General features: G+C 44.1%; 1 protein-coding gene across 1 annotated transcript; it reads right to left on the minus strand.

Annotated features, from left to right (window-relative positions):
* Positions 1-14502: 14502 nt before the first annotated feature.
* LOC124788926 (trypsin delta-like) lies at positions 14503-42629 on the minus strand. The gene is made up of 2 exons (XM_047256210.1): positions 42153-42629; positions 14503-14868 (listed from the first exon to the last, which is right to left on the minus strand). Exons 1-2 carry the CDS (start codon positions 42627-42629, stop codon positions 14503-14505), a joined length of 843 nt encoding a protein of 280 aa, XP_047112166.1.
* Between the last annotated feature and the right edge of the window lie 29460 nt (positions 42630-72089).

Here is a 72089-nt window from a genome sequence, read left to right on the forward strand (position 1 = left end):
ATAAAGTTTCCCCTTCCTGGGACAATGAATTCACGGTGTTCTTATTTCAATTTCCAGGAGTGTATTATGACTTTTGATGACTATTAAGGTAAATACATTGTTTGTTCTCTATTAAAATCTTTCATTTGCTAACTATGCCTATCAGTAGTTAGTGCCTTCCGAAGTTTGAATCTTTTATTTAGCTGGCAGTAGTGGCGCTCGCTGTATTGCAGTAGTTCGAGTAACCGAGATTTTTGTGAGGTAAGTGATTTGTGAAACGTATAGGTTAATGTTAGTCAGGGCCACTCTTTTGTAGGGAGTTTTGAAAGTCAGATTGCGTTGCGCTAAAAATATTGTGTGCCAGTTTAAGCACAGTCATTTATAATATTTCAAAGGGGACGTTTCACCATGTCCGAGGGAGGATTCGAACCTCCGACGTGGGGAGCAGCACGGACCGCGACAAAGTCCCTCAGACAACGCGGCTACGCCGCGCAGCTAACCGAAGAGTATCTGCCTCTAGAAGAGGAGAGACGTTTCCACGCAATCTATATACGATGCCTTTATTGTGTTGAACAATTTTAGTATTTTCCCTGTACGTCGATCACTTAACTATAAAAGTCAACTGCGTATCGTACTTTGCTTTTCAATTTTACTCATTAATGCTCCACGTCTTCCTCTGTCGAGATGACTGAATGATGTTGACTGCTTATATAATGTGTGTTCTGTTTATTATGACACTTCCTCAGCAAAATCATTTACTTGCGTTTCTAAGCCTTACTCTGAATAATAATGCTATATCATAAAGATAAGAAAACTTCCGTCTTTTGCAACTCGAATTTAGTGCTGTGAATCAGATATGTTTTGCCTATTCATGTTAAGCATGTTTAGTGGTTTATGATGCATACAAAGTTATTTAAGTGTACATGTTTTAATATGTGATTTGTAGTGATTATTTAGCTGTTTGGATCTAGCTATTTTCGTCTACAGTTGTGTTTCTTACTTCCGTTCATGTTTCAGTCTAGTTCATACAACCATTTTTTGTTCTATATGCTAACTGCACGTAGTACAGGTTCCTCCCAGTAAATATTCTACGCACGTAACCTATATTGTAGTAAACTGCTCTTGCCTGCACTGCTCTTGGTCATATCCTTTAGTGCTGATTGAGGGATCATGGGAACTGACTAAGGGGTCATGGGAAAGGGGATTATGACTGTAAATTAGTTCGGATATTGGTCTTCTGTTGTTGTTGATTTGGTAATTGCGAATGTTTCCATTTTCATTTATGGCATTCTGAATGAAGTATTCTTCCTCTAGAGTGAACAGTCCCTTTCCTTTATTGTTTTGCCATAAGATTTCTACATCTGTTTTTATCCCAGTGTGATGGTGATTTTCTTTCATTAGGTGTTCAGCTTAAGTTGAGTGAGTACATTCACTCTTCAATGGCCTTATATGCTATTTGTACCTGTCTGCCCCCGGTAGCTGAGTGGTCAGCGCGACGGACTGTCAATCCTATGGGTCCAGGTTTGATTCCCGGCTGCCTCGGAGATTTTCTCCACTCAGAGACTGGGTGTTGTGTTGTCCTAATCATCATCATTCCATCCCCATCGACGCGCAAGTCGCCGAAGTGGCGTCAAATCGAAAGACTTGCACCAGGCGAGCGGTCTACCCGACGGGAGGCCCTCGTCACACGCCATTATTTGTACCTAATGTTACAATTTATTGCAGTCATTCAAATATATTTAGAGCTGCACCTATTACACGTTAATCCACGTAGTCCTGAACTGTTGTAACCTTTGTAACTCTTCAACAGTTGGCAGCATTAGCATGCGGCGGGTACTGGCGTGTTCCGTAGCCTCTTCTCCACAGCTCCAGTTGGCGGGAAGGCTTAGCATTGAACGGCTGTGTTGTTGCAGTGTGAAGTATGAAACCCTGGGCAAACGTTCGGTCAATGCGATTTAAGCAACGCGCAGTCATTGAATTCTTGACACCAGAAGGTGTCACGCCAAAGGAGATTCATCAGAGAATGAAAGCAGTTTATGGTGATTGTGTTGATGTGAGTACTGTGCGTCGTTGGGCAAGTAAGTTTAAAGATGTTGAGGCGGGAACATCTGACCTGCGTGACAGACAAAGAGTTGGACGGCCTGTGACAGCAACCACCACGTTTCGTGAGCAAAACTTTGACAGTTTGATTCAGGACGATCGTCGTATCATTCAGAGAGAAATTGCAAGCACAATCGGCATTTCATAAGAACGTGTGGGTCACATTATTGCTTTGCCATACCACACACTTCACTTTCCACCACAGCAGAGCTTCAGAGACTGAATCTCACTACCATACCGCATCCAACATACAGTCCAGATTTAGCACCGTCTGACTTCCATCTGTTCCCGATAATAAAAGATGATCTGCAGGGACATCATTATGCTTCTGATGAAGACACTGAGAGAACTTTGAGACTGTGGTTGCGGAAACAGTGTGCCTACCTCTTCCATGACGGATTCAGAAAACTTGTTCATCGTTGGCAGAAATGTATCCAATCGGCTGGTGATTATGTGGAAAAGTGAATATTGGTAATTAAAAATCACATTCTAAGGATTATTTCTGCGTTTAATTTATTAAAATATTCCCATCCAAACCCAATTAACGAAGGTGGAGGCATTACTTTTTATTCAACTCTCATATTTACCTTTCTCTCTGTCACAATTTCTACTTTTTGTATTGCGCTATTTTTCTTGAAGGATATGTTGTGTTTTATGAAGATGTTACTAATTTTGTGTGTGAGCTGACTGTGGTACGGCGTGATGTGTCACTTTTTTCAGGGGTGTGTTTTCTGGTTTAAGTGTGCATTGTGTATTATTGTTACTTGTTGGTATATTCGGACTTCTTTTTTAATTTTGTTGTCTTGTGTCTGTATCATCTTTTTAAGGGTGTCATGTAGTTTATCTAATATGTTTCTGCCGTATCCATTCCTTTGTGCTACATTAATGACCGCAGTTAGTTCTTCTTGATAGTTGCTTTTGCTTAGTGGTAATCAGCATACTCTGTAAACCATATGTCTGATGGCTGCAAGATTTTGAGAATGCAGGTTGTTTTTGATTCCTGGTGAGTTATCGTGTCTGTTGCTGTTTCCTTTAGGAAAAATGTTGAAAGTGTGTTTGCTGTTAGATTTTACGAGGTAATATATTAACTCTTATGTCTGTGTTTCCATGGTGAATTGAATATTGTGGTTGATGTCATTTATCTGTTTGTGTAAACTGTTTGTATGTTCTTGCGGTTCATCTAAGAAGCATATAATATTTTTTACATATCTGTAGCAGTATATTATTTCGTATCCTTTTTGTTTCTATTATTTCTGCAAAGATTATGTCTTCAGTGTAATTCATGAGGATATTTACCAGTATGTATGAGATTTGACTTCTCATTGGCAGGTCTTAAATTTAAAGTAGTTTTCCTCAGTGGGAACTTTTATGATTTATATTATTTGTGCAAGATCTTCTTTAGCTGTTTTTGAAATTTCTGGTTTTCCTGTCAGGTTTTTTCATAATGTTAATCGTATCAGCAGCTGGAATTGAAGTCTAAACGTCTTTCACATCGAATCATAGCAGTTTTACAGTTTATGGAATGTGTGTATCTTTTATTTCTTGGATTAATTTTAAGGAGTTTTCTACATTTCTGTTATATTCCAGTTTGAAATGTTCAGATAGGTATTTGTCTGCAAAGTTTGCATTGTACAGAACGCACTCACACACACACACACACACACACACATGCACACACACACACACACACACACACACACACACACACACACACACACACAAATATAGTGCTGTAATACCCACTCTTCCTACATCAAAACCACACTTCAGTCTCACATGATCCCTTACTCAGTTCCCATGATTTCTCCGTCATTTATAAGGCATGTGACGAAGAGCAGTGGGAGCAAGTGCCTGATTACTCACTCTTTCCACACCAACAGCTCACTTCATTCTCTCATGATCCCTTAGTAAGTTTCTGTGACATCTCTGCCACTTCTAAGGCATGAGATCAAGGGTAGTGGAAGGATGTGTACTTCACTACAGCGTTGGTTATGTGCAAAGAAACATTTATTGGAAGAAATTTTATTTGATTCCACATCGTTTATTCTTTTTAACATGTGCTTCCAGTTTCTACACCAAATGGTGTCGTCTTCAGGCCCTTGCATATGGAAACACACATAACATGATAGAAAAATATGAGAGCACAGACAATATAAATCATAGTTTATGATAAGAAAGGATAAATCACATGATAAAATTAGACAATAATACTTTTATGGTACCGTTATCCACACAAAACCAAATTTTGCAGCTGTATTGCAATTTTTATAACAATAACACAGCAACGTCTTTCTGGTAATCCATTATTAAAGAATCCGTAGAAATACGCCTGGTGGAAAATCTGTTGAAGCGTGACAGCGGCTACCAGCTGGACATTGCATGGAATCCCATCATCTCCACGATTTGCTCAAATCGAAGACGACAGAGTGCGTCGACGACCGCAGCAAACAGCAACGTAGAGGGCGACCGAGTTCCGTTATTGACCAGCAAGGCGCTGCCGGCGGTCAGTGTGGTCCATCTATCAATTTTCGATGCATGCGCAGAATAGTTACAGCGCCCTATAAATTGCGGAACTGAGGACATATTCGCCGCCCCCTCTCCTCCCCCTCACTTTTCCTGAGCGGCTTTCCCTCCTACCCCCCCTCCCTCTGCTGTGCACCCCTTCAGTGTCTCTGCACTCCCTCCTGCCTTGACTTCCCTCTTCATCTTCTGCGCCACCTGCCTCCTGTGCACCCACTGGCGTCCTTACTACTTTCATCCCGATCCCTCCCCTGCTGCACCTTGCTCTCCCCTCCTTTTCCAGCCTCTCAGGCCTCTCCCTCGGCAGGTCCCAACTGGTACTTTTATTCTTCATCGTATGTGGTCCAAGTGGGTTTGAAGTGTGTTGTTCTGGAGTGTTTTAAATACTGTGGCCAACTTTTAAACTGTGTGTGTGTGTGTGACTTCAGTGTCTTTTTTGTGTTCTACGATTCGCCAACTGTTTTTTTTTAACTTTGTGTCTACTTTTTTAATTGTCCCCATGACTGACTTCTCCATGTCAGTGTATTTTTACCTCCATTATCTCCCCTTACTCTGTTTTATGTCCCTCTTTTTATCGCCCTTATGTGTACCATTTTCTTATTGTATTAGCCGTCATGTCACTCAGCTGAAGAGGGGCGGATTGCGCATATGACAGCCCTCCCCTGCCCATATGGGGCAGGGGAATGAAATGACAATAAAGGAAAAAAAACGCTTTCGCCAGTTTGGGACGGCTCACCTGAAGATGACTGGCAGGTGCCCAGTTGACATATCGTGCGAGGTATTGAACGAGGACCGGCTGCAGGCCCGAAGTTTTTTTGAAGAATCAATTCGCCGGGAAAATCTTAAAATTCACATCAGACGCGTTTACGGGGAGGAGATGGCCTCACAGATCCGAAGTTTCGAGAAGCTATGTGGTAAAAAAGCAAAGCTTTTAAGTTCTTTAACCTTTTTATTGAGATGTCGAGAACATGACATTATCCCAAAATTTGCTAGAGTGACTCATTTCATTAAGACCGCCGCTGCACGTAAGATTACTGAGAAGGCTAGTCATGCTATTTCAAAAGAGATGATTTGCTATACAAGACGAAGGCTAGATACTGTTTCAGCAGAACTTTACCAGTTACATCTAAAGGTTGCAAGGCATTTTCCTCCTGTATCATGGGACTGGGCTGATGGAGTGGCTTCGGCCAAGTTTGACTTCGGCCAAGTTAGATAGGATCCACAAGGATGCTAACTGTCAGCAGATATCAAAATTTTATCGCCTGTTGCCACAGAAGCCGTCGACAGAAGGAGTAATTGTACGACGTTCCGTTGTCAATCTCATGGAGAAGAATTTGGACGACGCGACGCTGTCTGTATTAAGCAAGGGACTCAATTTTGCACCTACACCTGCAGCACCGCCATTAATAAGTTTTTTCAGTGGTGTTGAAGAAGCTGTACGACGTCTTCCTTTGGATGCTGCAGAAGATATAAGAAGGGAAACTTGCCGTGCTCTGTTGAAGGCTCCTACTCAACGGAGTAACTTCACCTCTGCAGAAAGAGCTGCATTACGAAATCTGAGAGAAGAACCTGACGTAGTGATATTGAAAGCTGACAAAGTGTAAGTAGGCTGTTTATGTTTTCTCTATGTAAGTAGGCTGTTTATGTTTTCTCTATGTAAGTAGGCTGTTTATGTTTTCTTATTGGCAACGTTACGTAGCGCTCAATATGAAAATCACTGGCTGTGCTGTGTGCAGTCTGTGGCTAGTTTACATTGTTGTCTGCCATTGTAGTGTTAGGCAGCTGGCTGTGAACAGCGCGTAGCGTTGCGCAGTTGGAGGTGAGCCGCCAGCAGTGGTGGATGTGGGGAGAGAGATGGCGGAGATTTGTAATTTGTCATGAACTGCTATATTTATATATGATGATATCAAGGTAAATACATTGTTTGTTCTCTATTAATATCTTGCATTTGCTAACTATCCCTATCAGTAGTTAGTGCCTTCCATAGTTTGAATCTTTTATTTAGCTGGCAGTAGTGGCGCTCGCTGTATTGCAGTAGCTTGAGCAGCGAAGATTTTTGTGAGGTAAGTGATTTGTGAAAGGTATAGTTTAATGTTAGTCAGGGCCATTCTTTTGTAGGGAATTTTGAAAGTCAGATTGCGTTGCGCTAACAAAATATTGTGTGTCAGTTTAAGCACAGTCTTGTATAAATTGTTCAAAGGGGACGTTTCAAAAGGTAATGCAACTGTTTTGTTACCTCGTGGTGTGTATAAAGATAAGCTGTATGGTCTGCTAACTGACTCTACCTATAGGAGGATTGATTATGATCCTGTAGGACGTGTGCAACAGGAAACTTCAGCACTATTAAATTCCTCCTCCTTACCGCAAGAGACCATCAAGAGGTTAAGACCACATGGTTGTGCACCATCAAGACTGTATGTCCTTCCAGAGGTTCATAAAGAGAGTCTTCCCCTGCGTCCAACAGTGAGAAACATCGAAGCTCCTACATATGATTTAGCAAAACATCTCGCTTCCTTGCTGAGACCTTTCGTGGTCAAATGCTCACATCGGATACGAAACTCAGCTGATTTTATTAATAGACTGGGTGTAGATCTTCTGCTAAGTTTTGATGTGGTCCTACTTTTGACAAAGGTTCCTCTAGCAGATTCTTTGACACTGATTGGTAACATGTTTCCTGTTGATATCACTGCTTTGTTTAGGCACGCTCTTCCCTCAACTTATTTTATGTTTAATCAAGAATATTTTGAACAGACTGACGGTGGCACCATTGGTAGCCTCCTGTCTCCCTTGGTGGCCAACCTTTTTATGGAGGATTTTGAGGAGAGAGCGCTTGAATCAGCTGCCCTTAAACAAACAGTTTTTTCGAGGTATATGGATGATACTTTCACAATGTGGCCTCATGGAGAAAAATTAATGGAGTTTCTACATCACCTTAACTCCATTCACAGCAACATCCGGTTCACCATGGAAATAGAGAAAGTTGGTTGTTTGCCTTTCTTGGATGAAGGAAGAATGATGGTTCTCTAGGGCATTCAGTTTATCGGAAGCCCACTCATACTGATTTGTACCTGCAAGTAGCGAGTTGCCATCACCCGTGCCAAACCATGAGTGTGCTTAAAACACTTGTTCATAGAGCTCATACTGTCTCAGATCTAGATAGCTTACCTCAAGAACTCGCTCATCTAAAGACAGTATTCAGCGAAAATGGGTATTCTATCCGGCATATTGACAGGGCACTAACAGTTAAAACTAAGAAGCAGGAAGTGGATAAAGAGGAGAACATGCCGGAACAATCTTCAGCTTCTATTCCTTTCGTTGGCAGCACTTCGTTTAAAATAACAAGAATCCTCCGAAAATTTAAGGTAAAAGCGGTTTTTAACCCTCCATCAAAGATTGCGGACCTTGTGAGATCAGTAAAGGACAATCCGCTACTACGAAAGGCCGGAATTTACAAGATACCGTGCCAATGTGGTATGGCTTAAATAGGTCAAACCACATGGTCCGTGAAAGAACGCTGCACTGAACATCAATGTCACACCCGCCTTTTGCAGTCAAGCAAGTCCGTTATTGCTGGACATTGTATTTCCACTGGAAATTCAATGGAGTATGAGAAAACAATGATTTTGTCCACAGAAACATCTTTCTGGGACTCCATTATTAAAGAATCAGTAGAAATACGCCTAGCGGAAAATCTGTTGAACCGTGACAGTGGCTATCAGCTGGACAGTGCATGGGTCCCATCATCTCCACGATTTGCTCAAATTGAAGAAGTTTTCGATGCATGCGCAGAATAGTTAACAGCGCGCTATATATTGCGGAACGGAGGACGTTTTCGCCAGTCTGCGACGGCTCACCTGAAGATGACTGGCAGTTGCCCAGTTGAAATATCGTGCGAGGTACTGAACGACGACCGGCTGCAAGCCCGAAATTTGTTTAAACAATTACAACACAAATATAATGAACGAACATACGCTGGAGAATAAAAACCCAACCACATACCAACATATAATCTAATACTCCAAAAATATCAACAATGTAGAACACGGCCTAAAACCTGTTATACAGATAGACCTGTGCTCTACTGATATTACACTAAAGCAACCCAGTCACATCACTAAGGTCCACGACACGAGCTTAGCGAATGTGTAACTTGCATATGTAAAAGGCAATGGATGTAATATCTGGAAAGAAACAACGAAGCATGTCATCAAAGTTCCTACTAATTCCAAAAAAGCCACCGGATGTAAAACAATGTTCCCACCATTAGTAACAGTCACCGTCAAAATGTACCCACTCTGTTAAAAGTAAATACATCATATATGTCGACAAACTATTGCCGAGGAACATCTCGTGCAGCAAATCTGCTATTTACATGTAACAATAGTCTATAAAGAATAACATGGTAAAAATCAATTAGTAAAACCAGTAGCCACCTATTTGCAACTACATGTACCGGACCATGAACTTAGAAACTCCCATATGGAAACACAGCAGATTAAAAGCAAAAATATCTACATATGAACACCCAGGACCAAGACAAAGAATTCTGAACATTTCATAATAATAGTAACCTAGGTAATAACTCACGTAAACGTGACAAACGGCGATCGCATCCATATACGTTCTAGACGAAACACATAATTCATATGTTAAAACTCTGCACACCTAAAATATACTGTGGTAGCGGTACACCATATAACAAAAACGTGCGCCCAAAAGGCGCTTCGTACAAAGAAAATCAACACTGAACCCACTTCCAGTTATTAATGAATGTGATACAACGATACATTCAAAACAAAAATAAAAATAAAAGTGACAGTTGAAGTCATTCATTATATAGCATTACATCAACAGAACAAAGTTGTAACAAATTCAGAGCACAACGTAATGAAAGGGTAAACAATCGACATGCTCACACCCCTTAAAACAGGAATGGTTTGTTGAGTAACCTGGTATGGTTACTGGGGGCGTTACTTCCAAATTTTCTAATGTGTGGTATTGGACTTATTGTGTGGACCGTTTGGTGTGGATACTTAACAAACACTAAAGCAACCCAGTCACAAGGGGTGTGAGCATGCCGTTTGTTTACCCTTTCATTATGTTGTGTTGAGAATTTGCTACGACTTTGTTCTGTTGATGTAATGCTACCCCAAAAACATAAACAACTGACCTCAGTAGCCACTGAGCAAATGCCTAGCAAATGTGTCACCTGCATTGTACGTGTGGGTTCTCCTCGAGCCCATTACACCACTGTTATAAAAATTGCAATATGAATTTCATGCAAAATTTGGTTTTGTATGGATAACAATATCATGATATTATTAGGTAATTTTATGATGTGATTTACGCTTTTTTATCATAAGCTATGATTTATGTTGGCTGTGGTTTCATATTTTCATGTTATGTGTGTTTCCATATGCAAGGGCGTGAAGATGACACCATTTGGTGTAGAAACTGGCAACACGTGGTGAAAAGAATAAACTACGTGGATTCAAATAAGGCCGCTGGTTTTGTTTTCATTATTCACGTACTCCGTGTCCAGCTGCAGTCTCACTTTCCTTGATGGATTATCAGAGTTGACGAAAGCCATGTGACACCTCCTACGATTATGTCTGATCTCGTTTTTCCCAGCGCAGCGCGGCAACTCGACGTGGCACGGACTAAAATAATCGTCGGAACTCAACTGCAGAAATATAGCCGTCCATGATTGCGAAAGTGTTGCCATTGCAAGATTTTGTGCACGAACTGCTCTGTAGATTATGTCCCATAAATGTTCGATGGGATTCATGTCGGGAGATCTGGAAGACCAAATCACTAGCTCAAATTGTCCACAATGATCCTCAAATAATCACAAGCAATTGGGGCCCGGTAACATAGAGCACTGTCATCCATAAAAGTCCCATCGTTGTTTAGCACATGAAGTCCACGAATGGCTCAACTTGTTTCCAAGCAGCCGAATATAGCCACTTTCTTTCAATAATTGGTTCACTTGGATCGGAGGACCATTACACTTCATACAATACAACCAGCACCACTATGGAGCCACCACCAGCTTGGGCAGTGCCTTGTTGACAACTTGGGGCCATCACTTCGTGGGGTCTAATCCACACTCGAACCCTATCATCAGCTCTTACCAACTGAAATCGGAACTCATCTGACGACGCCACGGTTTTCCAATCATCTATGGTCCAATCCATATGATCACCAGTCCAGAAGAGGCTGTGCAGGCAATATCATGCTGTTACCAAAGTCACTGGCGTCGGTCGTCTGCTGCCACAGTCCATTAAAGGACACATTTCGACGCAGTCTGCTCATCGACACGTTCGTCGCATGCCCCACACTGATTTCTGCGGTTATTTCACGCAGTGTTGCTTTTCTGTTAGCAGTGACAACTCTACACGAACCCCTCTTCAATCCGTCGTTAAGCGAAGGCGATCGGCCACTGCGTTGTCCACGGTGAGAGGTAATGCATGAAATTCGGTCTTCTCGGCACAGTCTTGGCACTGTGGATCCCGGAATATTGCCTACCGATTTCCGAAACTGAATGTGCCATGCGTCTATCTCTAACTACCGTTCCGTGTTCAAAGTCTGTTAATTCCTGTCGTGACGCAATAATCACATCGGAAACCTTTTCAGATGAATCATCTGCATACAAACAACAGCTCCGACAATGCAATTCCATTATGTATCTTGTGTACAGCTTACTACCACCATGTGTATATGTACACATCGCAATCCCTGGACTTTTGTCACCTCAGCGTATCTGTAAATAGAAACAGGTAGAGCCCAACAAACCGCTAAAGAATCACTATAAATCTCATGCCAAAATGTGTATAATTAAATAATTTTGTATGTATTCTACAGCACTGAAGATGCTTAAGATGAACAGGTGAAACGTGTCTGGTATTCAAGAACAAATTTCATTTACAAAAGACGGAACTTCCCTCGTCTTTGTGGTAAAACGTAACTGAAGTTAGAACCGATGGTAATGACTGCAGTTATTAACAATATTCCTTAGAACAGCTTTAGTCAGTGACGCTAAAGACGTCATATCGTCAAATGACTTCTTCCTCTACTTTAACTGTTCGAAAAGTTATTAAGGCCTGTTATTAAGTATATCTAAGACGTCATCCTCAGGTATCAGTTTTCTCCCACTCAAGTCCCAAGAATTTGTTTCAATTGTATTATCATCCTGCAGATGACATGCTGAAGGCTCTGTCTTTTCTGATTGGATGATCACAAAATTTACAACAAAGTCCTTCTGAATTAATTCTGCCACGACAGCTCCTCAGGAAGGCGCTCTGTAACAGCTCCAGAGTACTACGTTTGAGCCACCTTCGATGCTTACACACTCAGAATGTGTAATTACTTCACTAGCAATAATCGTCATCTTTACAATAATGAAAGCATTTTTATCATTAACATCTTACTTACCCCTGTAATGTTTGTTCAGTTATAAATGATTTCGCTTCTATTTGCTTCCGCTTACAGCCACCATTATGTTCTTACTAGCGCTAAGATATTATTAGATTTAATTAATGAAACTACTTCCGGAAACATTACGACGTTTATTTCTGCAGTTAACTAATACTCTTTCTGATCTGCTGGGATGATTGTTCTCTTGAGTGGTTAACTCCTTCCTCTACCACGTTATTCATTAACCAACTTACAGAGGAGTTTAATCTAACAACAGTCCTATGTCTCATATTCCGAAGGGTGTGGGCTAAGTATATAATTCTCGAACAGATACCAGAGGTAAAAAAAATACGACATGTACTATCTTCGCAGAATCGTCCGAGCCACTGGTTTTGGCCTACCACTTGGGTCCAGACCGAAGCACTATGATCGGCTGTGGGTACGATGATGCAAATTGCCAGTCTTGCTTACACTCCGAGTGCGACGGTCTTCAGGAATCCAGCAAGCCGCCAGAAATAACATAGAACCATCACGTTCCTTTCGTGTCGATATGCCCTATATTTTCAGCCGGTTGCATCCAGTGCGTTCAGCAATCACTGACAGAGCTTCATCCACATCACGGCCGAGATTTCCGACAAACATTACCATTCCGAGGCATAGCGGCATTCATTCCCCACTTGCCTGCTACATCCGTGACTGTGGGGTTCCAGACCCATCTAATGTTGCAATACCCAGACACCAGCACATCTTTCCTCCATGCTCGTTCATACTTTTCAGGGGAATCGGCCAAAAGATAAAAACTCCGTGCTGGCGTAGCTATGCTATTAACTATGTTACGTGGAACACTTCATAACTGTTGTCAAGGAATAATGAGACAGAGGTAAAACCAGTGCTCGTATTCACGTTGAACTCAGAAATATGCCAACCAACGCGATCTACTACTTGGCCTCAATAGAGGGCAATCATGCCCATCAGAGGTTACAGCGACAAAGTGGTTTCTGAGGAATTCCAGACCCACCAGAGGTACTATGGCTTTTGCTAGAAGTGTCCAAACGTTCAAATGGTTCAAATGGCTCTGAGCACTATGGGACTTAACTTCTGAGGTCATAAATCCCCTAGACTTAGAACAACTTAAACCTAACTAACCTAAGGACATCACACACATCCATGGCCGAGGCAGGATTCGAACCTGTGACCGTAGCGGTCGTGCTGTTCCAGACTGCAGCGCCTAGAACCGCTCGGCCACCCGGCCGGCTGTCCAAAGGTCTTTAGAGCTAAGGTCCACAGTCTGAACCCTCGCGACCGTATCCAAACTTTTTAACTATCTCTGGACAGCGAAAATTTCCTCACAAGGGCAATCTCTATCAATTTCCTACCATTCAGAAATATATAATACCACGAAAAAACATACTAAGACAATTAGTCAGAGACTGAGAAACTATTAGCAGACCCCAAGAAAAAGCAATAAAACAAAACGACTATTGCGTCGCAGGCGACGTAAAGCGATATTGCTAAAATTATGGTCTACAAAGAATAAAAACAAAAATTTTAAAGCTACTCCTAATGTAATGTAGGTGGTGATTAAGCCTCTACCAAGAAACCAGATAGAGCAGAACCACAAACAGTTGTATAAGTACTGAGAACTGAGACTACCGCACTGGACCCCAATAGACAATCATTGCTTCGAGATCTGAGCGCTACTCAGTTTCATTTAACAGCCGCTGGTTCAGACTGAATCATGCGAGCGAAGATCTTCAGACTATGTTTACACATACCACATAATGAATCAGACTTTATTCTAACTCTTTTAAAACCAGAAACAGCAAAAAACATTTAAAACATTACATACAAGCAAGAACAATATATAAGTTACTGCAGAGTAGAAGCATGTAAATAAAAAGTATTAAACTTAATGGGATTCACAGACTTTAACCCGCTGCTGCTACCTCGTTCGCCACTTGCTTGTGCTGTACTGTTCGCGGTGATTAATGATCCAAGGTTGTTCCTTAGCTTGGTGGCCATCTTTGAGATACTGTTACACTATGAACATCGAGCCACGCACAGTTATCTATTTCTGGTAGAGTGTGTTTACTACAGCTGAATGCAAACCTGTAGCACTAGTATGATCACTTCTCTTTTGTTCCTGTACCCAAGTTCATAATAGGGCGTGCTATGAAGTAATTAACTTCCTACAGAAGTCGTTGAGTAGAAAATGTTAGATTAAGGTTACTTCAGAAGGATGAACGTATTTTGCGTATGCCTGAATTGTGAGAGCGGTTTTTCACCTTCGTCTTGAAAAATTAAGTTTAAAAAATCTATGGGTACTTTCTTGGTTTACAGGATATGATTCAGGACGGAATTAACACTTTATTGTAGATCAGTAACGTGTATGGTGTAGTTATCATAAATCGGTGTGATGTTTATGGTGTAGTTATCTCAAATCGATGGGGTATTTATGGTGTGGCCATTATATGTCGGTGAGATAGTTTACTTCATGCCAGTTGTTGAAATAATCCAGTATCGCAGATCGGCAACGTTGGTATACACTCCAGGATAAGTTGCCGACGAACATCCGTTGCCCCAGGAGGCGATGCCATACTGTATGGCGCCTTGAACCAGTGGACTTCCGCTAGCACCATGACAAACATCCTTGCCAGTGTCAGTGTTTTCGGCGCATATCATACGGTCTGTTATGAGACCACGATAAATGGCATTGCACAAGGAACGTTCAACAATCGCCATACTGACGGCATGCAGTTGGTCTGAGGAAGCATCTCCGTGTCTCATATCGCCCCAGCCGGAGACGAACACCCCGGCGCCGCCAGACAACTCCGATCTGCCGAGGACGACCGGCTGCAAAGAATGTTTTGATGTCAGAGATTACAACGGAAAAAGAGTCGTATCATAAATTACTTCAAAGTTCAAACAATGGAAAGACATACATGTTGAAGAGTATTAGAAAGAGACTGGAAGAAGAGTGGCTTTAACTACAGTTCCTGAAAGGTTGGATTCTGACAACTTACTATTATTTCGGACTTGTAGAGGGACTTTAGCTGGTGGACTAAAGAGAGGATTCTATAGTGTCATATCTATTATATAATTTTCTTTGATAATAATTAACTGGATCACCTGTATACCAAAGAATATTTTTTTTTCAGGCTCACTACTTCACAAAACATTTGAAACATTATCTCACTGAAGGGCACATAATTATAGTCAGTCACACAACAACGTAACCATGGATTTCTTCTGCACTCTGCAAGATATGGAAACAATGATCTCGAAAGGGATATTTCTCGAATAGGTGAGTAATTTTTTTTATGGTCGTTACCTATCTGTCGACATACAGAATGTTTTATTATTTTCTCAACGATAATTGCTGAGTATACTGAGTGTACCTTTACGGACTATATCAAAATTCCTATCATAGTATAGTTTTATTTCACTTCATTCAGTTTACTTTAGTTAACTTCTCTGGTTGGCGTGTGCAAGTAATGCTTTATAGTGGCGCCATTGTCACAACTGCTTGAGCCTGGTAGTAGGGGTTCCTCTATGTAGTACACCCCGTGAAAGCTCCATTGTCCATTACTTCCAGGAGCTTGCTTCTCAAAATAACACAACACGTGTCTTATCCGACTACCTCAATGTAGCAGTTGAGGTTCAGTTATCATTTCTCTCAGCCTTCTGCTTCACTTCCGGAACATTCTTTGTGCTGCATCCACACCTGTTGGAATAAATTCTTCTTCAAGCAAGAAGTTCTAAATTACTGGTCGAGTTGTGTGATGGGTATCCCAGTGTAAAGATTATACGTCATGTAAAGAAGGGTTATTTACAAGTATTTGTTGGTATTCGTTTTGCCTCCTTTCTTCAATACATTGGTTATTGTACCTTCTTTCCAATAATTTGAAATCTTACTTTGTGTGTGGGACCTGTGAATTTTCCGTAATCTTAGCTTTTCTCCTTCTCACTTGAATCGAACAGCCCTGTATCCAAATGATCGACACCTGAAACTCTTCTTTCATGACTATTTTGTAGTTACTTCTAACATACCAGTCCTCCAAACTGGAGTACGAAGGAATATACAGAGTGGTCCATTGATAGTGACCGTGCCAAATATCTCACGAAATAAGCGTCAAATGAAAAAAACTACAAAGAACGAAACTTGTCTAGCTTGAAGGGGGAAACCAGATGGGGCTATGGTTGGCCCTCTAGATGGCGCTGCCATAGGTCAAATGGATAGCAACAGCGTTTCTTGAAACAGGAACCCCTATTTTTTATTACATATTTGTGTAGTACGTTAAGAAATATGAATGTTTTAGTTGGACCACTTTTTTCGCTTTGTGATAGATGGCGCTGTAATAGTCAGAAACGTATAAGTACGGGGGGTATCACGTAACATTCCGCCAGTGCGGGCGGTATTTCCTTCGTGATACATACCCGTGTTAAAATGGACCGTTTACCAATTGTGGAAAAGGTCGATATCGTGTTGATGTATGGCTATTGCGCTCAAAATGCCCAACGGTCGTGTGCTGTGTATGCTGCTCGGTATCCTGGACGACACCATCCTAGCGTCCGGATCGTTCGCCGGATAGTTACGTTATTTAAGGAAACACGAAGTGTTCAGCCACATTCGAAACGTCAACCACGACCTGCAACAAATGATGATGCCCAAGTAGGTGTTTTAGCTGCTGTCGCGGCTAATCCGCACATCAGTAGCAGACATATTGCGCGAGAATCGGGAATCTCAAACACGTCGGTGTTGAGATTGCTACACCAACATCGATTGCACCCGTAACATATTTAAAATGGTTTAAATGGCTCTGAGCACTGGGACTTAGCATCTGAGGTCATCAGTCCCCTAGAACTTAGAACTACTTAAACCTAACTAACCTAAGGACATCACACACATCCATGCCCGAGGCAGGATTCGAACCTGCTACCGTAGCGGTCGCGCGGTTCCAGACTGAAGCGCCTAGAACCGCTCGGCCACAACGGCCGGCCGTAACGTATTTCTATGCACCAGGAATTGCATGGCGACGACTTTGAATATCGTGTGCAGTTCTGTCACTGCGCACAAGAGAAATTACGGGACGGTGACAGATTATTTGCACACGTTCTATTTAGCAAGGAAGCGTCATTCACCAACAGCGGTAACGTAAATCGCCATAATATGCACTATTGGGCAACGAAAAATCCACGATGGCTGCGACAAGTGGAACATCAGCGACCTTGGCGGGTTGATGTATGGTGCGGCATTATGTGAGGAAGGTTAATGGGCCCCCATTTTATCGATGGCAATCTAAATGGTGCAATGTATGCTGATTTCCTACGTAATGTCCTACCGATGTTACTACAAGATGTTTCACTGCATGACAAAATGGCGATGTACTTCCAACATGATGGAGGTCTGGCACATAGCTCGCGTGCGGTTGAAGCGGTATTGAATAGCATATTTCATGACAGGTGGATTGGTCGTCGAAGCACCATACTATGGCCCGCACGTTCACCGGATCTGACGTCCCCGGATTTCTTTCTGTGGGGAAAGGTAAAGGATATTTGCTTTCGTTATCCACCGACAACACCTGACAACATGCGTTAGCGCATTGTCAGTGCATGTGCGAACATTACGGAAGGCGAACTACTCGCTGTTGAGAGGAATGTCGTTACACGTATTGCCAAATGCACTGAGGTAGACGGACGTCATTTCGAGCATTTATTGCATTAATGTGGTATTTACAGGTAATCACGCTGTAACAGCATGCGTTCTCAGAACTGATAAGTTCACAAAGGTACATGTATCCCACTGGAACAACCGAAATAAAATGTTCAAACATACCTACGTTCTGTATTTTAATTTAAACAACCTACCTGTTACCAATTGTTCGTCTAAAATTGTGACTATTACAGCGCCATATATCACAAAGCGGAAAAAGTGGTCCAACTAAAACATTCATATTTCTTTACGTACTACACGAATATGTAATAAGAATGGGGGATACTATTCAAAAAAACGCAGTTGATATCCGTTTGACGTATGGCAGCGCCATCTAGCAGGCCAACCATAGCGCCATCTGGTTTCCCCCTTCAAGCTAGATAAGTTTCGTTCTTTGTAGTTTTTTCGTTTGACGCCTATTTCGTGAGATATTTGGTCCGGTCACGATCAATGGACCACCCTGTATAATTCTGTCTCGAGAGCGGTGTAGCCTAAGTGTGTGTTACTCAGTTGGAAAAATCTACTGAGTTTAAAAGAACAGAGTTAGTACTTAACCATGTTATCTCAGAACTATTCGACAGCACCCTGATGGATGGATTATGTTCATGAGGCTTCGATGTCTTAACTTTTCTGATCGATGCCATTTAGGAAAGTACAAACTCTATCAAATCTAAGAACTGTGGAGCGTAGTAAGTACAAATTCATTGATAACAACTGCTGTAGAGACTAGCTTGTAAGGTTTGGAGTCAAGTAATTATAAAAAAAGTATTATATTTCTTGCGAGGGAAATGATTAACATTTCTCTCTCTTAATTACAAACTCTCTCTGAATTACAAACTCTCTCTGTCTCTCTCTTACCTACGTATCTTCAGTGTTTCATAAGACGGCTGTCTGAGAACTACAAGGTATACAGAAATTAAAAACATATCAAGAGAAACGAAGTTCTTCGCGATGGAATCCTTGATTTACTTTCCCCGGAAAACTGGGATAAAATTCCAAGCTTTCGATGGTTCCCTCTATCGTCGTCGTCAGGGGCCAGGACTTAATATCGAGAACTAGCACACTCGCATTTTTATACCAACAGAACTGCATTCGATTGACTGCATTACGTCATAATGACAGCACGGGAATGGTGCGTGCTGAGGTGGCGCTCTCTATGTCCATAGATTTAGTTGCACCCTCTATCCAACGCTGCGTGCAGCGACATCCCCCACATGAGGAGGTAAACTGCAACTAGTCTTTCTCTGTGCTTATTCTTTATCAAGTGCAAGCTTCCAACAATCGCTAGGTTCATAGCCGGCGTCTCTATTGAAGTTGTTTTCACAAAGACTAATTTCAACTGCTTCCCTGATCGCAGAGTCCCCATAGGTCGATGCGTGAGCAAGTATTCTCATTTGTCCCAACAAAATCTTGTGCGTATTTAACAGGCTGTGCCCTGCCATCACTAAACTTTCCCTCGCATGGCCTACTACTCCTCCGAGAATACCGTTGTAAGTACTACTCCTTCTTGCAGACTCATGACCTGGATGCACTCACACGTCTCTGGGAAATACGGAAACGTATCAAGAATTTATGATGCGTAAAAAAAACGCCAGCACTGAGAAAAGACATGAACCCAATTCAACGCTACACTCCCCATTAACTCTGCCAAGTACTGGAAAGCATTCCATCGACTCACTGGTAATAATCCCATACTTATTACCCGCTTATCTACGATATCCGTCCCTAACCTGAAAACCTGAGCAAAGCTAATCCTTTGGCATCCTACCTGTCTGACACCTTCTCCATCCCTGATAACACACATTTTCAATACTCACGTTCCCTTAACATCCAAGAACGTACAGTTACCACTGTTCCACCCCTGGATTTTGGCTTCCAGTGCTTGGGCAACATACTACAAAGAGAATTACATACACCTACTGCAGCAAGCTACATAAAACAATTATTCCACAAAAAACTCAACACTTCCAATCAGTCACGACTGCATTACTTATCTCAAAGAAGGCCACCTCTTCTTTCTCACGGATTTTACAAGCTTTTACACCACTGTCCTCTCGACAGCTTACTATCCGCAGCAATGGAAAGCACCCAGAATCATACTTTTCCTCAAACCCGCAAAAAATTCCCACTGATACCTCCTCCTACCGCCCCATCTGCCTCACCTCAGTGTTAAGCGAGGTATTTGAATCCATCCCCTTCCCGATGCATCCATCAACACTTGAGCCAACACCACCTTCTTCCCTTTAATCTCTGCGAATTCGGTCCCCGTTTATTCTCCAATGATCGGCTCCTGCACCTCACCGACCGCCTACCCCACCAACTCAACTCCCGTAAATGCGCTACTTTTGTCTCCCTCGACCTAAAAAAACCCCGTGACCATACACAGCATTCCGGTCTTCCTTCCAAACTCTAGACATTCGAGCGTCGAATTAACTATGTGAACCTTGTTGCATCGTTCCTATCTAATAGCGGATCCCTTATCACTATTAGCAACACCAAGTCCCATACCTTCCATTAGACTGCAGGAGTTCCCCAAGGCTCTGTTCTGTCTTCTCTTGTTTATCTCCTCTATACTACTGATATACAAATCACCGCCACCAGTCCACCTCCTTCAACATTCTGCTGATACCGCTTTCCTCGCCCCTATTCTAAAATGCAGAGATTCCAACGATCTGTCCAAATCCACCTCAGTTTACCTCCTGTTGTAACCAATGGCTCCTCAAGATCAAACCCTCCAATACCCAAGCGATAATTATAGGACAAACCACCCTCACCTTTCGCCTCCACGACTTTCGCCTTGTCATTTACAACCGTTCTATACTAATACACTAAAATATTTTGGACTAACTCTAGACCAGCAATTAAGGCGGAAACCTCGCCTACTAAGCACCCAACAGAGTCCACAATAGGCTAAAACTACTAAAACTACTAACTGGTCGAACTTTCTCCACATCTATAAAACCCTGATTCATCCCATCCTCTGCTACGCAAATACTATGTATGGATGCCCACCTCATCAAAGTTCAGCAAGTCCCCCAAAATCCACAAATTTCATGCAGTCTGTCTCGCTTTCTGCATCTATTTACCTTCCCCCACCTGGGTCCCCTACCATTTATCGAATTCCACCCTCCGTCCCCCTATCCCCAGCCACACTGAATAACTTCACATCTCATTTCCTTTTTTCTTGAGTCACTGGTCATATGACTGGTTTTATGCGGAATACCAAGAATTACTCTCCTATGCCAACCTCCTCATCACAGAGTAGCACCTGCGACCTACGCCCTCAATTATTTGCTGGATGTATCCCAATTTTTGTCGTCCTCTATAGTTATCCTTTACAGCTCCCTCTAGTACTGTGGAAATTATTCCGTGAATTCTTGACAGATGCCCCACAATCCTGTCCCCTCTTCTTACTAGTGTTTTCCATATATTCCTTTCCTCATTCCTTGCCATATCAGTCCACCTAATTTTCAGCATCCGTCTGTAGCATCACAGCTCAAGTGCTTCAATTCTCTTCTGTTTCGGTTTTCCCACCGCCCACGTTTTATTACCATACAATGCTGTGCTCCAAACGTACATTCTCACAAATTTCTTCCTCAGATTAATGCCTATGTTTGACACTAGTAGACTTCTCTTGGCCAGTAATGGTCTCTTTACCACTGGTAGTCTGCTTTTTATGTCCTCCTTTCTCCGTCCCTTATTGATTATGAATCCTACTCTGAAGTTTCTCGCCGTTCTCGTTTCTGCCACTTCTCATTACTTTTCTGTTTTTTTTGTTTTTTCGATTTACTCTCAGTCCATATTCTGTGCTCACTAGACTGTTCATTCCATTCAGCAGATCTTGTAATTCTTTTTCACTTTCACTGAGGATAGCAACGTCACCAGCAAATCTTATCACTGATATCTTTCACCTTGAATATTAACTCCATCCTTGAAACTATCTTTTAATTCCGTCATTGTTTCGATGTATAGATTCCACAGTAGGGGCGAAATACTACATCCCTGTCATACATCGTTATTAATCCGAGCAGTTCGTTTTTGGTCTTCCACTCTCATTGTTACCTCTAAGCTCTTGTACATCCCTATGGCTTACCCCTATTGTTAGTAATATTTATAGAAAACGACAATCTTGTAAGCTATATAAAGTTAGTGAAAATACAATCTAGATCGCGGTGGTTATTTTATTTAAAATACTGAAACTACAGTGACTGAAGTCTGATGACTCTTCTGGACATCATTTCAGCTGATGGTCCTGTTCTGAAGATGGCCTAAATAAATAATCATGGCGATCTAGATCGTGTTTTCACTAATGGTATTTATCCATGTTTTCCTCGGAATTGCGAACATCTTCGTGTCTTTATTTCCTTCAGTTTTGCTTCCATTATCAACAGCAACGTCAGAACTGTCTGTCTAGTGCCTTTACCTTTCCTAAAGCCAAACTGGCCGTTATCTAACAGATACTCAATTTTATTTTCCATTCATTTATGTACTATTCTTGAATGAAACATGGATGCATTGAATTGCGCGCACAATATTTTTCCGAAAGTCAGATGGGATATCGCTAGGCTCACACATTCTCCATACGAACGTGAGTAGTCTCTTGATGCCACTTCATCATCTGAATTTCTGATGGAATGTTATCTATCCCTTCTGACTTACTCGATATTAAATCTTCCAAAGCTCTTTTAGATTTTGATTCTAATATTGGATCTATATAGACTCCGTGTTTCTTCTTCTATCACATCAGATTAATCGTCGCCCTCATAGAGACTGTCGGTGTCATCTTTCCACCTCTGTTCAGCGTTTAACAGAGGAATTGCCATTGCACTCTTAATGTTACCAACCTTGCTTTAATCTCACCAATGGTTGTTTTGATTTGACTATTCTGTATGATGAGACAGTCCTTCCGCCACTCATTTGTTTTTCGATTTCTTCACATTTTCCATGCAGCCATTTCGTCTTAGCTTCTCTGCACTTTCTGTTTATTTCTTCTCTCAGCTTCTCTGCACTTTCTGTTTATTTCTTCTCTCAGCGACTTATGTTTCTGTATTCCGGAATTTTCCTGAACACTTCCTTCTGTTGCCCATGGTTTCTTCGCAGCTACCTTCTTTCTGGCTATGTTTTTCTTTATAGCTTCTGTGACTGCCCTTTTATATTCATGTTCATTCCTCTTCAATTGAACTGCCTACTGAGCTGTACATTATTGCAGTGTGAATAGCCTTAGAGAACTTCAAGCATATCTCACCGTACCTTAGTACTTCGGTGTCTCATTTCTCTGTGTACTGTGTCTTCTTCATTAATCTTTTAAACTTCAGCATACTCTTCAGCACTACTAAAGTGTTATCTGAGTTTGCATGTGCTCCTGGGTACACAGTATAATCCAGTATCTTATTTCGGAATCTCTGTCTGACATGATGTAATCTAAATGAATTCTTCCCGTATCATCCGGCCTTTTCCAAGTAGACCTCCTCCTTTTGTGATGATTGAACAGAGTCTCTGCCTTTACCAGCTGAAATTTACGGCAGAACTCAAACAGTCTTTCTCCAAGCCCATATTCTCCAGTAATGCTTTCTTCCACACCTTCTCCGATAACCACATTCCTGTCCCCCATGACTATTAGATTTCCGTCTCCCCTTGCATGCTGAATTACCCGTTCAGCGTCCTCATACACTTTCTCTGTCTCTTCATCTTCAGCCTGCCACGTCGATATGTGGACCTGAACTATCGTTGCCGGTGTTCGTCTGCAGTCGATTCTGATGAAACCAACCCTATCACTGAACTGTTCACGGTAACTCATTCTCTACCCTTCCTTGCTGTTCATAACGAATCCTACTCCCGTTATACTATTTTATGCTGCTGCTGTGATCACCCTATACTCATCTGACTAGAAATCTTTGTCCACTTTCCACTTCATTTCACTGACGACCACTATATCTAGACTGAGCCTTCGCATTTTCTTTTTCAGATATTCTAGCTTCCCTACCACGTTCCAGCTTCAAACATTTCTCGCTCCGACACGTAGAACGTTACCCTTCCGTTGGTTATTCAGTCTTCATTTGATGGTCACCTCCTCTTTGGCAGCTTCCTCCCGGAGTTCCGAATGGGGAACTTTGCCAATGGAGAGATCATTATAACACTTTTTCAATTACAGTCCACATGCCCGATGGATGCCAATCATGTGTCATTAATGTAGTGGTTTCCATTGCCTTCTATAGTCTCATGCCGTTGATCATTGCTGACTCTTCCGCCTTTCGGGACAGTTACCCACCCGAAGGGCAAGAGAGTGACCTGAACCTCCGTCCGCTCCTCCTCCCGCTTTGACGAGGCCGTTAGCAGAATGAGGGTGACTCCTTATGCCAGAAGCTTTCGGCTGCCAATGCTGATGACTTTTTTTCAGAATTCAAGCGGTGGCTGTGCTCCAACCTAGGACCGAGAAAGTTTTAATTACTAGTTAAAGACACTACCCGGAGACCAAGCTTACAACTCAACTACTGTCTGAAAACTAGACTCCACTAACCCCATTGTGTCTAGTCTGATAACGAACCCTGGTATGCTGCCTCGCCTTGACAAACACATTCCTCCGTCCCTACACCTACAAACACTCCACATACTATACCAAAAAACTTCAGCCAATTCCCTCTCCCAGACAATGAGAACCGTCCCGATTTTTATCCCTCCTACCAAATTCAACTCTTGCCCACTTATCCCACTCAACATCAGCGATCCTGTCTCCTTTCCTTCTCTTACTGTTCCAGTCCATTTCCTCTTGCAACCACTTTCCTACCCTCACGACTCACTACCCCTTACTATGTGTTATTGCCACCGACTGTATTTCCCACTACCCGCCTCAGCTCTTACCTACCTATTAGAGCTCTATCTTTCTACTCACACCTCTCAATCCTATGGAACATACTTTCTTCTCTGGCAATACCTCTCACCTCTCACCCTAATGTAGCTCCATCAGATTTTAAGTGAAAAAGGAATGCTTTGGTGTTTTAATCATAAGAATTTTCACCTTCTTGTAATATATTTTTAAAATCTATACAGGGTGTTTCACAATTAATGTCATGCTACATATTTACAGAGGTTACAGAGAGGACTTCGTACATCAGTATTTAAATAGGAAACCATGTTCGGAAATGTCATTCAACAAAGCTACACAGCATCGTAGTTACAGGTGCCGGTGACTGTAAATGTATGTATATACAGATGGATTAAGTGATGATGTTAAAAAATTTCTAGGACGATAGAGAAGGATAAGTGCATCAATCTGAGGTAAGGTTTCCTTTACTCTAAACGAACATGTCGAAAGTTATAAGCGAAAACCGTTGTTATACTTCTGACAGTGGAATACATGTACTGGTAGTGTTGAAGCTCAGATCGTAGGGTAGTTTCAGAGGTGGTACTATGGACCACAACAAGGAAAAAAATCTCCTGGAAACATGGACTCTAAAATGCTTATCTCAGAAGCTATGAACACGTGTTCATCTTCAGTACTGTGAAATACATTTTCTCTATTGAGCAAATGCTCATAGTCCTTAAAGTAAGCATTTAGAGCCCATGTATACTGTACTCTGTTCCTTGGTTTGGTCGATCCTATCATCTTTGAACGTAATAGAGGTATTCCACTGTCAAAGGTATGACAACGGTTTTCGCTTATAGCTTTCTACTCGTTGGTTCCTTGCCTCAGTTTGATACATTTAACCTTCTCCATCATACTATAAACTTTGCAACGTCATCACGAAATCATCCTGAATATATATACATTTACAGGTGACGGCACCTGTAGCTTTGACACTCCGTAGCATCGTTGAATGAAATTCTGCGTACTAAGTCCCTTCTACAGCCTCCATAATTTGTAACATGTTTTGTAAAACACCCTGTTTATTTCCGTTTTTTACCTGCCATCCTTTGATTTTTAATTTCAAATATAGAACAACCCAAAACTTTTTTGCATTTTTCATTGTCATTTTTTTTATAATTCGCTTGGCTGAAAAGTGCAGAACTGTGCCGGCATATGGGGCAAGAGCGATGAAACCACAATTTAAAAAAAAGCCACAACTGACCCTTATTCGAGGGTTGGAATCCCTCTTCCTCTCACGAATAAGAACTGACTGGGCTGCTCTCAGGGTTTAAAATCCGATAGGGCATTGTTTTCAATCATCATCGCCTTTGCTGCCAGTTCTCTCTAGGTGTCAGTGGCTTCACCACCATCATGTGATACCCACCATTGCATTCCATGTTAGTCATCATCGTCACAGCAAGATCTCGCCTTCGCCACTGGTCAGTGCAAGCTCCCATATTCACTGCCAGCCTTCACCTCCATCAGTGTCACCGCCGCATCATCGTCGGTTTGTCACCACTGCCACTTCCATCTGTTTATCGCCGCCACTGCACGCCTGAGATAGATGCCTCCATCCCTGTCACGTCAGAGACATTCTCACCGTTCACAAGATCACCACAGCGCGTCAACACTGTCACCACCCTGTTTCGGCAGCTGCTCACCAACGCCATTCATCACTCTCCTCCATCATGGACCACTCTACTACATCAATGATCCACACCTCTCCATCTCCTGCTCCCACTGTCAATAAATAGAGCCTGTCCTCTAACCAACCCCCTCCCCCTCTCCCACGTCCATCCCCTTAGGAATTGTGATTGCTGTGTACAGATGCGAGCTGAGTTGGCGACCCTTCGCTCACAGCTCCAGGCAGCGTTGGCTTCCGTCACACAGCTTGAGGCTGTTGCCAAGGGGCATCATTGTGGGGGTCAGATGTCGAGCATGTCCCACGTGTCCCCCAATAGGTCCACTGCTATGGCCACCCTGGGTACTGCCTGCACTGAGGTTGACCCCTCACCTGTGGTCAAGTGGGAGATCATTCCAAAGTCTGGCAGGCAGTGAAAAACTTCCTGAGGGCCGATTGTAGGGTCTCACTGGATCGTTTGACGAACAGGTTTCAGGCGTTATCTGTGGCTGTCGAAGTCTCCAGCCAGATGCCAGCCTGTTCTAGAGGAAGCTTCTTGGCCCACAAAGTCTGGGCACTCACAGAGTGGGTTTGCTGGTAGTTGGGAGCTCCAATGTTAGGAGTGTAATCGGGCCCCCTAGGAACATGGCTGCCAAGGAGGGGAAGGAAGCCATTCTACACTCTGTGTGCATACTGGGGGTAGTCATTGCGGATGTGGAAAGGGTGCTTCCACATGCCATGAAGAGTACAGGTTGCAGCTAGCTGCAGGTGGTGTCTCATGTTGGTACCAATGACGTGTGTCACTTTGGATCGGAGGAGATTCTCTCTGGTTTCTGGAGGCTAGCGGAAATGGCAAACACTGCCAGTCTTGCTTGCGAGATTAAGGAGGAGCTCACCATCTGTACCATCGTCGATAGAGCCGATTGTGGTCCTTTGGTGCAGAGCCAAGTGGAGGGTCTGAATCAGAGGCTCAGGCGGTTTTGTGACAGTGTAGGCTGCAGTTCCCTTGACTTGTGCCATCAGGTAGTGGGTTTCTGGGTTCTGCTTAATAGGTCAGGAGTACACTACACACAGGAAGCGGCTACACGGGTAGCTAGGGCCGTATGGAAAAGACAGGACGGTTTTTAGGTTAGAGAGTCTGAGGGAACCACAGAAAGGGCGTCTGTCTAAAGGGGGACAGATGAAACACAGTATGTTAGTTGTAGAAACAATCGGTATTGTAGTTTTAAATTGTCGTAACTGTGTTGGGAAAGAACCAGAGCTCCAAGCCCTAACTGAAAGCACTGAAGCTCAAATAGTAATACAGAAATCTGCCTAAACCGGAAATAAATTCAGCCAAAATTTTTTCAAGCGATCTAATAGTGTGCAGAAAGGACAGATTAAATACAGTTGGAGGTGGAGTATTTATTGATGTCAGAAGTAGTTTGCCTTTTAGTAAAAATGAAGTAGATAGTTCCTGCGATAAGGTATGGGTACAGGTTATAATTGACAATCGGACAAAACTATTGGTTGGATCGTTTTACCGACTCCCACCCCTACCCCCGACTCACAAGATATAGTTGCTGAACAGTTCAAAGAAAACTTGAGCCTCATTTCAAACAGGTACCCCACTCACACAGTTATAGTTGGTGGTGGCTTCAATCTGCCCTCGATATGCTGGAAAAATTATACGTTCAAAACCGGCGGTAGGCATAAAAAGTCATCCGAAATTGTACTGAATGCTTTCTCGGATAATTATTTTCAACTATTAGTTCATGAACCCACACGAAGCTCAAGTGGTTGCGAAAACATACTTGGCCTCGTAGCAACAAATAATCCTGGACAAATAGTGAGTAGCGTGACGAATACAGGGATCAGCGACCACAAGGCAGTTGCTGCTAGGCTGAATGCTGGTAACACCTACAATCATCAAAAATAAACGCAAAGCATATCTATTTAAAAAAAGCTCATAGGGTTCATTGAACCCTATGCCAGGCACTTTGTTGTGAATAGCAGAGTAATCACGTAGACGTAGACGTAGACTACCGTACTCTGTCCTAGTACAGCAATTATGTATGCACCTCTGTCTGTCCCCAGAATCCCCTGACTTTTCTCTTTCAGCATCGACTCGCCAGCCACCTCCACCACTGCCGCACGTGTGATAGCCCATCGAGTAATTGTTGCAATATCTGATGTCACAAGCATCACCTCATCGAACATCACTGCACTGACCACATCAAGTCCTGTTGAAGGGTAATCATCAACAACGTCATTTCCTTCCTCATCCCATCCCTCACCATCCTCCCCTCCAACAGCCATTAAGAAACCTACAAAACGTCAAACCACTGACATCTCTCCTTCTACTGCATCTAAAAACCGAAAACCGAAACTGACAACACTCAGCAGATGGATACAGCTCCTACTCCTCCTACTTTTTCCTCTACCATCCAAACCATCATCCTCTCCAAAGTTCTTCAAACCCAAATTCTTCACCCTCGAAATTTAAAAAAGTCCCTAACAAGTCTCCACATCCAACAATCATCTCAAGAAAGTACGATACTTCATCCTACTACAGTTCAGAACCTCAATTCCCATACTGCCCTTCTCTCCAAAATTTCTTGCATTGCTTTTGGTCCCAATTCCTCCTAAACACCTCTTACCACCACATCCATGGCTAAACAGCCCAATCCTCCTGCCATCCTTCCAGCATCACAAAGGTTAAAGTTGATATCACGGTTAAAGAAGTGGCATTTGAGTTGGAAAACCACCTTATTTAGAAGTTCGATAAGCTCTTTGGATCAATAGTAGTCCGCAGCTCGTGGTCCTGCGGTAGCGTTCTCGCTTCCCACGCCCAGGTTCCCGGGTTCGATTCCCGGCGGGGTCAGGGATTTTCTCTGCCTCGTGATGACTGGGTGTTGTGTGATGTCCTTAGGTTCGTTAGGTTTAAGTAGTTCTAAGTTCTAGGGGACTGATGACCATAGATGTTAAGTCCCATAGTGCTCAGATCCATTTGAACCATTTTGATCAATAGTAACCTTGGCCCTACTCACTTCGGCTGTGTCCTTTCTGAGGAAGTGACATCTAAATTGAACAAAATCGAAAGGCCCTTCATATCAATAATGACCTTGGCCCCACTCGTCTCGTCTGTGTCTTCTCTGAATCTGCTACCACCATAGGCCTTCTCCTTATAGACAGATCCCTTATCTACCACCACTTTATCAAGGTTGATTCTTCAAATTCCCATCCTGACACTGCCAAAAAAGGTGTCCACTACCATCACCACCTTACCGATGTCGTGAATTCAATTGTTACACTAGTGCTTCATTCGAAGACTTCAAGTCTTCGAATGAAGCACTGTTGTAATGATTGGATTCGCAACATCCAGAGATTTATGGCTCCATATGACATTTTCCTTTATCTGGAGAGCTGCATATGGGGCCGGAAGATGGCGTGGTGAAATGCTGAAACTGGTAGCCCTAAAAAAAACAACAAGCTACATGGCTGTTGATGAATTTAATTGACACTGACAGATTCCCATAAGTCCTTCCATATCCTCGAACACCATGCACTCCATGTACTTAACTCCTATATTACCCTCAAACTACATTCAAATAACTCCATTGTTTCCCCTCTGATCACCAATCCTGGGACGTTGCTGCACCTTTACAAAAACGACCTACTGGTCTTGCATCTACATGGACTTCATATCGTATCCAAATGCAACTTCAACAGACCCCCTCTCCCAAACGACGAAATCTGCTTCGATATTTATCCATCCAACCAGCCATAGCTTTTTCCACCTATCTCCACTCCACATCAGGGCTCCCCTCTCTCTTCACTTTCCATTTTATTCCCTCCCTTTCCTTATCATAACTACAGCCCTGCTTACCCACTAGACTCATTCTTCCTTCCATAGCCGCGCGGGATTAGCCGAGCGGTCTTAGGCGCTGCAGTCATGGACTGGGCGGCTGGTCTCAGCGGAGGTTCGAGTCCTCCCTCGGGCATGGGTGCGTGTGTTTGTCCTTAGGATAATTTAGGTTCAGTAGTGTGTAAGTTAGAGACTGATGACCTTAGCAGTTAAGTCCCATAAGATTTAACACACATTTGAACATTTTCTTCCTTCCATATTTCACAACACGCAACTTACTCGCCATCCTATTTCTACATACACAAACCAACTCCACATCAGGGCTCGCCCTCTCTCTTCACTTTCCATTTCATTCCCTCCCTTTCCTTATCAGAACTACAGCCCTGTTCTCCCACTATACTCATTCTTCCTTCCATATTTCACAACACGCAACTTATTAACGTTCCTATTTCTACATACACTAACCAACGACATCTGAATTTATACCTACCATCACTCAAATGCTTGATCTGCCCAGAGTTTCTTTACTCAGCGCGCTCTTCAGCTCTTTAGTGAAAGTGCATGCTTCATTTTAACTAATATTGCAGTTTTCATTTTCATTTTTAAAGACTTAAATGTCCATTTTTTTTATCTTTACCTGGCTATACTAACTGCAGACTACATTCTAATAACCAATTTTTCTACCCTATGATCATGAAACATATTGTTGTGAACATTTCCAAACACATGCCACAGGCCCCCACACCAACACACACTCCATATGGTACCCCAAGGCAACTTCAACCAACTCTCTATCCCAGACAATAAGATCTGCTCCTTCCTACGGGCTTTCTCCTCCCACCCATCCCACTCCACATCAGGGCTCTTCTCTTCTTTACCCTCTCCATTGATCTCCATTCCATTCTTCTTGTGGCTGATACCCCACCCACACACCAAACTCTTCCTCATCCTCTCACATTCCCATCTTCTGTCTTCCCACTGTCCTCCCAAACAACTACCTTCATCTCCATAGATTTATTGTCAACAGATCCTTGTCTTTTGTACCTACATCACTCAGGACCATAAAATGCATTATCTCCTCCCAAAATACTTCTCAAGCAATGTAGGTTCTTCATATTTTATGTGAAAGTGGAGTGCTGCGGTGCTTTTTCGTAAAAGAAACTCACCACGTTGCAACATTTTTTAAATTGTGTATATTTTCGTCTTTTTAGCTGTCCATCTTTGATCTTCTTTGTTTTAAAATGAGGGTCATCATGTTTTCTTCTCATCTTTGTTATATTTTTAAGAATTATGTCGGTTAAAATGTGGAACACTGTATCACTGACAGCCATAATAATGAAGAAAAGAAACCGCAGCTCATTTAGCCAGATACCTGTATTTAAGGTGACGCTGATGCTTGCCACAGCGATTGGCAACAGTCCATATAGACTGGTCCACATCCACATAACATTTGCCACACTCACAACTATGTTATAAATTCCTAGTGCACGCAAGCCGACATTATTATTTACTGGTCGCAACATCTACACTCCTGGAAATGGAAAAAAGAACACATTGACGCCGGTGTGTCAGACCCACCATACTTGCTCCGGACACTGCGAGAGGGCTGTACAAGCAATGATCACACGCACGGCACAGCGGACACACCAGGAACCGCGGTGTTGGCCGTCGAATGGCGCTAGCTGCGCAGCATTTGTGCACCGCCGCCGTCAGTGTCAGCCAGTTTGCCGTGGCATATGGAGCTCCATCGCAGTCTTTAACACTGGTAGCATGCCGCGACAGCGTGGACGTGAACCGTATGTGCAGTTGACGGACTTTGAGCGAGGGCGTATAGTGGGCATGCGGGAGGCCGGGTGGACGTACCGCCGAATTGCTCAACACGTGGGGCGTGAGGTCTCCACAGTACATCTATGTTGTCGCCAGTGGTCGGCGGAAGGTGCACGTGCCCGTCGACCTGGGACAGGACCGCAGCGACGCACGGATGCACGCCAAGACCGTAGGATCCTACGCAGTGCCGTAGGGGACCGCACCGCCACTTCCCAGCAAATTAGGGACAGTGTTGCTCCTGGGGTATCGGCGAGGACCATTCGCAACCGTCTCCATGAAGCTGGGCTACAGTCCCGCACACCGTTAGGCCGTCTTCCGCTCACGCCCCAACATCGTGCAGCCCGCCTCCAGTAGTGTCGCGACAGGCGTGAATGGAGGGACGAATGGAGACGTGTCGTCTTCAGCGATGAGAGTCGCTTCTGCCTTGGTGCCAACGATGGTCGTATGCGTGTTTGGCGCCGTGCAGGTGAGCGCCACAATCAGGACTGCATACGACCGAGGCACACAGGGCCAACACCCGGCATCATGGTGTGGGGAGCGATCTCCTACACTGGCCGTACACCACTGGTGATCGTCGAGGGGACACTGAATAGTGCACGGTACATCCAAACCGTCATCGAACCCATCGTTCCACCATTCCTAGACCGGCAAGGGAACTTGCTGTTCCAACAGGACAATGCACGTCCGCATGTATCCCGTGCCACCCAACGTGCTCTAGAAGGTGTTAGTCAACTACCCTGGCCAGCAAGATCTCCGGATCTGTCCCCCATTGAGCATGTTTGGGACTGGATGAAGCGTCGTCTCACGCGGTCTGCACGTCCAGCACGAACGCTGGTCCAACTGAGGCGCCAGGTGGAAATGGCATGGCAAGCCGTTCCACAGGACTACATCCAGCATCTCTACGATCGTCTCCATGGGAGAATAGCAGCCTGCATTGCTGCGAAAGGTGGATATACACTGTACTAGTGCCGACATTGTGCATGCTCTGTTGCCTGTGTCTATGTGCCTGTGGTTCTGTCAGTGTGATCATGTGATGTATCTGAGGCCAGGAATGTGTCAATAAAGTTTCCCCTTCCTGGGACAATGAATTCACGGTGTTCTTGTTTCAATTTTCAGGAGTGTATTTAATTTTGTAAGGCGGTAAGATTTTGCCACCATACATTTGATATTACATTAGATTTACATTTATATTGGATCACTGTTTGAACTGTATAATCAGATTATTAATCATTTCAGTGGCTGATACTGGCTATCATCATATAATAACAATTTCTGTAAAATTGCATGTCTGGGAGTTAAGTGGAACTGAGCACTGACAAAGAGTGAATCGGCCCACGCGTTCCTCAGACGCCGCTGTCGGCTAAAGAGCAGCTGGAAAGAGACTTGTTGCGTTCTGCAGCTGTGGAAAATTACTACCTTGAGAGAGAGCTGAGTGTGGAGGCAGCAGTTGACAATGCTCAAGGCCACAGATCCATTGTAGCAAGCACAGAGCGGATGGGAGGTTGCTCTCTGGTGGACGGAAAAAGTTTCAGAATAGCGTACCTGGAGGAAGAGTATCGGGAAAGGAACAGGGTGAAAAGACACCCTTTTAGTTTGAAGGAATGCTCAGGATCAAAAACGATGGTCGCACGTTGACATCAAGAAATCATCTCACAGAAAGCGCTGAGGTAAGTTTCCCTATGAAAAGCAGAGACGTGTTTTTATTGGTGGAATGCTAAGGTAATAGGAGGGCAAATGGACACTTCCAGAAAATCTTCTGAAAGGGGTAGGAGCTGCATGTGATTGGCTAGCTGATTCATAACCCATGTGATGGGAGATAATGTCTTTGTAATGGTGACTGCGATTCGTTATCTGAGTGTAACTGTAGACATCATGTTTTACAGGGGGTGTGTCATGGACAGAACACTTCCATCCAGGGATCAACAAGGGCACTTCCCTGCCTCTTCCCTGCCTGGAAAGATCGAAAACAGTTCTCTCACGGGATCAACAGAGAGACTTCACCGCCGACAGCCACAGAGGACAATCTGGTGATTAGACTGAGAAGTTCGACACGGAGAGCATGTGAAGTCATTTCGCTGTAAGAGTTGTTATTCTGTTTACGTGAATGATGATTGTTTAGATTTCTGTGGGATATGACACTGAAGTGATCCTTTATAGGAGAATACTTGAGTCAAAATTCTGTTCCTGGCTAGTAAGAAAACAGAAATCTTCTGTCTTCTACTGGAGTTTGCAGAGGGCATATTGCGTCCACTATGTAGACACAAAACTACAGGTGTATCAGGAACATCATCTTCACAGTGACCAACGCTCTCGTGATCAGATCATCGGTGGAAGACAATTGATTTCCCTACCTCAATAAGTGATATGCGCACTTCAGTTTGGGAGAAGGGGAAATACTCACCATAAATGTGTTGAGTTTCATTTGAATGTCCACTGCATTTTTCTGAAAGTGCGGGTCCGGATGAATGTGTTTCGTTTCTAACCGCTGGTCAGTATCAGCCAACTTTGTGTCCATTTAATAACAGGTGACTGGGAACCAGTAGGGGGCGGGGGGGGGGGGGGGGGCGCAGTCTAAGATCAGTCAAACATTCTTTCTGCCAATCGCGAAATTGTAGAGTACAATTCGACGTTGTGGGTTTCATATTTACACACTTTCTTGCAAGCTGCATATTTTTCCCCATAATTAATAATTTATGGTTTCCAGGCTGTAATTCATTCTAGTGCCATCACGACAAAGATGATAAATGAAGTAAAACTATGATACCTCGTTTTATGGGAATCCGTAGGTGTAAACTCTCAATGGAAGAATCATCTTTATCATTTGTAGGCGCAAGAATTCCATTGCGGAGACAACATTAGGCAACTACACCGTACACACGCCATACATTACAGACACCACGGAAATTTACAATTGTTCTGGGTGGCCGGAGGACTGGTCATATCCCTTCTTTGTTTACGACTCTACGTTGTTGCACCGCAAAATGGAAGCCATGTTAGACGAAGGCTTCTTCTCTCACTTTAACGCCTAATGCGAGGGACAGCGCTGTGAACAACAATCAATAGAGAGTACAGTAAAAAATCTATAGACATGGAGGGCGCCAGCTCAGCACCGCCATTTCTGTGTTGTCATCATTACGGTACTATAGCCAATCGGATGCCAGGTAGTTGGTATAAAAGTGGGAACCTCGCCAGTTCCCGACAAGCACTCTTAGTCCCTGGCGACGATAATGGGGACAATTATCGAAAGATTGGAGTTTGACCCGAACTTGATGCAACAAATAAAACAAGAACTTTTTACCCATAGTAGTGTAAGTTTTTAGCTGACACTAAAGGTGCTCAATATGGGCACAGTTTGTGACACGGCAAACGTTCATACGTGCTGGCAGTTGGAGAACAAGAATTGCCTAGAACGCGCGCAGCAGAAAATCCGTTCACTGGACTGCCTGTCTACAGGCGTAAATTAATTCAATATGGAGAGGCTGATATTTACACATCTTGAAATATATCTGCACGCTAGTGCAACTACACCATGGCCCGTGTTGCAGGTCTGCGTGGCACGGATTCGTCAAGTCCTTTGTACATTTGTCATCAGAGAAGACAACGAGCATGAAGGTATACACGTCGTCTCCAATAATGTTCAAATGCAGCACAGTTGACACGTGGCCTTTGATTACTACTACAGGTCTCGTCGAATCGCCGGTTTAAATTCCCCATAGCAGAATACTGGCCTCGAAGTACTGTCCATGCCACAGGGTATGTTTCAAACAGCTGTTCGACTTCACGATGGTGTATCTGGATATGACCATCGACCTGCTGTAACAAGGAACATGTTTCATATGACCAGGCGATATGTTTACACTTATCCACGGTCCATTCACGATCCTCTGCCTGTTGCAACAGTAATGGACGATGTCGTTGGGTCAACGTGGAAACACATAGTTATCGTCTCTTGAAGAGTTCCATGTACAATAATATGCACCGAACAGTGTGATCCTAAAAGTTCTGTCTACAGAATTGTTGTCTTTCATCAGGTCTGCCGCATTACGTCGTTACTTGTCCCATTTTACAGAGATGACAAGCGTCCGACCTCCACGTTCTGAGACGTGGATGTCCAACACCTTGCCGCCAACTTGTGATTTCACCATCTGCAACCACTTTATATTCGTGCTCACGACAGTAGTATTGAGACAGTCGACCAGCTTAGCCGTTTCCGAGATGCTCGTTCCCAGCTATTTGTCAGTGGATTTGCCATTTGTGACCCTTATTTCCGCTAGAATGATTATCCATTCTTCTCGTTCCTCTCAAATATTCTTTACTTGCCGCATCATGCGCCCATAGTGCCTCCTGGCGGCATTCAGTTTCGTGGTAAGCAGTGATCATCATGTTCAGGGTGGCTAGAGTTACTCTTTCGCTACTTGGGAGGCCCCCGAAAAACGAGTGATCGCAGGACAGTCCAATTTCGTGGCAACGTTTGAAAGAACATGCGCAAGAGAAATAAAAAATAAACCATTGAAAGGAACCCTTTTTAATTTACACATGTTTCAATTGCGTACGGTTTTTACGTTTCATGTTACAAACGTTGCTCAATGTGACGATCATCATCATTCACAATGGCCCGGAACTGCACTGCAGATACCGTTTCACAACTGTTAGAAGCACTTTTCACGTGATGGACGATGAAATGTTCAGCTGTTGTGACACATCTCGTACACTGCTTGTAGATCGCACATTGCGTCCAAGATTCTCAGCAATGATAACACTATCTTCAACAATTTCTGGCACAATCGACCGACGGCCTCTCCTGGGAGCAATTATCAAATCGCCAGTTGATTTGAACTTCCGAATAACTTTCTTCTAGCCTGGTTCGGAAAAAGAACCTCTCTGTATCCCTTTAACAGGTCGAACTCGCAAAGAGTTGCGGCGCTGTTGCTATTGTTTTGATAAAACAGCTTTACGAATAGAGCCCTGCTCACCTTGTCCAGACCCATGCTGACTGTCTGAAACTGTAATGCACATCGGTACTTCCTTTTCAACCCTACATCGCCATGCCAGCACCAGCACGAACGGCAAGTCATGACACTAACACTATTTACGACACAAATCCTGCAGTTCACAGTCTGAATATCATTCCAGTAGTGTTCGGTATCCATACGGTAAACAGTTTTCCGTCTGCACTGGCTCAAGAAGCGAAAGCTTATAACCACCGTGTGTCCGTTGATCGGTATATTTTAATTACTATTATTAACTTATTAATCAGTAACACAAGGTGATAACTGAACATTTAACAACCTGCGGGCGCCAGAAGACGTTTGAGGACGATTCCAGCTGAAGGATTAAAACACGGAATTTTGGAGAAAATGTTTAAAGAGCAGCAAGGTACGTCTTACTCACCCAGGAGGATTTTACCTTCACAGCAGCTGACTGGTTTCCTATATGGGGCGGTTGAAGCTAATGAATAGATGGACCTCGAAAGAAATGAGGAGAAAAGAAGAAAATATCTGTTTGCTCAGAATTAAACTTCCGACATTTATAAATTGGCGTATGTTGTCAGTTTTGACACATGACAGCTGGACATGGATCTTGATGCAAAAACTGTTCATAAACTTAGGTTTTGCCAGCAGTCGACAGAGATATTGGTGTTGTGTATCACTACAAGGAGCAGGGAAACAAACAGAATGATCCAGAAAGAGACTGGAATGGACACATAATGAAGAACGTATTGAAAATGAAACGCTTGGGTGGTTCTCCTATACAGGCAATTAGATCAAGGATGGAGGATTGCATTTGATCGAAGATTTCCTAAAGATAATTACAGATCAAGACGATGACCTAATCTAAGGAGAGTAGATGTCACTTAAAAAAAATACACAACTGAAGAGAAAATGAGAACACAACGCATGGAGTAATTTGGAGGCGGACTTCATTCGTTAGTGGACGTGAAAACGTGGCTAGTATTAAATTCAGTTAAATCAGTTTGTGCTGGAAGGTACTTACCTGTCCAGCGGCCATTTACATTTGTACCCGACAAGCCACCGAATAGCCTGTGGCGTAGGGATCGCATTGTATTTGTGCCTTCCGCTTTCTGCGCCGACGGTATTTCCGAAAGGCTATTGTCCCTATCCTTCTCTATAAACACAAAATGTCCCAATACTGTCACGTGGACATTACGTGAGATACAAATTTGACTAATTTTACGACTTGCGGTCTCGGAATTGTGTAAATAAAAGCTTCCCACGTTTCACGACGCCTTCTCTTAACGCCTCGCACCACAGTTTGTAGAGCGGATGTGTGACGTACTCATGCCTACTAAACTTTCACCGTGACGAAGCACACAACTCGTCTTTCGATTTTGTTAACCTCTCCTATCAATCCAACTCACAAGGGTCGTCTTTTGTGTGTGAACTTTCCTTTATTATGATGCTTAAAGTAAATCCGAGTCTGGTATCTCCCTTTCCCATGGCTTGAATGCCGTGTTGATTCTATGCTAAACCCTCTAGGGTTCTTGACGCCTGTGCAGTATGAGGTCGTCACGTCATTTCTTACTCTTTACGTTGATATCGAGAGTCTTTTGCCAGTCCTCGTATCAGTTTTCGGAGTTGTTACGCAATGCAGAATATTTTGAATATGGTCGATGTTCTAGTCATTCTGTGGTTCGTAGCGATTCTCGAACAAGGTACACTAAGAAATGTAGACGTTTTTGCCAGGTCATTTATATTACATCGTGAACAGCAGAGAAACCACTACACATATTGATATATGCCATGAGCTACTTTCGTGTCGTACAATAGCACCCCATGAAGCTTAGACAAGAATGAAGAGCTAATCTGAAGGTGTCACGTGTTTTGAACCTGTAAAAGATGTAGGAAACACAGGTGGCTACGACTCCACCGTTCACTTTTTATTCACTTTTTACAGCGATGGACAGAACACCAAAACACAACACATTACTATGCATAATACGTTGCAGGAAGCCCTTTGGCATTCAAAACAGCTTCCATCCGCGTTGGAATGGATAAATACAGTTCCTTTATGATTTTAAAGGGAATCTTTCACGACTTTCCCTGTAAAATAGTGGCAAGTTCAGATAACGATTATGGAAGTTGATTGTGATGATGGACCATTTTCTCCAAAGAAGACCACAAAGGCAAAATTACATTGGGATCTGCTGAAAGTGGTGCCGAGAGACGACGTGAAAATTCATTCTCGGGCTCAGAAAACCAGTCATGGACGATGATACCTACGTGAACGGGGGTCTTCTCCTCTTGGAGCACTGCATCAACACTAGGGAACAAACATTGCACGATGAGATGAATCTGTTGCCCAGAAATCGTCACATAATCCTTGGCAGTATGCGACCTTGCAGAATAACCATAGGTCCCATAGAGTATAACGATACGGCTGTCGCAATTACCACCGAGCCCCACCATGTTTCACTCTTCGGAGCAAAACCTGCGAGAAATTCGAAAGAATGTGAAATTAGACTCATCCGACCAAGTAACTTTCTTCTAGTACGTCATAGTCCGTGTTTAATACCTTCGGCATCACTTTTTCCTGCTACGATCATTTACATCAGTAATGAGTAGTTTTGTAATTTCACCGCACCTTGAAATTCCATGTTTATGGAGTCCCGTTCATGTTGTTTTCGTGCTAACAGATTTCGGGAGCGCGCCATTCAGTTCCGTACTGAGTTTTGCAGCTGTCGTCGTCTCAATTTTCGTCACATTTCTCTACAAAGACTGTCTACCACAATCACTAAACACAAACTTTCCTCCGCTTCGTGACTTACCAGATGCTGATTTCTCCGCTTTCCGTGTGTCTGGTATAAATCTTCGGAAGGGTTACTCTGGGAACACCAAACACTTCGGCTCCTTTGATTACGAAAGCATCCACCACACGAGCATTAACAGTTCGCCTACGTTCGAATTCACTTAGCTAAGAAATAACGCACACACTCAGCACTGTATTGACCACGTGGATTGTATTGAGGATACCGCACAAGTGCTATTCGTTGTCAAATACAACAGCACAACCTGCAAACTTGGCTAGCATCTGGATTCATCTGCAAGCACTCATTTCTCGCGATTTTTCCGTATATTCCTGTACCGAGTTGTATTGAACAATAAACTACAGAGTACTCTCACAAGTGTTGTGAAACGATACACCGTCACAATAATGGAAAGGACAAGTATACCATACCATTATTTTACGAACTTCCAGCTTGGTGGGGCAGCTTGTTAATCAGTACAACGAAAAAGCAGTCCAAGTTGCAAACTTACACTGCTGGCCACCGTAAATGCAACACCCTGAAGGAAGCATCCGAATCAAGTGAAATTTACACCATGAGTTTGCAGCGATGAGATATGCAACTGATTAGAATTTCAGCGCAGACGCACATCACGCGCGCCTGTGGCGCCACCTCATAGCGCCATTTAAGGCTTGGCGATTTCGACGAGTGTACGTTCGGCACGTGTGTTTACCTTGTGGTTGTTTCACAAGACGATCAGTTATGCCTCGTAGACAACAGCGAACATCTTTTGATCAAGTATCCGAGTTCGACAGAGGAAGGATAGTGGCTTACCGAGATTGTGGATTATCATACAGAGAAATCGCTAGTCGTGTTGGACGAAACCAAACAACTGTAATGCGGATATGTGACCGTTGGATGCAGGAGGGTACGACGGACCGACGTGGTCGATCGCATTCACCTCGGTGCACCACTGCACGTGCTGATAGGCAAATTGTGCGCATGGCAGTGACGGATCGCTCAGTGACATCCCGAACCATAGCACAGCACATTGCGTCTGTAACGCATCATCCAGTGTCTGCGCTTACCATTCGAAGCCGTTTACAGCAGAGTGGTCTGTCCGCAAGACGTCCATTGTTTCGTCTACCATTGATGCAGAACCACAGACGTCTCCGTCGCCAATGGTGTGATGACAGACGGATATGGACGGCAGAATGGAATGACGTTGTCTTTACTGACGAGGCACGCTTCTGTCTGCAGCACCACGATGGTCGGATTCGAGTGTGGAGACACCGTGGAGAGAGGATGCTGGACAGCTGCATTATGCACCGCCACACTGGTCTTGCACCGGGAATTATGGTATGGGGCGGTATTAGATATTACTCTCGCACGCCTCTAGTACGCATTGCCGCTACTTTAAATAGCCGGCGCTACATATCCGAGGTGCTGGAGCCAGTTGTCCTTCCTTACCTTCAGGGCTCGGCCACAGCCATATTTCAACAGGATAATGCGCGACCACACGTGGCACGCATTGTCCAAAGGTTCTTCGTCAATAACCAGATTGAATTGCTTCCCTGGCCGGCTAGCTCTCCGGATCTTTCGCCGATAGAAAACATGTGGTCCATGGTTGCTCAACGAGTGACCCAGATTACATCCCCAGCTGCCACACCAGATGATCTTTGGCAACGTGTGGAAGCTGCTTGGGCTGCTGTACCCCAGGAACACATCCAACGTCTCTTTGACTCAATGCCGAGACGTGTGGCAGCGGTGATCTCCAACAATGGCGGCTACTCTGGCTACTGATTCTGGCAGGAACCACATGTCACAGACGTCTGTAAACGTAATCATTTGATACTTGCTCAACATGTTATCTACAAAATAAATTTTGTTGTGCTACCTCTTGTCTTTCTTGGTGTTGCATTTACGGTGGCCAGCAGTGTAGTTTCGCCTCGAGACCCATTTTCAAACCATCATAAAACAGTTGAAAATGGCATTTCCGAAGCTGTCTAAAATGTGCAACAAACATTACAGTGCATACAGATAACTGTATGCACTGTAAATATTCATTGCACATAATGATTTGAAAATGGGTCTCTGCCCATAACTAGTCATCTAATGAATAAACAGTAAAAGTTTGCAAATTGGACTGGGTTCTCGTTCTACCATTATTTTATTCAATTAGCTACATATAGCTAGACACTGTAGCTGATGTCTGGTGGATTTTATGTCCTTCCTCATCAATCAAGATACTTTGAGCAACGCTGAAGTAGCGACACACTGGGAGAGAGACTTTCACAAAGTTGTTTACTATCTAGAGGACAGAGATGTACAATGTTATGTGCATTCCACGTCCCCTTAGTATAATGTCAGTCACAAAAAAACTTTACATCAGCATGTAGCGCGTGTCGCGAAAGTAAGAGAGTATTGCTGGGAATGCTGCTGGCAATGTCGTATCACAGTCTTGGAACATAAATGTGTTCCAGCACGGGTCGTCACATTTTTCTTAGGCTCTTAAAACTTAACGACTGAGGCTAACATTACCTTCACTTTAAGGTCAGCAAAAAATGAGCCCGAGATGGAGACGACAGCGATGTCGTAATCAGCGGTGAGGCCGTGCTTCTCGTGGCGGACCTTGTGAGCCACGTTGAACTGCGTGCCTCCGCTGCCGCGTGAGGAGGTGCCGGCCCTGACGGACAGGCCTCTGTTTTGAGTCAGGGAGAAGCAATGCGCAGCCGTCAGCAGCCAGGTCTCGCTGATGACAGAGCCGCCGCACACGTGCCGGCCCAGCGCCTCCAGCGACACCTGCCAGGGGAACTGCGAGATATCGGCCGGCAAGCTGCCCACCACGGGGCTTCCGACTCGGATACTGCGCCCCCGAAGCGACGGCGTGTACGGCGTAGAGCTGATAGGAGGGGAGTTGTGGCCTCCGAGCGCCGAACACTGGCTGCGCAGCAAGATGGGCGGCACGGCGCCGCATGCGGACACCAGCAGCCACAGCGCGGCGGCTGACGGCAGCATCTCGGCCCTTTGTCCGCCAACGGCTGCGACCCTGTAGGCATTTACAAAGGCCCGTCATATCGGTAAAGTGAAACCTCGCCCATCAGTACGTTTCTCACAGTTAAAAAAGTTAACTGAAGCGAAGTGTTTGTTACACTCTGTTTCGGAATTTTGGTCAAGTTAACACATCCACATACTCTGCTCTCCACACTCAGGTATCTAGAAGATGGTTCATTGAACCACTTTCACACCATTTCTCTACCGTTCCATTTTCACAGCGCGCGGGGAAACCGAACACTTAAGTGGTAACATCTCTGTTTCAAAAAATCAGTTGCTGTTTGTTGACTTAAAAGATACTTTGAACCTTCTACACTGAAGCTCCAAAGAAACTACTATAGGCATGCGTATTCAAATACAGAGATATGTAAACAGGCAGAATACGGCGCTGCGGTCAGCAACGTCTGCAACAAGCGTCTGGCGCAGTTGTTAGATCGATTACTGCTGCTACAGTGGCAGGTAATAAAGATTTAAGTGAGTTTGAACGTGGTGTTATAGTCGGCGCACGAGCGGTGGGACACAGCATCTCCGAGGTAATGGTGAAGTGGAGATTTTCCCGTTCGACAATTTCACGAGTGTACCATGAATATCAGGATCTGGTAAAACATCAAATCTCCGACATCGCTGCGACCGGAAGAAGGTCCTGCAAGAACGGAACCAACGAAGACAGAAGATAATCGTTTAACGTGACCATAAATGCAACCCCTCCGCAAATTGCTGCAAATTTCAAGGCTGGGCCATCAACAAGTGTCATTGTGCGAACCACCATCGATATGGGATTTAGGAGCCCAATGTCCACTCGTGTACCCTTGATGATTGCACGACACCAAGTTTTACTCCTCGCTTGGTCCCGTCAGCACCAACATTGGACTGTTGATGACTAGAAACATGTTGCCTTCTGGAACGAGTCTCCTTTCATATTATGTCGAGCAGATGAATCCATGGACACTGCATGTCATCAGGGAACTGTTCAAGCTGGTGGAGGCTCTTTAATGGTGTGGGGCGTGCGTAGTTCGACTGATATGGGACCCCTGATTCATCTAGATACGATTCTGACAGGTGACACCTAAGTAAGCAACCTGTCTGATCACCTCCACCCATTAACATCCATTGTGCATTCCGACGGATTTGGGACATTCCAGCAGGACAATGCGACACCCCACACTCCAAGAACTGCTACAGAGTTGCTCCAAGAACACTCATCTGAGTTTAAACACTTCCAGACATGAACATTATTGACCATATCTGGGATGCCATGCAATGTCCTGTTCAGAGATCTCCACCCCCCCCCCCCCCCTGTACTCTTACGGATTTAAGGACATCCCTGCAGGATTCATGGTGTCATTTCCCTCCAGCTTTACTTCACACACTAGTTGAGTATAAAGCACGTTGTGTTGCGGCACTTCTGCATGCACACGCGGTACCTAAACGATATTAGGCAAGTGTACCAGTTTCTTTGGCGCTTTAGTATGTAGTATAAGGCAAAATTTCAAGCCACTGAACAAAATTGTTCGTTGGATTTCCGAGCTCCTCCTCCAGCGCCTCGGATACCCTTAACTACCTACCTGTAGCGTATGGCCATAGTTAGGAGGATTTCAAAAGAAGAATACGTTGGCATGGCGTCAACAAGTGCCAGCATGTGTACGACAAGGCAATTCCTTCGCTTCCTATCTTGATTTGTGTGTGTCTGACTGACGTTTGACACTGTATTTGTATCTTGTACTACACACGGTTTTACCCGTGATCTAGGGATAGCGTCTTTGATTCATAATCAGAACGTCTTCGGTCCCGGGTTCGATCCCCGCCACTGCCTAACTTTTGATAAATAATCAGCATTGGCGGCCGAAGACTTCCGGCATAAGAAGTCAGCCTCATTCTGCCAACGGCCTTGTCAAAGAGGGCGGAGGAGCGAATAGAGGTTCAGGGCACTCTCTTGTCCTAGGGGTGGGAAATTGCCCCTAAAGGCGGAAGAATCAGCAATGATCAACGACATGAGGATGCAGAAGGCAATGGAAACCACTGCATTAAAGACATGTAACGTGTATCCACAGGACATGTGGCCTGTAATTGAAGAAATGTCATGATGATCTCTCCATTGGCAAAAGATTCCGGAATAGTCCCCCATTCGGATCTCCGGGAGGGACTGCCAAGGGGGAGGTTACCATGAGAAAAAGATTGAAATAATCAACGAAAGGATAACGTTCTACGAGTCGGGACGTGGAATGTCAGAAGCTTGAACGCGGTAGGGAAACTAGAAAATCTGAAAAGGGAAATGCAAAGGCTCAACCTCGATATAGTAGGGGTCAGTGAAGTGGAAGGAAGACAAGGATTTCTGGTCAGATGAGTATCGGGTAATATCAACAGCAGCAGAAAATGGTATAACAGGTGTAGGATTCGTTATGAATAAGAAGGTAGGGCAGAGGGTGTGTTACTGTGAACAGTTCAGTGACCGGGTTGTTCTAAGCAGAATCGACAGCAGACCAACACCGACAACGATAGTTCAGGTACACATGCCGACGTCGCAAGCTGAAGATGAACAGATAGAGAAAGTGTATGAGGATATTGAAAGGGTAATGCAGTATGTAAAGGGGGACGAAAATCTAATAGTCATGGGCGACTGGAATGCAGTTGTAGCGGAAGGAGTACAAGAAAAGGTGACAGGAGAATATGGGCTTGGGACAAGGGATGAAAGAGGAGAAAGAATAATTGAGTTCTGTAACAGATTTCAGCTAGTAATAGCGAATACCCTGTTCAAGAGTCACAAGAGGAGGAGGTATACTTGGAAAAGGCCGGGAGATACGGGAAGATTTCAATTAGATTACATCATGGTCAGACAGAGATTCTGAAATCAGATACTGGATTGTAAGGCGTACCCAGGAGCAGATAGAGACTCAGATCACAATATAGTAGTGATGAAGAGTAGGCTGAAGTTCAAGACATTAGTCAGGAAGAATCAATACGCAAAGAAGTGGGATACGTTTGAAGTTCTCTAACGCTATAGGTACAGCAATAAGGAATAGCACAGTAGGCAGTACAGTTGAAGAGGGATGGACATCTCTAAAAAGGGGCCATCACAGAAGTTGGGAAGGAAAACATAGGTACAAAGAAGGTAGCTGCGAAGAAACCATGGGTAACAGAAGAAATATTTAAGTGATTGATGAAAGGAGGAGGTACAAAAATGTTCCGGGAAAATCAGGAATACAGAAATACAAAATCTGAAGACATCGAAAAAGATAGGATTGTCGGAAGGACAGACTCAGCATACAGGAAAGTCAAAACAACCTTTGGTGACATTAAAAGCAACGGTGGTAACATTAAGAGTGCAACGGCAATTCCACTATTAAATGCAGCTGAGAGAGCAGATAGGTGGAAAGAATACATTGAAAGCCTCTATGAGGGTGAAGATTTGTCTGATGTGATAGAAGAAGAAACAAGAGTCGATTTAGAAGAGATAGGGGATTAGTATTAGAATCGGAATTTAAAAGAGCTTTGGAGGACTTACGGTCAAATAAGGCAGAAGGGATAGATAATATTCCATCAGAATTTCTAAAATCATTGGGGAAGTGGCAACAAAACGACTATTCACGTTGGTGTGTAGAATATATGAGTCTGGCGATATACCATCTGACTTTCGGAAAAGCATCATCCACGCAATTCGAAGACGGCAAGAGCTGACAATTGCGAGAATTATCACACAATCAGCTTAACAGCTCATGCATCGAAGCTGCTTACATGAATAATATACAGAAGAATGGAAAAGAAAATTGAGAATGCGCTAGGTGTCGATCAGTTTGGCTTTAGGAAAAGTAAAGGGACGAGAGAGGCAATTCCGACGTTACGGCTAATAATGGAAGCAAGGCTAAAGAAAAATCAGGACACTTTCATAGGATTTGTCGACCTGGAAAAAGCGTTCGACAATATAAAATGGTGCAAGCTGTTCGAGATTCTGAAAAAAGTAGGGGTAAGCTATAGGGAGAGACGGGTCATGTACAATATGTACAACAACCAAGAGGGAATAATAAGAGTGGACGATCAAGAACGAAGTGCTCGTGTTAAGATGGGTGTGAGACAAGGCTGTAGCCTTTCGCCCCTACTCTTCAATCTGTACATCGAGGAAGCAATGATGGAAATAAAAGAAAGGTTCGGGAGTGGAATTAAAATACAAGGTGAAAGGATATCAATGATACGATTCGCTGATGACATTGCTATCCTGAGTGAAAGTGAAGAAGAATTAAACGATCTGCTGAATGGAATGAACAGCCTAATGGGTACACAGTATGGTTTGACAGTAAATCGGAGAAAGACGAAGGTAATGAGAAGTAGTAGAAATGAGAACAGCGAGAAACTTAACATCAGAATTGATGGTCACGAAGTCAATGAAGTTAAGGAATTCTGCTACCTAGGCAGTAAAATAACCAATGACGGACGGAGCAAGGAGGACATCAAAAGCAGACTCGCTATGGCAAAAAAGGCATTTCTGGCCAAGTGAAGTCTACTAATATCAAATATCGGCCTTAATTTGAGGAAGAAATTTCTGAGGATGTACGTCTGGAGTACAGCATTGCATGGTAGTGAAACATGGACTGTGGGAAAACCGGAACAGAAGAGAATCGAAGCATTTGAGATGTGGTGCTATAAACGAATGTTGAAAATTAGGTGGTCTGATAAGGTAAGGAATGAGGAGGTTCTACGCAGAATCGGAGAGGAAAGGAATATGTGGAAAACACTGATAAGGAGAAGGGACAGGATGAGTAGGACATCTGCTAAGACATGAGGGAATGACTTCTGACTTCCATGGTACTAGAGGGAGCTGAAGAGGGAAAAAACTGTAGAGGACGACAGAGATTGGAATACGTCAAGCAAATAATTGAAGACGTAGGTTGCAAGTGCTAATCTGAGATGAAGAGGTTAGCACAGCAAAGGAATTCGTGGCGGGCCGCATCAAACCAGTCAGTAGACTGATGACCATAAAAAAAAAAAATTGCGTTTCAAGTAAGAATGAATGATAAGAAAGTGTACTCGGGCAGAAAGGTACTAAAGTAGCGTATCCAACGCGGCGTCGACGCAGTATGTCATCGAAGCGTGCAAAGAATAGATATGAGGCTGAGAGCAGTTAGGAAGGAGTCAGTGCCTGTGCTACGATACTGAAAAGACACTGACTAGGATTTTAATGTGAATTACTGATTGAGTGACAACGTTTTCTTATCGTTTTTCTTTGTTATTTCGCAACACGTGAAATGTAAGACGTGCAATGTAGACATAGCGTTGTAAGAGCGATGTCATCGAGGCTTAGACGTCATAATAATTATTGCTTGTCCAAACTGCCCCAAAGTTATTATACCAAGCAGTACATTCACACAGATCGTATATGACGTCAACCGCCGAATCTCCTACCAATGCGCCTTCTTCGAGTACAGCTAAACGGGACTGTAAAGTATTGTGCTTTCATGGAATTGCCATAACCGATATTTCAATCGTTCTTTGAGAAACTAGCGGATATAATTTCGACCGCAACGGCAACTGTACGACAGGCCAGTCCTGTGAGGGCACGGCCGAATTCCTTCCCCGTTCTTCCCTAATCCGATGAGACCGATGACCTCGTTGTCTGGTCTCCTTCCCCAAACAACCCAACCCAACCCAACCCAGCCCAGTCCTGTGATGGTAAATTGATGGTCAGAGATTTCTAAAAGTACAATTTTTTCGTTTGCTCATGTCTGTAACACATTCTAATACGTCAAACGCGTTTTTCTCGAAATATTATTTTTCAACACGGAACGCAGTATAGATCCAACAATTTTCAACCTTTTTATTTAATAATTTAGCCACGACCTTTAAATAATACTTCAAACTGAACCACGAAGGGGAAATCGATTAGCTAATTTAAGCAACAGTTATTTACAAATAACTATCACTTTTTCTGGTCAAAATTGAACGACTTTATTCAGACGCTCGCCAATTACACATAAATAATTTTTTCTGAAGTCGCCCACAAGGCTCACTAGCTACACTCATGTAGATTACATACAGCAAATTGGCACCAGTTATAGTGCGTTCCGCACAACGCCTAAAATTCAACGTGGCTCGACAGAAATGCTACAGTGTCTTGATTTTCTAATATTTTCCGACAGCAAGTTTTGTCATGTACTTAAAAATGGTTCAAATGGATCTGAGCACTATGGGACTTAACATCAGAGGTCCTCAGTCCCCAAGAACCTAGAACTACTTAAACCCAACTAACCAAAAGACATCACACACACCCATGCCCGAGGCAGGATTCGAAACTGCGACAGTAGCGGTCGCACGGTTCCAAACTGATGCGCCTAGAACCGCTCGGCCACACCGGCCGGCTAATATACTTACACTTATGCTAAGTAACTACTCCAAGTATTATTTCCCCACTTCTTTCCTTTCCGCCCGAAACATAAATGTAAAGAAAATGCTTTTACAGGCCGTTAGAGTCGTTTACCCCTTAAATGTAACCGCGCAATCTCTGAATTCTCTTATTTTATTACAATTATCATTTCTTGCTATGTAAGCGGGTGTCAACAAAATATTGTCGCATCTGGAGGAAAACTTTGGAGATTCGAATTTCATTAAATGATCCCGCCGCAACGAAAAACGTCTGTGTTTTAATGACTGCCGCTCCAATTCACGTATCATATCCGTGATAATCTCTCCCATATCTCGAGATAACACAAAACAAACTGCTCCTCTTTGAACTTTTTCGATGTCCTCTGTCAATCCCATCTGTTGAGGATCCCGTACTCCACAGCAGTCCCCTATCAGAGGACGGAAAAATCGTAGTGGAGGCAGTCTTTTTTAGTAGATCCGTTGCATAAATTTTCTGCCAATAACATACGGTCTTTGGTTTGCGTTCCCCAGTACATTATATGTGGGATCGTTCCAATTTATTTTCAATTGTAAATCCCAAATATTTAGTGAATTTACAGCCTTTAGATTTGTGTGATTTATCATGTAACTGAAATTTAACAGATTCCTTTTGGTACTCATTGGGATGACCTAGCACATTTCATTATATTCGGTCAATTGACACTTTCTGCACCATACAGATATCTTGTCTAAATCATTTTACAGTTGGTTGTGATCTTCTGGTGACTTTCTACACAAAAAATGGCAGTATCATTTGCAAACTATCTAAGATGTCTCCTCAGATTGACTCTGAAATGGTTCATATACATTCGGAACGCCAAATACCCCTTATTCGGTGACTTCTGTCAGTTACTACGAGTTGTGATCTTTCCAACAGGAAATCACGAGTCCAGTGGCATAAGTGAGAGGATATTCCACAGGCACGTAACTTGAATATAAATCGCTTCTGTGATACAGTATCAAAGGTATACCAAAAATCTAAAAATATGGAATCAATTTGACATCCCTGTCATATTAGCCATTACTTCGTGAGAATAAAGAGCTACTTGTGTTTCACAAGAATATTTTCTGAATCCGTGCTGAGTGCGTTTCAACGGATCGTTTCCCTCGAGGTAATTCAAAATATTTGAACCCACTATTTGTTCCACAATCCTATTACAAATGGAAGTCAATGATCCGGATCTATAATTCATAGGCTTGCTCCTACTTCCTTTCTTGGGTAATAGTGTGATCTGTGCAACTTCCCAGTCGTTAGATACAGGTCTTTCGTATATAACTGTTACGTACTGCACTATTACGTTAGCATACTCTGAAACGAATGTAACTGGTGTACGGTCTGTACGTGAGGACTTTACTTTACTAAGTGATTTAAGCACGTTTGATAAACCGAGGATTTTTACTTCTAAGTTACTCATGTTGGCAGTAGTTCTTGATTAGAATTCTCGAATACTTACTTCGTCTTCTTTGGTGAAGGCATTTCGGAAAACTATATTTAGTAACTTCGTTTAGTGGCTCTGTTATCAGTAACAGTATATTAGTTATCGCAGGGTGAAAGTATTAATTATATCCTGCCCCTGGTATCCTTCATATACGACCAGAATCTCTTTGGATATTCAGCCAGATTTGAGACAGAGTTTCGTAGCAGAAACTATTAAAAGCATTCCACATTGAAGTTGACTTTAATTTTCGAGCTTCTGTAAAACATCGCCAATCTTGAGAGTTGGTGAGATTATTACAGTAATAAACTTGTCATCTGCTTATTGTAACATTTCTCACATGTTGCTGTATGTGAAATAGAAACTTAGCAGCGCAATAAGCTACACAGATACGCTACCTAATTCAAAGTATCCAGACACTTTGACATGTAGGAGATATTAATACGAATTCTGTCCACATTTTTCCTTTATGACGGATTCAGCTCTGCTCCAGACACTTTCAGTGAGGTCTCTAAACGTCTTTGGAGGAATGGCAGCGCATTCTTCCTCAACAGCTGAAACCAGAGAAGATAACGATATTGGACGCTGGGGTCTGAAGTCTTATCCCAATGTTTTTCCGTTGAGTTCAGCTCGGTAGTCTGGGCAGGCCACTCCATTCACGAGTGTTACTGCCTATAGATACAACTTCGTGACAGTGTGCATTGACATGGGAATACAAACCATCATCGTCTACGAACCCTACTCTGCTGCAGGCAGTACACAATACTATAAAATATGTCCATATCCTTCCACTCTTAGCGTTCCCTTAAGTGCAATAAGGGGATCATACCCTAACGATAAACAGTCTCGCACTGTAACATCACCTTCTGCGTAATTCACTCTTGCCACTACACTTGTTAGCAGGTAACGCTCTCCAGACATAATGCAATCGCTTCCTTCCGATAGCCGCAGTGCATAGCACGATTATCACTCCAAATCTCTTGCTTTCACTTATATACTGTCCAATGGCCTCACTCTTTACACCACCTCACTTGTCACTTAGCACTGACTATTGAATCGTGTTCCTAATAATGAGCAGCTTGATCATTGTATCCCCCCCCCCCCCCCTGTTTTTAGCTCCTTACACACAGTCACTATATTAGCTGGACTGCTGATGGCACTTTGAAATGCACAAGTGATTACTACTAGTGACTTAATTTTATGCGATTTTTACAACCACCCCCAGAAATGCTCGGAGGAACCTGTGATGTACATAGGATGTGCTTGGTCTTGTTTTAGCTATGGTTATTAATTCACATTTCCATTTCACAGTGGGTATGTGCAGAATTGGATGAGTTGACATGTCACTGATGGATTTGCTACTCAAGTGACATCCAACGATAAGTCCACATTGTAAGTTATTGAGCTCACCTGACCACTCATTTCAGCTGTTATTGCACAACAAAATGATTATCGACACCTCTTCTATTGGCGGGTGCGCACTCGTGACATCTAGTAGCCACCTGCACAATCATTACACAGGCGTATCTGGATATTTTTTTATGAGATACTCTGTAAGAAGACCGATTTAGTAATTTCGTGTCTGGACCACGCAAACGTAGAATATGTATTCTAATATAGATACAATGCATGGTACAAAGCATGCAACTAAGAAACACACTATTACAAACTGATAAAGCACAGTAAATTAGAACATATCAGTTCAGTATCAGACTACATGGTGTCCAATTGAGTTTCCCGCAACTTGGTCACTTGTTGGAAGTGTTGGGGCTAGGGGACAGTGTGAAATAGACGTAGTATGCTCTACTAAACTGTTGTCCGCAGCTATGCTTGCAAATCAGTGGTTGTGTTATGATGAGTGATGGTGAGTAAGTAAGCCATTGTATGTACGATATCATCAGCTGCGCTCACGTGTCTGTCTGCTCAGGTAACCACAGCTCATGACATTCGATCCGCTCCGCCAGCCCCCCCCCCCCCCCCTCCCACACACACACACACATGCACACCCTTTAGAGCTCTCCCAAAGCACGATGCACCAGCATGTGCAGCCTCACTGGCGAGCAGAGCCTACAGGAGGCGCATGAGGAGCAGCGTGCACCTATGTATCGTGCTACTGAAGTACCTATACAGTACACAATGTGAACATTACACGATAAACAATGTGAAAGCGAGATTAAACGCGCTGAAGATTGCGTAAACTGCTATTCATTACTTCAAATCGTATTACATATTAAATATATCAATAAATAAAAACATTTTCCCGAATATGGTAAAGATTAGAAGTCAAAGAGTAAACAAGTCTTTCAAAGAGTCAATATTTATCCCTAATCAAATTAATAATTATCTTGTACTACACACATTCTAAAGCCTATGTTCTTCCTCAGAGTTTAAGCTATCTCCACACCAAATTTCATCGAAATTGGTTTAGCGGGTTCGTTCTGAAAACGTAACAGACAGAGCTACTTTCGAATTTATAATGTCAGTGTGGATAAAACTTTAATTACTGTGCCTTTTTTCCGTGATCCGATTTTGATGAAATAAAGACGGTACCGTGAACCAATATATTCTCAAGTCACGGTATCTTCTTTACGTGTCATCCGATTTTCGTGAATTTAAGCCTGCACAGTGCTCCAATCTATGCTCACGTCACCATGAAAGAGATTAGTTTGTTTAAACAGACAAAGAAGCAGACATCAAATTTTTAGATCACGATATCTTCTTTTTCTATCATCCGATTTTGATGAGAAAATCGCATACCTTGCCCGAAGCTATGCTCAAATTACATGTGAAAATCCCATTAAAATTCCTCTAGTGGTTTTAGAGCAGCGTGTTCAGACAGACAAACAGACAGGCACGACAGTTTTGCAAATTTATTGTAAGTGTACAGATAACACCGCAACCACAAGCATTACTGCTATTAGTCGAAAGGAAATCCTATCTTACTAATCAGTATTTGGTTGTCACCATGCTCGACTTCACTTGGTTGACATACCTTCATGTCTACTATGGAAGATGAGCCATGATATGCATCTATGAAATGTAATGAAAATAACCAGAGAAGGCAAAAAATTAGTCACTCCCGAGATCATCACGAAAATACCCTGTAACATCTCCTATGTACAACGTAATGGAGTCAGGTGGGCAAGACACAGAGTCTACAGGTTTCTTCTGATATGCCATACCCAGATCAAGCCACTATTTAACGACTGTATCCCAAAGAGTGACGTAATTGTTGGGATTCTGACTGCTACGTTTCATCCGTTGTACCAAATGGACCCAGACATTTTATATTGGATTAAGGTACGTTATTTTGCCTGGCAGTTGCAATGTGATCGAACACCTGAGTGTCTGTCAACTGGAAACGTAAGTGTGCAGCCCTGTGAAATAACCTTCCTAGCCCATGTTCACATTATCATGAATGCTATGACTCAAGTCACGAAACGAAACTACCCCTATAATATCACAGAACCAACTCTAGCCTTAACTAGCCCTACATACTTTGGCACATCAGTGCACTTGACGCCTCGCATCATTTCAAAAGAGAAAGACTCATCTAACCACACTACATGCATCCAGTCAGTACAGTCCAGTTACAGCGTTGTTTTGGCTCGTCAAAGATATGTAGATTTATGTGATACTGTGAGCTTTTCCTTTTGAATGGTAGCCAATTACAAATCCACATTAAATGAAGTTTCCTTTGCAATGTTCGCTCGGAATCTGGTGAGACGGACAATCATTCACTGACAGTAGCAATTCCTGTCAGATTTCAATCTGACTACTTTTGACATGACGTGGCAAATGTATCCTGTCCCTGTCAGTTGGGATCCCTTTCTATCCCTACATTTTCATATTGTGTTACGTAGTTGTGAGTGGTACAGCATTCTTTACACATATACTAGACGTTTCCCCATGGTTTCGACCTTGAATCCGTTCGACACACATATGGAACAAACCTCCTCCTGCCCTTTCTGTAACCATCTCTTCCTTCCTCTGGCCATTCAACTCATCCATCCACATCTATTCTCCTCCCCTCTTTCTCTCCTTTTCGTGTCCTCTTCCCCTCTCTTTGTTCGTTTTCTCCACCCCCTCTTTTTCACCGCACCTTTCTCTTCCTTCCCTCTGACCATATCGTCCTGCTCCCCTCTCTTTCTATCTCTTCCTCCCCCCCCCTCTTCCTGCCCATCTCTCCACTGCCCCATTACACCCCCTGCCTCATTCATCTCCCCCTCCTCCTCTCTCTCTCTGTCCATTTCCTGCTCTCCATATCCTGTCCATTCTCTCCTCCATCCATCTCAAGCTGTCCCCAAGCAAGCTCATTGGCGTGTGTTTCGTTGCCTTTGCAAATAGTTCAGTGTAAGAGTCTGATACTACCCCAACAACACGCCTTCCAAGCAACGGGAAAAACACTCTTTTGCCCATATATCCGCTTGTATTAGACCTAAGAGGCTATAAACCTCACACTGTAGATACGTGTCAGCCCACTGTTTCTGAGCCAAAATGGGTTGAAATCGATCTAGTTATTTGGGATATCCCAGATATACACATATGCACTCTGTTTTTCTATGTTCGATGACAGAAAAAAGTACCAAAAATAATTAATGTAGAGTAATGAAATTTTGGAAAAACTTTTTATTTTTTCATCAGTCTTCTCACTGGTTTGATGCGACCCGCGCCGGCCCGAGTGGCCGTGCGGTTCTAGGGACTGCAGTCTGGAACCGAGCGACCGCTACGGTCGTAGGTTCGAATCCTGCCCCGGGTATGGATGTGTATGATGTCCTTAGGTTAGTTAGGTTTAATTAGTTCTAATTTCTAGGTGACTGATGACCTCAGAAGTTAAGTCGTATAGTGCTCAGAGCCATTTGAGCCATTCGATGCGACCCGCGATGAATTCCTCTGTTGAGCCAACCTCTTCATCTCAAACATTTGTATAGGTAACATATTTAAGTGATTAATACTGCAAGGTCATTGGTTAAGTAAGTGTGGGATAAGCCACTGAAAATGTGAAATGCTGGTACATTAATAGACGGTGTAGCCGACAGAATATTGGATGCAAGCATGGAAACATGCATGCAATGTGTTGTACAGGTGCAGGATGTCAGTTTATGGGATGGAGTTCCATGCCTGTTGCACTTTGTGCTCAGTGCAGGGATGGTTAATGCCATTGTGTATGACGCTGGATTGGAGACAGATCCGGTGATCGAGCACGCCAAGACAACATGTCGACAACCTGTAGAGCATGTTGGATTGCAACAGATGTATGTGGGCGAGCATTATTGTATTGGAACCACCCCCTGAAATGTTGTTCAAGAATGACAGCACAAGAGGTCAAATCACCGGATTGGTGTAAAAGTTTTCAGTCATGGTACGTCAGGTAACCACGAGAGTGCTCCTGCTGTCATACGAAATCGCATCTCAGGCCATAACTCCTGGTGTAAGTCCAGTATATCTAGCATGCAGGCCGATTGGTTGTAGGTCCTCAACTGGCCTCCTTCTAACCAACACATGGCCATCACTGGCACAGAGGCAGAACCGGCTTTCATCAGAAAACAAAACAGACCACTACCCTGTGAGCTCTAGGTTGGTTTTAGGTTAGTGGAATGCATGCTACTGGGGGTCTGGCTCGGAGTTGTCCTTGAAGTAACCGATGTGTAACACATCGTTGTGTGACTGTGGTAACAACCACTGCTCAGATTTCCCCTGCAGATGCAGTATATTGCGCCAGAGTCATGCACCGAAAACGATGGTCTATCCTGTCGGTATTGCAAGTGGCCTTTCGGAGCCTGATCTCCTTGCGACTATACAGCCTCGTGGCCCCCGCTACCAGCCAATATGTACGGTGCCTACTTTACTGCCAAGTGTTTCTATAATGTCGCAGAAGGAACATTTAGCTCCTCCTGGCCCTATTACACAACTTCGTTCGAACTGTGAGTTCTTGATAATGGCGTCTTTGTCGCCTTACACAATTTCTTGACGCACCATGTCCCGCCTCAAAAGTAACTAATGCTTACGATCGTTACAATGTGTATTTAACCTGAACTTGATTTTCACCCTCATAGTGACGTTGCTAGTGCCACTGTTAAGCAACTGAAGCAAACTTCTAAAATACATAGTCTTTCAGATGAAGAAACACGCCTACCAACTTTCGTTTATGTCCCCCAAGTCCTTCTTGGTGCTGAAATTATTTTCCCGTCATTATATATGTAATAGATATGACAGTCTGCTCTGATAGACCACAAACGCGATTGTCCCCTTCATCAGACTCCTTGCTGAGCCATCTTACGTCGGCTCTGTACCGCCGACTTGCATGTGCGTACTACTTCAGTATGGCTTACGTCAGCGACGGAGTGTTATACGAATGCCTACAACCATTTCACACTATCTACAGCTCATCAAAAAGTAGTGCTTTAAGAGGGTGGCTAATAGCTGGTTCCATTAGTTTATTGTAAGTGTAACGTGTTTCTAAACTGAAATTACTAACCCAGATTGACTGCATTTTTCAAATCTGTTTCTCGTCACCTCTAAGAGAACACAGAGGACATGTCGGTGGCCAGTAGTATTTCATATTCGATTTTTTTCACAGTTTTTCCATCGACTGTATGATCATCACTGAGATGAAAAATGCATTTTGTGAGAATCCTATTAATTGATCATATTCATGCTAGGCGATTCAAGATACACTCAGAATTTTAATACTATCTGCTAGGAGTTGTATAAAATTTTGACGATTTCTCATAACTATGGCCTTTATTTTCTTGTGTCTGGATGAATTTTCTGCTGTGGTCTCTGCTTTATGTAATCTCTTCTAAAGTTTTCGACCCAGTACTGGACGTTAACAGCTCCATTGTATCGACTCAATAGATGGTTTAAATGGCTCTGAGCACTATGGAACTCAACTGCTGAGGTCATTAGTCTCCTAGAACTTAGAACTAGTTAAACCTAACTAACCTAAGGACATCACAAACATCCATGCCCGAGGCAGGATTCGAACCTGCGACCGTAGCGGTCTTGCGGTTCCAGACTGCAGCGCCTTTAACCGCACGGCCACTTCGGCCGGCCGAATCAATAGATGTTCGAGTGTGCACTTGCATGAACTGATAGGACAATGTAATGTGTATCTATATCCTTTACCTCACCAAGTCCGCCCCCGGTAGCTGACAGAATGTCAATCCTAAGGGCCCGGGTTAGATTCCCGGCTAGGTCGGAGATTTTCTCCGCTCAGGGACTGGGTGTTGTGATGTACTAATCATCATCATCTCATCCCCATCGACGCGCAATTCGCCGAAATGGCGTCAGAGCGAAAGACTTGCACCCGGCGAACGGTCTACCCGACGGGAGGCATTAGTCACACCTCACCATAACTATCATCTTACAGTCCCCATCATCATAGTTTTATCTCCGTATTGGTGCAACATGTGCTCTCACTGCCCAACGTAAATTGTGTAATCGGTAGTGAGCATCCTGTGTGGAGTCCTTGTCTAACAATACTGGGGCGGTGAGGGACTGGTTAATTTTCATTCTGGTAGCAGTAGTAGCAACGCACCTCACGATCGATGATTGTATGTCGTTTTCAAAGCATAAAAATGCAAGTAGTACAGGAGAATTGGCCTTCCTGGCATGGCTGCCACATCACGACATGTTTCCGTTATATTGGTTAGACTTCCAATAGCAATTACAATGTTTCGATAATCATTCAAGTTTCCGTGAATAACTTGTTTTGACTGTGAATTGAGAACATAGATAAAAAAGTTGAAATCAGTATTCAGACATATTATTAGATGAAAGTAATTTTTTTTTTTTTAGGTGGGAGAAGGTTGTTTCTCCATTAAGACGATGAAAACTTCCGTGAAATCAAACGCAACCCAGTTCCTCGTAGTAGATCGTTTTAAATTTGCGTCAGTTTCGGTCCTGCGAGGATTCCACCAGTGCCCGAGGATTTAGTAGGAGGAATTCGTTTCATTGTTGCAGCTGTTTCACATTGATTTATAGTTTACACTAGTTATTGATTATCTAAGTTTGTTTTCACATTCTGGTACGAAGTTTTCGGATAGCCAGGTTGGTACACGAATGTTTGGCGCTGCTGTATTAGTATACAGATCCCGGAAATGTCGTAAAACGTCATCTCCCCTTCGGTGTCGTATTTAAGGTCCTGCGTGTCTGTTAGCCATTTTATGATGCGATATTGTGCGGAGTGATACTCTTTCATAACATAATGCATCGTGAACTTTTGAAATTTGATCTTATGGCATACACCTTTGTAACGATAGGTGTTAGCTGTGCAATGGTAGCTTTGAACGGTTTAATTCCTGCTATATTTCATTTTGTTTTGTGTATCGTCATAAAGCCCTCTGGTCGCTAACAAATCATTTCAGGAGGAGTGACGTCCCCAGTGTATAATTCCTCTTGAAAATTGTTTTAACAGGCGTATAATGGTTGGTGTCACGTAGAACCAATACTGAAAGTTGGATTAACCCTCAGTTCTGTTCGGGTCTTTATCGGGAATGGTTATGAATTTCGTTTCTTATTATTTAAATATCAAAATAACTTTATGAAAATGCAACGGCAGTGCGTGGTTAAAAGAGTTTTGAAATATTTTAAGTCATCTGGTCATAAACCGTAAGAGGTACATACAATCGGTTCACAGTGACCCGACATTAATATGATTAATCTAAACTCAAATAGTTCCTGGTTGTCTCATATTTTACAGCAGTAATGACGTTCATTGATCATACTTACTCTCAACATTCAACAAGTCAACAAAGTCACTGCGTTTACAACAATGGGTCTGTCATTGCGACTTGTCAACTGTTCGAATTATCCATTGTTTCTGCTCAGTTTGTGTTCTCTATCGTTTCTGATCGGTCTGAATTGTGACATTATGGCGATTACGTAATTGACTGACGCTGAGTTGGAGGAATTAGTAAAATAGCTTAACAGACGAAGGATCACTTTCCGAGCTCGAAGATCATATCAGTAATGCATCTGTAAGCGACTGTTCTCATGTCACTGATGACAGTCCACAGCCTGTTAAAAATAGTGTACAGACTTCTATTTTTTTAAAACGAGAACGTAGAATGGCAGTTGCAACCACCAGCACAACACGGCCGCCTACCTACTTCGAACATCGATCAGGAATACCACAGGAGTTAATAGGTATGCAAGCAGCAGAATAAGTGATGTACACAGTTCATTTGAAGTATTGTGTTCTTTAGCACATCAGAATGAAATAAAAGAGGTTTCAAACATTGAAGGGAAACGAATTTATGGTAAACAATGGACAAATATTGATGATTCTCTTTTCACGTTTTCTTAGGACTCTTATTCCATGCCGGTATATATCGCCCACGTGGGGAATCCGCAAAACGTTTGTTGGATAAGGATACTGGATAGAAAATATTTCGAGCAACCACGTCCCTAGAAACATTCTGTAAAATATCGTGCGTCTTGCAATTTCATAAGAAATTTACAAGAGAGGAAAGACGACATACTGATAAACTCGCCGCAATTCGCAGTATCTGGGAAAAGTAGTTAGAAGTTCTTCCTAACCTGTATAATCCAGGGGAAAATGTAATCGTCGATGATCAGCTGGTAGCAATTAGAGGCCGCTGTCCATTCAAGCAGTACATCCCAAGCAAACCGACAAAATATGGGATCAAGATATGGACTCTGTGTGACAGCAAATTTTCATATGTTCTGAAAGCCCAAATTTGTACATAAAAGGAGAGTGTAAAGGCACCAAGAAAAAATGAGGGAGTGAGAGTAGTTGCTGATCCTACCTCTGATGCGTGAGGTCAGAATGTAACATTTGACAATTTTTTTACGTCTTACAATTTGGGACAGTGACCCTGAAAAGGAAATTGACAACGTCTGATACCATACGTAAAAATAAACCATAGTTTCCAGGAAATATGACCAACAAGGAGGTTCATAGCTGTTTATTCTACTTCAGAAATGACACTACGTTGGACAATTATATTCCTAAGACAAATAAGAATTTTGTACTATTGAGCACTCTCCACCATGGTGCGAAATAAGTGACAGGGCTCATAAGAAGCCAAGAATGATTTTAGATTATAATTCACCCGAAGGGGCTGTAGACACACTGATTCAGCTAACGGGTTCATATGCATGCAAACGGAAAACCAATAGATGGCCCATGATAGTTTTTTACAGTATTCTTGATGTTATTGCTTATAAAGCATGTCTTATGGACTTCGATTGTCCCTAACTGGAATGCAAGAAAATTGACAAGAAGCAGAATGTTTTTGGAGGAACTTGAAAAGTCACTGGTTTCAGAGCACTTTGCATCAAGAAAGCATTTTCCATGAACAGAAGATTCTTTGAGAATGGTCAGGAGCATACAAGAACCGTAAGGAGTGGCAGGTGCAGCTAAATCAGTAACAAACAAGAAACTCTATTAAACGTGCACGCTGTCAGTTCTGTCGTTCAAGCAATGACAATAAACAAACACGTTCTGTTGAAAGTGTAATAAACACGTACGCAAAACACACGTCACGTACTCCTGTCCCAACCGCAGTGAGTAACAAGGAAAGAAAGCGGTATGGGCAGACGGACAGATGGGTGTTGAGAATGACTTTTAGGTGGAATCATCTGTTGTTCCTAATATATCCTGCATGAATATTAAAATAATAAATTTTCTTTAGTGAAGTTCTGTGTATTATTGTTATTATTATTATCGCTATGATCATTAACAACAAACTTTAATATAACAACAATGTCGATGGCTTACAACTGTACGAAAAATACGTGAGTGTAGAAGTTTTTTCCAGTATTTTTTTATTACATATATGTATTAACCCAAAAAGTACATTTGTATAGTAAAAGTGAACAGAACAGCAGGGTTAAGAAGCGACAGAATGTCTATAGCTTTACTATATCTGTCGGAAAATGCGTCACTCGTTAAGCACGAAAGACCTCGCGATCTGTATGGTTTTTGTTTGCTTTGCTGCATAAATTATAATAGCAGGAATGGCCAGAACAACGAAACAAGATAATTTAACTATTGAATATGTGAGGTGAAAGGTCAGCCTGCGCTTTCATATGATCAAATCCGCTTGATTTGCATGGGATGGTCCCAATGTTACACGTAGCTGAATTTCTCATCTTTGACCAAGTTGCGTAACTCGAGGCAGTGATTTGAGTTTCAGTATCGTCTGTATATAACACTGTTGAAGTTCCAGAAAGAGTTATGGATGCTTGCCAGCTGCGGAATAATGGTGCCAGTTGCATTTTAAAAAATTCGTTTCGTCCTAATTTCACACAGTCGGACATAAATTTTTATTATTTTTGTGTGTTTATTTCTCACATAAGATTCCTCTTACTGGTGCAAGTAGAGAAACTGCATTGCACTATATTCCTTGTCTGTAGAAAGTACAGTGCCTGCGGTGTCGCCTGTATTTATAATGTAAACATGTTCGTATCCAATAATACAAGCAGCTGTTGGAGACGGTATCTCTTGCAACACAGCTATGTCCACCTCCTTCTTTCATAAATGATTCTTTAATTCTGGTAACTCTGCCGGAAAATGTTTGTTAAAATGTATGGGTGCTACTTGGCACGTTTGTAGCACTGCACAGTATAATCGTCAGATCAACGCATGCTGGGATAAACATTTTAAACCGTTATTTGCTGATTCTGCTCTTCAGTATTAACCTTTTTTAATTTACGGATGAGTGTGGTGACAATACTATTTGTCAGTTTTGTTTTTGGTCATGACAGCGCTACTTTTTTGTCGTGTTTTCGCTTCGTTTATTGTTTGTTTTCGCTGTCTGTATTGATTTTGTCCTGTTGGATGGATAATGTTCTTTTTGCTCTGGTGATGTGGGTGGATTCCTAATCAGGTGTGTGTCGTAGAGTATCGCACACGTTATGTAGATACTACGCTCGCTTTATGTTTGGCGGATAAGTCACATTTTCGTAAATGATCTATGTCGGTACTTGCTGATCGGTTGTCTCATTTAGGGTTGTGGCTAAGTCATTCTCGATGGGTTCTATTTCCGTCTGCAATTGCTGAAATGAATCTGGTAATGAGAGTCTCTGTGACTGTGAATACAGCCATTCTTTTAGATGAGGCCTCACATCGAAGCTTCCATTATTAGCCGAGACAGGGTCCCCTATTTCGTTATCGTTTCATATGTTCTACTGGACTTGTTTCAGCTACATTGGGTGTTTTCATTGGCTGAATTTTTCCGTGTGTAACGGTTGTCGCATGAGAGGTCATGGTGAGGATCCTCAGAGAACCTCCTACAGCGTCGGCTAGTTGTAATTAATTAAGTGACTGCCTGTTGTAGACGACAAGAGCGCAGGGCTTTATAACATTTATAGATGACTTGACATGTTTCGCAAGATCAAATCGTACAGAACTAATTGCTTCAGGTATGTTAAAGTAACCACTCGTTGTCCTCTGTTATTGTAGTACTTGAAACACTTTACCATAATTTTTAGCACCAATGGAGTCTGTTCATTTGCAATCTCTATGGGTAACTTGTAAATTCCAACCATAGGGAACCCTAATCCCGCACTCGACTAACTGCTTAAAAATCTACTTCATCTTCTCTGTTACCCACTATTCTTTGACATATTGTTTCGAAACTACCTATAAATATTTCGTTTTGCATGAAATGAAACTGCAATCCTGATACGTTTTCAGAGGTAAGATTCATAGTACTCACAAGCCAGTCAGCTTCGCACAAATTCTTGGTCTACTACAACGGAACGGAAATCCACGACGTATTCCTTCCGGTGAATGATTCCATGAGTAGCTAAAGTTTGTCACTTACAAGCTGTTGTCTTCTGTCGCCGCCCCCTCTCTCTCTCTTGCCACCTGTACGCTGCCTGCTGCCTGCTGCCTGCTGCTAATGAGTGTGCTCGACGGAAACTGCAGTACGCGAACCGGTGCGCAGTATGCTAGCGATGGCCGCTGCACAGTGGATGTGGCCACCATGCTCGTCACGCTATGTAGTTGAGGACATTAACTGCAAAGGAAATGGATACTTGGGTATGCAACATCACGTACTTCATAGCTCAATATCTTTTAACGCAGGTCTTAAACAGGAGAGATTGTGATCATGAATAAGATAACAGCAGGCCATATGGTCATAAAAAAAACTAGACAGAAGACAGCGCTTAAAGTTAATATCTTCTCTGAATAGAGATTGCTGTACATTTTATGATTACATCATGCGTTTTTTACTGTAGTGTGTAAAATTTAAGGATAATAAAGTATGAAAACATTACACGAAGAACAAAAAGTTATAAATTATTTCTCCCTTCGGTTGATCCCAACGTTTCAGAGTATAAAATTTGTAAATGTATTTCTAAGTTTATTTCTCTTTATCAGAGGGATCTAAGTTGGTAGGTCCTGCTTGAGTCGATAATTTAACTTTTTATGGAAAAATCTTTGAATGATACAATCTGCAATCTCATTATATGCATCATAATAAACTGTACAGAAATTAGTTTTACAAATTTTACTATTTTCGACGTTCATGTTCTCCACATAAAGTAACTTCACTTTAACTCATTCTCATGCTTCTGAATAATTTCCTCGTTTGTGTGGTCCATTGGCCGAAGCCATTTGAAACAAAATTTATAAAAAATAATGATTATTGGAAAAGAAAAATTCAGGAACTCATTCATCAGACTTGTTTCCCTCTGACATCAACTTATTCCCATACGTGCAGAAAATGATAGGCTTAAAAATATTTTGTTTCCCATTTAAAGTTTTAAATTCCTTAGATGGGTAATTTGCAGACCTTCCTAAATTGCACATCAGACATGGAATCTATATTTATGGCAAAAGCGTTCCATAAAGTAAAGGGAACTAAAATAATCTCGTCAAAAAATAAGTTCTTTCTCAAAACACAGAACTCGTTCTTTTACTGTCAATCGAAGAACACATAACTTGGCCTTCGTAGCTGCATGTGTTGACACACTGCTGCGGAAACTTTGAGATTCTCACGAGTTTAGCACCCACTACACGACAATCGAAACGGTGCTTCAGCCTGGGGGCTTCAGTGCTGCATTTACCCTTTCGTTTTGACTGTTTAAAAATAGCCACAGTGATGATAAGTTAATAAGTGTTGGAGAGTGTTCGAGATGTGCATTCTAATGCTTAGTAGCAGTCTTGCTCAAAGTAAACGCGAATTTTCAGGAAATAAATCCACGACAGAGCATACCAGTTCCCTGCGCTATTGCAACAGGTGGAATGCGTTGAAAGCTAACCATTGACTTTCAACTTTACTTATAGTTTTAAACAGATGTACGATTATTTTTGAGGTGAGGCCCTGCGATAACGCTATCTGCCTCGGAGGATTTTACCAAGCAAGTGCCGAACTTCCGCAAGTGCGACGTAGGTTCTCTTGATGTGTTTTATGAAGAAAAATAATACATTAAGCTTCATTTGGAATTCTTCATGGATAATGAATGCTTAGTGTAATGAGTCCCATCATTTTGAGCAAGACTTGTGCGGTGCAAATCTCTTTGAAATCTTATTGAACCTAAGTATACGAGAAAATGAATTTTTTAGCACTAACAATGCTCGACGAAATTACATAGAAGACCGATACGAGTTGTAGGTGCCTGTGGAAACTGCGTTCAGTAATTAACCGCAACACCAATGCTTATCGTGAAGCTGAAAATTTTACTTAAAATAGAGCATAGTGCGTGGTGTGATACTGCTCAACCTGGTAACTGCGACGCAGTAATTAATACCATTTTTTTTTTTTTCCTTTATTGAATTTCAATTCCCCCCGAAGGGGGCGGGCTGGCAGCAGCTTAGGACGCCGCTCTGCAGCCTACAGGTTTTCTGACAAAGAGCAGGAGAATAAATAAGAATAAAAAACAGGCGATAAAATCGGGGACTCATTGAGTAACAAGGTGAAAAGAAAATGGGGAAATGACAACAAACAACAGAGGGATGATGAAGCGAATAAAAATACATACGGAGCAGACAGGGGAAACAATAGACAATTAAAAAAACACGGCGACAGTCTGGATTCTGTTCGCAAAGTGTATAAAACGCACACCCAGCGACAGCATGGTTTCTGTTCGCAACACAACACTGAATAGTCACTAGAACACAGCACGAAAAAGTCGGCAAAGGTGACACCACAGTCGAGAGCAGGTGGGGGGAAACTGAACAGGAGATGGGAAAACAAAAGGGGGGGAAAGGAGAGTAAAAGCGAAGGGGGGGGGGAACCGGGAAAGGAGCTGATGGAGGATGAGGACCCATAAGAGGGGTGGGGGGCAGACGCGACAGGGAGGGGGGTAGGCAGAGGAGGGGAATACAAAAGGACTGGGGGGGAGAAGGGAGGTAGGGAGAGGTGTAGTGGGGAGGAAACAGGATGGAAGTGGGGGGAGGAGGGAGCCCAGGGAAAGGACAGAGGAAAGGAGGGGGAGGGAGGATCAGAGTTGATAGGAAGGATAAATGGAGGGAGAGAGGGCATCATCCGGGAGGGGGAGTTGACGGAAGCCACCTTGGGAAAGGAGATGGAGGGTGTAGAGATGGAGGGTAGGGGGGACACAACGGTGAAGACGGGGCAGGGGGCGAGGATGGGAGAGGAGAGGAGCAACCAGGGGGTGAGGGGGTTCAAGACGGCGGGAGGTGTAGAGGATGCGGATATGTTCGAGGAAGAGGAGCAGATGGGGGAAAGGAATGAGATCATAGAGGAGCCGCGTGGGGGACGGGAGGCGGATACGGAAGGCGAGGCGGAGTGCATGACGCTCAAGGATCTGGAGGGACTGATAGAATTTGGGGGGGGCAGATATCCAGGCAGGACTGGCATAACAGAGGATGGGACGGATTAAGGATTTGTAGGTGTGGAGGATGGTAGAGGGGTGCAACCCCCATGTCCGGCCAGAGAGGAGTTTGAGGAGGCGGAGGCGGTTGTGGGCTTTGGATTGGATGGACCGGAGATGAGGGATCCAGGTGAGGTGACGGTCAATGGTGAGGCCAAGGTAGGTGAGGGTGGGGGTGAGACGGACAGGACGTGCGCAGACAGTAAGGGAGAAATCCAGGAGCCGGAAGGAGCGAGTGGTACGACCTACGATGATTGCCTGGGTCTTGGAAGGATTGAGTTTCAGGAGCCATTGGTTACACCATGCAGCAAAAAGGTCAAGGTGATTCTGGAGAAGGCGTTGGGACCGTTGGAGGGTAGGAGCGAGGGCGAGGAATGCGGTGTCATCAGCATATTGCAAGAGGTGCACTGGAGGGGGGGGTTGGGGCATATCTGCTGTGTACAGGAGGTAGAGCAGAGGGGAGAGGACAGAGCCCTGGGGCACACCGGCAGAGGGGTAGAAGGTGCGGGAATTGGCATGATGGATGGTAACGTAGGAGGGGCGGCGGGAGAGGAAGGAGGCCACCAGACGGATGTAGTTGATAGGAAGGGCGTAGGTTTGGAGTTTAAACAGGAGACCGGGATGCCAGACACGGTCGTAGGCCTTTTCAAGGTCAAGTGAGACAAAAATGGCGGAGCGACGGGAGTTAAGCTGGAGGGAGAGGAGATGAGTGAGGCGGAGGAGTTGGTCATCAGCAGAGAAGGAAGGTCGAAAGCCACATTGGGTGTTTGGGAGGAGGTGGTTTTGGTGGAGGTGGAGATGGATGCGCCGGGAAAGGATGGATTCCAAGAGCTTGCTGAACACCGACGTGAGACAGATAGGACGATAGGAAGAGGCATCAGATGGAGGCTTATTGGGTTTGGAGAACATCAGGATACGGGAGGTTTTCCACAGGTCGGGATAGAAGCCAGTGGCAAGGATGACATTGTAGAGGGCGGCAAGGAGGGAAAGGAAGGAGGGAGGGCAGTGTTTGAGGTGGCGGTAGGTAACGCAGTCGTGGCCGGGAGCAGTGTTGCGTTTAGTGCGGAGTGTGAGGCTGATGTCCTGTGTAGTGATGGGAGTGTTCTGTGCAGATGGTGGGGTGTGGCCCAAGTACTGGAAGCTAGGAGCAAGGGGAGGAACAGAGGTATTCGTACGGTCCATGACATCAGGGAAGAGGGAATAATCAAAGTGGGGATCATCTGGGATGGAAAAAACATCAGAGAGGTGGGAGGCAAAGTGGTTGGCCTTACTGAGGTTGTCAGGAAAGGGACGGTCATTAAGGAGGAGAGGGTACTGGGGGGTGGGGCGGTTCCCAGTAAGGCGGTGGAAAGCAGACCAATACTTGGAAGAGTTGATGGGGAGCGTGGAGTTGAGGTGGGTACATGTCTGGCGCCAGGCTCGGCGTTTCTTCGCAACAAGCAGGTTGCGGATGTGTCGCTGTAATTGCCGGTGGCGGGTAAGTGTATCCCGGTCACGAGTGCGGAGAAAAGAGCGGTAGAGGCGGCGGGACTCCCGAAGGAGAAGGACGGCTTGTGGAGGCAGGGCGGGGCGGTGAGGGTGGACGGCTTTGGTGGGGGTATGGGTGGCGACGGCGTCAGACAAGGTCTGGTGCAGGAAGGCAGCAGTGCGAGAGATGTCATCAGGAGACTGGAGGGTAAGGTCGTGGCTGTCAACCTGGGTGTGAATGGAATCCCGGTAGGCATCCCAGTTGGCACGGGAGTAATCATGGACAAGTTTAGGAGGGACGTGAGGGCGAGGAGCGTGGCGGGGATGGCGACCGTTAGAGATAGTGAGGAGGACAGGAGCATGGTCACTGCCAATGAGGTCAAGGACATCCGCGGTGATGCGCCCAAGGAGGTTGGGAGAGGCAAGGACTACATCAGGAGTGGTGTTGGATTCGGGCCGGGTGTGCTGGGGCAGGGGAACCAGGTCTCCCTGGAGAGTGGTGAGAAACTGATGCCACCGCCGGAGGTCGGCAGGATCGCGGCTGTGGATATTGAGGTCGGCGGCAATCACGTAGGTGGAGAAGGTGCGGTCAATGGGGGCCAGGAAATCATACGGGATGGGGGTGCGAGGGCGGACATAAATGGTGGCACAGGTGATGGTAAGGGCGGGGAAGAAGAGGCTGAGGGTGAGATGCTCGGCAGGATTGTTAAGGAGAGGTTGGGGCCGGACAGGGAGGTGCTTGAGGTGGCCTATAGCAACTCCGCCACGTGCCAGAGGGTACGGGTTATCGGTACGATGTAGGGTGTAAGGGGCAGTGGAGACGGAGATACGGGGCTGAAGGAAGGTTTCATTGAGGACGAAGGCATCCACGCGGTGCTGACGTAGGGTGTGGAGAAAGAGGAGTTTGTGGGTGGGCAGGGAGCGAATGTTGTGGTACAGGATACGGTACGGTTGTTGTACCATGGGAGTGGAGAGTTAGACGAGGGTGGTGAGGGGGGTGAAGGTGAAGTGGGCCTGGTTGTGGGAGTAAGTGGCATAGGTGGTAAGATGGAAGATGGAACGGGCAGCGAGGGCGATTTGGGAAAGAGTGTGGGAGCGCTGGAAGGGGTGGATGTTTTGGAGCACAATGGTGGTGAAACGGATGATGTCCTCAGCAGTAGGGGGAGGGCGGAGCGAGTTGTTGGGGTGGATGGGGTCATCAACAGGACGGACAGGGATGGTGAGCTCAGGGGTTACTGGTGGAGGTTTCGCTTTACACTTCGAGGAGTAGGTAGGATGTGGTTCATTACAAGTGTTGCAGGAGGGGGGAGAGGTGAGGTTGGGGCAATGCTTGAGGAAGTGGGAGGCTTTGCAGTGGGGACAAGTAGGGGGGTTCTTGCAGGCAGAGGTAACGTGGTCATTGTAGGTGAGACAGCGTTGGCAGTGGTAGGATTGGACAGGGGAACGGGAGGGGTCCACCTTATGGCGCTGATTGTAGATGAGGGCTCCCTCGGTGAGGAGGCGGTCAATGGAGGAGGAGGATTCAGTGAATATCCGCATGAGAAAAGTTGGCCCGGCATCATTGAAGATGCGACGGGCCGAGCGGATTTCGATGTCGGGCCGGGAGTTGAGTTCCGCCAACACCTCAGCCTCCGTGATCACGGGGCTAAGCTTCGCGATCACAGCGGTGAAGGTCGGCGGACGTCGGGGAGGGTGAGGCTGATGGGGAGAGGACGGGGTGTGGTAGGGGGTGAGGGTTGCACGTTGGCCAAATTGGATACGAGGGATGCGGGAGAGGAGGTCGGTGTGGAAGGAAGCATTGGGGGATTTTATGAGGACCGAGTCCTTGCGAGGAATCAGTTGGGAGATGGGAGCATTGGGGCAGTATTTCCGGATGGCGAGAGTGAGGGAGCGGGCATCAAGGAATTGAGGGTCAGGATTGGAGAGGACAAAGGTGTGGGTGGCAGGCGTGGCGGGGGTGGGGGTCGGGGCCGCGTCCATGGGAGTGGGTGGGTCACGGGGATTGGGGGTTTTTTTGGAGGAGACTTCGGGGGAAGGGTCAGCATTCGGGCGCTTGGAAGGTTTCGTGGACACCACTGGGTGGGGAGGGGGCAGGGGGACGGGTTGCAGGGGGAGATGGCGGGGGGCAGGACCACCCTGAGCAGCGGAAGAAGCAAACGGTGGGGGCGTGGGTGTCACTGAGACTGTGGAACGTCGAGCAGAGATCCGTGCTGGCTTGGAGCCTGTCGGAGGCGGTGCGGGGAGCGGCGGAAAGTCAGTAGCTGTCGATGGGGCGACAGTGATAGGGGAAGAGGAGTTGAGGGTGGGTACAGCCGAAAGTGGCGCAGGGGTGGGGTGGACAGGGAGAGAAGGAAGGACGGGAAGTGGGCTGGAGGATGAGCTCCATGTGATGGTGGTTGGAGCAGCGGAGGGAGAGGTGAAAATGATAGTGGTAGTGGTGGTGGGTTGGGACATGGTGGCGGCGCGCGAGAAGGGCGGCGGCGGCGGCGACCAGACGGCGGCGGCGGCGACCAGACGGCGGCGGCGGTGACCAGACGGCGGCGGCGGCGGCGGCGGCGGCGAGCACCGGCAGGCGGCGACCAGGCGGCGGCGGCGACCAAACGGCGGCGGCGGTGAGGACCGGCAGGCGGCAACCAAACGACGGCGGCGGCGGCGGCGGCGGCGGCGGCGGCGGCGGCGGCGGCGAGCACCGGCAGGCGGCGACCAGGCGGCGGCGGCGGCGAGCAGTACTGACGACGAGCAGACGGCAAGGCAAGGGTGGGGATCTCCCACGTCGAGGGTGCACCCTGAGAGTAGCCCAGGCAGTGAAACTCTTCGACGAAGAAGTGAGGGAATCCAACCCTCGAATGTGTATTTAATACCAAATCTGAAATATTATACAAATGTGTCTGTTGAGCAAACTGTGTGGAGCAGATTTGGGCTACCGACAGACTACTCCCTCCTAACGATACCGCAGACTTTATCAGACATGCAGCTGTGAGCGTACTGTAAGACTGCTCCATAAAATTATCAGTAGCAATACCGCTACCAGGTGTCTAAGTAACGAACCGGAATTTCCCTATAGATGCTGCTAGCCGCCAGTGCAGAGACCGTAAGACAGCGTCTGCAGCGCCATCTGCTTCCTGTAACGGCTGGCGAGGAATGTCAGCCTCTTTCAAACCCGCAAAACATGTCGAGTTTTGTGCCTACGAACTACGATTTGCGGACAGCGTTGGTTCTCTTATCATTTGAAGAAAACTGCTGCAGAATCGCATCGAATGCTTGTCGAAGTTTCGGCAAACATGATGTTCCGAAATCACAGCGTTTCGAGTGGAGCGCGGGAAACCATGGAAAACGTTCAAAGACAACGAATTGCATGCATTAAATTGCATGCATTACTGGATGAAGATGATACCCAGACTCAACAGGAACTAGCGGATCAATTGAATGTGATGCAGAAAGGCGCTTTTCTTCGATTGAAAGCTATGTAAATGGTACAGAAAGTGGGAAAATGGGTTCCACATTAACTGAATGAAAGATAACAAGCAAATCGAAAGACCACTTGTGAAATTCTGGTCGCCAGATACAAAAGAAAGTCTTTTCTCCATTGAATAGTGACAGGTGATGAAAAATGGATCCAAGCGTCGTAAATCATGGGTGAATAAAGGCAAACCATCGACATCCATTCCAAGACCCAATCGCTTTGAGAAGAAGACAATGTTCCGTGTTTGGCGGGATCAGAAGGATGTCATCTATTATGAGCTGGTAAAACCTGGTGAAACAGTTAACACTGATCGCTATCAACAGCGACACGTGAAAAACTACCGGAATATAAAAAAAGGCAACACAAAGTCATATTTCTCTATGATAACACCCCGTCAACACAGCAAAACGGATCAGGGAAACTATCGAGGTGTTCAGTTGGGAAATACTAGGGCATGTGCCTTATTCTCCAGACTAGGCTCCATCCGATTATCATCTATTTGCATCACTAGGACACGCTCCAGCCGAATAATGTTTGAATTCGTATGAAAATGTACAGAAATGGATCACTGACTCATTCGTTTCAAAAGAAGAAGTCTTTTTCTTTGGCATGGCATTCATATCCCGCCAGAGAAGTAATGGAGATTATTCTGAGTAAAATATTGTTTATCAGTTTCAAACAACAGACGTGTAGTTACTGCAACGAAATTCCGGTTTCATACTTGTACACCCGGTACGCTGAAATCTCAGAGGCCGAGGTCGTTTCGAAGTTCTACTTGGGAAGTGCAGTCGACAGAACGTAAACTCACAGATGCCGTGCATGAAGACCTAACGCCTTTCCGCAATTTTTGCA

Source organism: Schistocerca piceifrons, chromosome 3 (genome assembly GCF_021461385.2).
Source record: "Schistocerca piceifrons isolate TAMUIC-IGC-003096 chromosome 3, iqSchPice1.1, whole genome shotgun sequence".
In the NCBI taxonomy this organism is placed as follows: domain Eukaryota; kingdom Metazoa; phylum Arthropoda; class Insecta; order Orthoptera; family Acrididae; genus Schistocerca; species Schistocerca piceifrons.

What these genes read in the sequence shown, in the direction of transcription:
- LOC124788926 (XM_047256210.1), bottom strand. Translation starts at nt 42,629, where the DNA reads ATGCTGCCGTCAGCCGCCGCGCTGTGGCTGCTGGTGTCCGCATGCGGC. An exon ending in TTGCTGACCTTAAAGTGAAG is followed by an intron (nt 14,869 to 42,152) that starts GTAATGTTAGCC and finishes CATTCTTTGCAG; the next exon opens with CCGGTCGTCCTCGGCAGATC.